The sequence below is a fragment of the Narcine bancroftii genome, chromosome 13 (assembly GCF_036971445.1).
Source record: "Narcine bancroftii isolate sNarBan1 chromosome 13, sNarBan1.hap1, whole genome shotgun sequence".
Taxonomy (NCBI): domain Eukaryota; kingdom Metazoa; phylum Chordata; class Chondrichthyes; order Torpediniformes; family Narcinidae; genus Narcine; species Narcine bancroftii.
The window spans coordinates 4,907,577-4,979,665 of NC_091481.1; the positions used below are offsets into that span (position 1 = coordinate 4,907,577).

Sequence of the window (72,089 nt, forward strand, 5' to 3'; positions counted from 1 at the left end):
CAACAATTAATGGACAAGTGAAAGATTATTATGAGGTGGGTGAATGTGTTGCAAGGTGCATGATAAGGTTTCTTTTTGGCTTGGCTTCGCGGACGAAGATTTATGGAGGGGGTAAAAAAGTCCACGTCAGCTGCAGACTCGTTTGTGGCTGACAAGTCCGATGCGGGACAGGCAGAAACGATTGCAGCGGTTGCAGGGGAAAATTGGTTGGTTGGGGATGGGTGTTTGGTTTTTCCTCCTTTGCCTTTTGTCAGTGAGGTAGGCTCTGCGGTCTTCTTCAAAGGAGGTTGCTGCCCGCCAAACTGTGAGGCGCCAAGATGCACGGTTTGAGGCGATATCAGCCCACTGGCGGTGGTCAATGTGGCAGGCACCAAGAGATTTCTTTAGGCAGTCCTTGTACCTTTTCTTTGGTGCACCTCTGTCACGGTGGCCAGTGGAGAGCTCGCCATATAACACGATCTTGGGAAGGCGATGGTCCTCCATTCTGGAGACGTGACCCATCCAGCGCAGCTGGATCTTCAGCAGCGTGGACTCGATGCTGTCGACCTCTGCCATCTCGAGTACTTCGACGTTAGGGATGTAAGCGCTCCAATGGATGTTGAGGATGGAGCGGAGACAACGCTGGTGGAAGCGTTCTAGGAGCCGTAGGTGGTGCCGGTAGAGGACCCATGATTCGGAGCCGAACAGGAGTGTGGGTATGACAACGGCTCTGTATACGCTTATCTTTGTGAGGTTTTTCAGTTGGTTGTTTTTCCAGACTCTTTTGTGTAGTCTTCCAAAGGCGCTATTTGCCTTGGCGAGTCTGTTGTCTATCTCATTGTCGATCCTTGCATCTGATGAAATGGTGCAGCCGAGATAGGTAAACTGGTTGACCGTTTTGAGTTTTGTGTGCCCGATGGAGATGTGGGGGGGCTGGTAGTCATGGTGGGGAGCTGGCTGATGGAGGACCTCAGTTTTCTTCAGGCTGACTTCCAGGCCAAACATTTTGGCAGTTTCCGCAAAGCAGAACGTCAAGCGCTGAAGAGCTGGCTCTGAATGGGCAACTAAAGCGGCATCGTCTGCAAAGAGTAGTTCACGGACAAGTTTCTCTTGTGTCTTGGTGTGAGCTTGCAGGCGCCTCAGATTGAAGAGACTGCCATCCGTGCGGTACCGGATGTAAACAGCGTCTTCATTGTTGGGGTCTTTCATGGCTTGGTTCAGCATCATGCTGAAGAAGATTGAAAAGAGGGTTGGTGCGAGAACACAGCCTTGCTTCACGCCATTGTTAATGGAGAAGGGTTCAGAGAGCTCATTGCTGTATCTGACCCGACCTTGTTGGTTTTCGTGCAGTTGGATAATCATGTTGAGGAACTTTGGGGGACATCCGATGCGCTCTAGTATTTGCCAAAGCCCTTTCCTGCTCACGGTGTCGAAGGCTTTGGTGAGGTCAACAAAGGTGATGTAGAGTCCTTTGTTTTGTTCTCTGCATTTTTCTTGGAGCTGTCTGAGGGCAAAGACCATGTCAGTAGTTCCTCTGTTTGCGCGAAAGCCGCACTGTGATTCTGGGAGAATATTCTCGGCGACACTAGGTATTATTCTATTTAGTAGAATCCTAGCGAAGATTTTGCCTGCAATGGAGAGCAACGTGATTCCCCTGTAGTTTGAGCAGTCTGATTTCTCGCCTTTGTTTTTGTACAGGGTGATGATGGTGGCATCACGAAGATCCTGAGGCAGTTTACCTTGGTCCCAACAAAGCTTGAAAAACTCATGCAGTTTGGCATGCAGAGTTTTGCCGCCAGCCTTCCAGACTTCTGGGGGGATTCCATCCATACCTGCTGCTTTGCCACTTTTCAGTTGTTCGATTGCCTTATATGTCTCATCCAGGGTGGGAACCTCATCCAGCTCTAGCCTTAGGGGCTGTTGAGGGAGCTGGAGCAGGGCGGAATCTTGGACTGAGCGGTTGGCACTGAAAAGAGATTGGAAGTGTTCTGACCATCGGTTGAGGATGGAGATCTTGTCGCTGAGGAGGACTTTGCCGTCTGAGCTGCGCAGCGGGCTTTGGACTTGGGGTGAGGGGCCGTACACAGCCTTTAGAGCCTCGTAGAAACCCCTGAAGTCGCCAATGATAAGGTAAACTGAGTTATATTCAGGAATTTAAATGAACCAGATTTTAGAAGGTCATGCAAACTTCATGTTATTGGATGAACAAGTGCACTCATGCCCAAGACTTCATTGTAGATACATTGAGGCTGAAGAATATACAGTACGTCCCTGGCTGTCGCTGCACGCATATGCCCCGATGGATTGATAATGATCAGTGTGTGGGCAACAAACCAGTTTCAATCGGTTATTTTGTTGATGACATCCAGAGATTTGACGCAGGTTTTAGCCGCAGGCTTCATTTGTTCCCTTTTCTCAAAACATTGGAACAGTTTTAATCTTTTAATCCACCCATCCAATGGTTAAAATTAACGTGACTTGTCTCGAAGGTTACAGACAGTTTTTCATTTCCAGTAATAAGAGCTGGTGAAGATACAATGTTGGTACTGTACCTCAAAACAAGAGGCAAAACTTCCAAATGATCTAAATGGGGAAGTCATTGTTAGACAGAGAGTGTGAGACTGGGAGCATGAGAGTACCCAGATGAAAGGAAACATGTCAGAAGCAGGAGGTATGGTCATGGTTAAAGTTTTTTTTTAAATTTAGGCATACAGCATAGCAAAAGGTCCTTCTGGCCCACAAGTCCAGGCTGCCTAATTACCCCAATTAACCTACAACCCCCCCCCCCCCCACCTCCCCACCAGTGGTGGTACACCACCAGCCTACTGCAGGGGGCAACCTCTGTACCCACAGAAGTGTAAGGGGACAGGACAGCACCTGGCTGGCTGCCAATCAGTTGGCCTGAATGGATCAAGCCCCACCCGGTCAGGTGTCAATCACCCTCCGGGATATAAGCCTATGCCGGCCTCCCGGGGCCTCACACCGAGTTGCTGCAGCCACAGCCAGCCTGGATCTTTGAGGTTTTTGTGGATTAAAGCCTGTTGTTCAGTCTTTACCTTGTGTGTGTCTGATTCTATCTAACAGCATACCACACTACCGTACATTTTTGAAGGGTGGGAGGAAACCAGAGCACCCGGAGGAAACCCATGCAGATACAGGGAGAATGTACAAATTCCTTACAAACAGCACAGGATTCAAACCCAGGTTGCTGGCGCTGTACGCTCTGTGCCACTCCTGAAAAGGCAGTGGGACTACAACCTAAATGGACTTGACTGCAGAAACACGTGTCCTGGTGGTCACTAAGGAAGGGCCGAAGTGGTCCCACCTGAAAATTTTCCTCGGGCAGGAACAGTGAGCATGGAACCCGACAAGACACGACCAGAAAAACCTGGATAATTAAGTGTGTCACCCTTTTGAACTCTCTCCACAGCAATTAAAATGATGACTGGATTGGCAGCTGTGGGATGCACTGATGGTATGCGGTTTTACACAGGGGACGTGATAGCAAACAGTGCTGAGAAATGGACATTTGAACATCGCACAGGGCTCAGGGGACATCCGGTAGGGAGTCCACGTGTGGGAGAGAAGGATCCCAAATGATTCAATGGTGGAATATTTATGTGCAACACTGGTTTTAATTATCTTTACTCTTTCCTCGATCAATAAATCAAACAAAATGCAGAGCGACCCTCATTAAATTTAGATATTGGGATGAAAAACAAGGAGTGGGAAATGAACTGCATCTGTCCAGCGTTTAGGGAAACACATGAACTGCGTGTGGTTGAATCTGTGAGCAACTTATGAGAACCTGGAGGAACTCAATGGTTCAGGCAGCAGAGGATTAGCAAGTCAGGGGACATTTTATAAAGACGAAAGAGGGAAGGGAGATAGCAATCATAAATAAAGGTGGGGGAGCTCTCCAGTCAAAGTATGATCATTCTATCAGATCTGAAAGCAAGTAAGCATTGCAGATGTAGAATGTGGATGTATCTTGATTCCGAATCGGAATTTATCATCATGAACATGTCACAAAATTTGTTGTTTTGTGGCAGCATCACAGTGAAAATGTTGCTATAAATTACATTTCAAAAATAGCACAAGGATAGAGGAGGTAGTGTCTGTGATTCATTGTCCATTCAGAAACTTGATGGCAGCAGGGCAGAAGCTCCCCTTGTGCTGCTGGGTGTTGGTCTTCAGGCTCCTGTACCTTTTTCCTGTTGGTAGCAGTGTAAAGTGGGCATAGCCTGGGTGGTGGGAGTCCTTGAGGACAGCGGTTGCTTTCTTAGAAACCATTGCTTCTAGATGTCCTCCATGGAGTGAAGACTGGCGCTGGCCTAGTTAAAAGCTCCATGGAGTTTTTTCTTGCACTGTGCATTGGTACCTCGATACCAGACAGTGATGCAACCAGACACCATATTCTTCTTGAGCTCAATATGCAGTGAAGAATAGAGGGCTCTTCATCCTCATCTATCCTGAAGCTCCACGAATCACAAAGGAACAGCCCTTCATGTTCCAACATTCCACGACATCCAACGGTTTGATAAGCAGACCTGAGTATAAAGCAGAACAGAGCATTACCAAACCAAGAAGGCAGCTGCAGCGGGTTATTCTCAGTGGAAGTTTGAGATTTCTTGACCATGACAGACCCCTGCTCTGGAAGTGACATGTGTAATGCACAGTGGTCAGTTTTAATTTCCATTCAAGACAGGTAACCCAGCAGATCAAATCTAACCAACAAATTAACTCTCTCTTTCAATCAAAAATATAAGCAATTAACGAACATTGAAGACTTGTAAGTTGAAAACTTAAGAATATTGCTGCATGCAAGTTGCGTCATCTAAGGAAATTCTGCTGAATTATTTTCTTTCTAAAATCTTGTGGCTTCAAACTTAATTATATTTAAATCCAGTAACACTTCATTTGCGATGGTTCAATGTTTACCAAGTGGAACTGATTTCATCAGTTTGACTGTATCAGCCAATCCTATCAACTACACCTTCACTATCTGTTTACAGTTCTTTGTTTGCTTACATGTATACCCTGCGCACGGTTTATTTTTTGCACTTAGTGCTAATTTCTGCCACACCCACAGGGAAAAAAAAATCTCAGGGTTGTATGTGATGTCATGTATGTCTGACAATAAATCTGAAATCTGAGACACAGCACAGAACAGAGCAATACATGAATGTAGGTGGTAAGCTGCCCTGATAGAATGGCTATAACAGGGTGTCCTACTCCCACACTAACTCACCGCTGCTCAAATGGAATAACACTGAATGTCTTTGTCACACCCAGATATTAATGTCACTAAAGTACATTAAAAAGTAAATAAAATGAATTGAATTATGAAGAATATTTTTTATCCACAATGAGTGGTTATGGTCTGGAGTAATCATTTTGGATCTTATTTTAAGTACAGAACTAGTAAATTTAAATTTTAGACGCACAGCACGATAACAGGCCATTTCAGCCCATGCAGCCTAATTACACAGATTGACCTACATCCCCAATATGTTTTTTGATGGTAGGAGGAAACCAGAGCCCACAGGGAAAATGCACGCAAACACAGGGAGAACGCTATGCCAACCATGCTGCCCCAAACTTTCTCAATGGCATTTGGAGATGGCAATATAAAAGTTTTGTCAACAACCTGTGAAGTGGACAAATGAAATCGGCTGTATATCCCATGAGAGTAATCAATCATTGGTTTTCATATAACAATTACAACACGGAAACAGGCCATTTTGGCCCTTCTAGTCTGCACGGATCCAAGTACCCTCCTCTAATCCCACTTTCCAGCACCCTGCCCATATCCCTCCATCCCCCTCCCATCCATATACTTATCCAACTCTTTCTTAAATGACAAAATTGACCCTGCGTCCACCACCTTTCCCGGACGCCCATTCCACACAGTAACCACTCTCTGAGTAAAGAAGTTCCCCCTCATGTTGCTCCTAAACCTTTGCCCGCCAACTCTCATCCCATGGTCTCTTGTATCCATCTCTCCTACTCTCAATGGGAAAACCCTTTCCACATCAACTCTATCTATCCCTCTCATTATCTTAAACACCTCTATCAAATCCCCTCTCAGCCTTCTACGTTCCAAGGAATAAAGACCTAATTTGCTCAATCTTTCCTTGCATTCCAGATGCTGAAACCCAGGCAACATTTTTGTAAATCTTCTCTGCATTCTTTCTATCTTGTTAATATCCTTCCTATAAATCGGTGACCAGAACTGCACACAGTACTCTAAATTTGGCCTGACCCATGCCTTGTACAGTTTCATCATTACTTCCCAACTCCTATATTCTATGCACTGATTTATATAGGCAAGCATACTAAAGGCCTGTCCACATGCGCTCCTACCTTCAGGGAATGTTTATTCAAATTTCATAGTTACATCTTAAGTACGACTTCTGATTTTTTTTCTAGATTTAAGGAAGACATAACATGAGAAAGCCATTGAAATAATGTAGGAGTATGAAAAAAATGACTAGTTAATACTTTTCACATTGTACACGTCATTCAGTTTAAAATAGTTGAATATATGTCTAACGGTAAACTAGCTCACATCTTTCCTAATACGAGCTCTCTTGTGCTAGACACAATACTGATGTGACTTCATTGACTCATATGGTTTGGTCATGTCCCGTGTTAAAACTCTATCAAAGATGCTGGTTATTCAATTACAACCTAACCCCTTAACTGCTCTTTTTGGAATCACAGATGTAGGTTGTTTATCTACTTCTGCATATTGAGCTACAGCTTCTTCTACATGATTAGCTGGATCAGTTTCTCTTCTCACAATTTTGACAACCCTCCCGCGATCTTTATCTTCCCTGACCAAATTAAATCGAGTTCAAATGATGATTTCTTGAGGGACAATGGAGGTACATGGTTCTGGTTAGATCTATCCTGAGTTATTATCCTCACCAGAAAATTCTGTAGCTTGTCCTGATTGCCTTTCTGAGGAAAAGCATGGCCTGAAGATCCCTGTATTGGTTTGCAACCTCACACTCAGTCAGAGAAGCTCACAACCCATCAGGGCACTTGATGGCTTCTGCTCTTCATCACCAGGAACATCTGCTGCAAAGAATATGAACAGGGGATTGGAACAAAGCCTTCATTATGATGCACCAACCATCTAGAGATACATTCAGCTTGGAATTTCTCAAGCAAGTTCTCCTTTACCCATGAATATTCATAATTTAAATGTAAATATTAATTTTTAGAATTGTCAGCATTGTTAGAAGAGAAACTGATCCAGCTAATCATGTAGAAGAAGCTGTAGCAGTGTTCCCCATGATTCCCCACCTTTTCCAACCTGTACCCCCTGCTCCCTTTGGTTCCCCTCTGTCCTGCAGTGTTCCCCACGGTTCCCCACTTTTTCCAATCCATTCCCCCTGCTCCCTTTGGTTCCCCTCTGTTCTGCAGGTCGATAAACAACCTACATCTGTGATTCCAAAAAGAGCAGTTAAGGGGTTAGGTTGTAATTGAATAACCAGCATCTTTGATAGAGTTGTATACATACAGCACAGTAACAGACCCATTTTGGCCCATGAGCCTGTGCTCCCCAATTACAGCCAATTGACCTATAACCCTTGGTATGCTTTGAAGAGTGGGATGAAACTGGAGCTCTCAGAGGAAGCCCACGCAGACACGGAGAGAATATACAAACTCCCTACAGACTGCGCTGATTCGAACCCTGCTCCCGATCGCTGGTGCTGTAACAGTGTAATGTTGGCAAAACTACCTATACCCAGTGAGAAACCGTGGGAAAGATGATCCTCTGCAATGTTACAAATTTCATCTGATGCTATAACAATTATTGATCATCAGTAAAAATTTAATGACCATAAATTCTACAAAAAATGTAGAAACTCAATAGCAGTCGATAATCTGGAATGTGATGTGGACAGTTTAAGCCCCTTGAAGAAGGACAGAAGCTGAGGATACCTACAGATCAGAGTTTATTGTCATGAACATGTCATGAAATTCATTGCTTTGCAAGAGCATTGCAGTGCAAATTTTGCTATAAATTACATTAAAAAATATAAATTAGTGAAAAAAAAGAGAAAGTGAAGTGGTGTACTGGTTCGTTGTCTTTTCAGAAATCTGATGGCGGAAAGAAAGAAGCTGTTCCTATAACATTGGGTGTTCGTCTTCAAGGTCCTGCACCCCTTTCTTAATGGTAGCAGTGTGAGGAGGGCATGGCCTGGGTGGTAGGGGGTCCTTGAGGATAGAGGCTGCTTTCTTAAGACACCACTTCTTGTGGATGTCCTCTATGGAGTGAGACTGATGCCTGTGGTGGTCCTGGCTGAGTTCACAATTCTCTGTAGTCTGGGCATTGGCAACTCCAACCAGTCAGAATGTTCTCCATGATACATGAAGAAATTTGCAAGAGATTTTGGTGACATACCTCACAACTCGATGGATGAACTCACAAAATTCTCAACAAACACTCATGAAAGAATAAGATATGCAGCGCATTTACTATTCAAACAGAAGCTATCTACTTCTTTCAATTACAATTCAGTTTAAATTGTGAGCACAATTCACATCTGGCATTCAACCCAAACATATTCGCCAAACCAGAGAGTTAAAAAAAGTCTTTCATAATTAAACAGCTTTAAATAAATGCTGATAATATGACACCTTCACTCAAATGGAAAATGAGAAGCAGGTCTCTTTGAGGGCAGATCTCCATTCAGTACAAGTTCCATCTAGCTCAGCATAAGAAATTACACTGGGAAAATATTGTCTCAATCTTGAAACAGACAAGAACCACAACTTTTTAAAAGTCTCACTGAGATGATCTGGGTGAAAATTGCTAATGTGAGCCCACATCTTGAACAAAATTAAAATGAATGATGATTGAAGATGAATCGTGTTACAATATCCAACATTTCCATGATATAATACACTCAATGAAGTGAATGCATAGAAATATTATTCAATATGATACTAATCATGTTGACACTTTAAAGCATGGAAAAAAGGAACCTAATCTCTTTGTAAAATATAATTCCACATTCAAATTCAAATTCTTGGGTGTTAACATCTCCGGGGATCTGTCCTGGAGCCTCCATGTCGATGCAATCGTGAAGAAGGCTCGCCAGCAGCTAGACTTCGTGAGAAGTTTGAGGAGAAGCGGTGCGTCACTGAAGACTATCGAAAAACCTGCAGGTGTACCGTGGAGATCATTCTGGCTGGTTGCATCACTGGCTGGTATGGAGGTGTCAACACTCAGGACAAGAAAAAACTCCAGAGGGTTGTGAACTCGGCCTGCGACATCACGGTCACCAGACCTCACTCCGTTGAGGACATCTACAAGAGGCGGTGTCTTCAGAAAGCAGCCTCTATCCTCCAGGACTCCCACCATGCCCTCTTCATTCTGCTGCCATCAGGAAAAAGGTGCAGGGACCTGAAGACGAGCACTCAGTGACTCAAGGACAGCTTCTTCCCCGCTGCCATCAGATTCCTTAATGAATAATGATCCAAAAGACACTGCCTTACTTTGACTTTTCATGTACTCTTTTTATTTATTTTGTAAGGCGGTTTATATGAATGTTTGCCCTGTGACGCTGATGCAAAACAACAAATTTTGTGACTTGTTCATGACGATAAATTCTGCTTCTGATTCATATTTTCCAACAAATGAATGTCGCTGTAAGAATCCTTCAATGGTCATCAGAAATAAATTTAGATATTCAATTACTTTTTTTGGAGCAAAATGAGCCAACCTAGAATTACAATCGTTTTATTTTACTGAATATCGAGTTAGGTTAGGCTTTCCGTCTGCAGCAGATTTAACAAGGCTTCTGAGGGTCTGGATAGGATCCATGATAACATTTAGTAAGAAATTGGTTTTTGACTCCAGTATTACACAGGTATGATTGACTCAGTTGCTGCTCAGATCTCCTTCCACACATTTACTACCATTGACCTCAGCAGAACTGAGTGCCAGGGAGTGTGGGGAACTGGGAGTGGGGAGGAGGTGGGATGGTGATGGTCAATGCTGTGGCAGGATGAGATCCTCTTATTGAATCCAATGGCTAAGGAGATAAAAAGCACTCAAGTATCCAGGCTCAGGTAGCATAAACCTGCCCCTATTTCTTATGTTCGAAGAATTGGTGCCGTGAGTTAACGATTGATATAAAGACGAACTATATATGAAGTAAAACCCCTGGAATCTGCAATTCAAGCAATTAGCAGCCTCAAGCAACCAACAAAAATATAGAGGAAAATAAATTTAACCATATCACAATTACAGCATGGAAACAGGCCATTTTGGCCCTTCTAGTCTGCACGGATCCAAGTCCCCTCCTCTAATCCCACTTTCCAGCACCCTGCCCATATCTCTCCATCCTCCTCCCATCCATATACTTATCCAACTCTTTCTTAAATGACAAAATTGACCCTGCCTCCACCACCTTTCCCGGAAGCCCATTTCACACAGTAACCACTCTCTGAGTAAAGAAGTCCCCCTCATGATACTGCTAAACCTTTGCCCGTCAACTCTCAACCCATGACCTCTTGTATCCATCTCTCCTACTCTCAATGGGAAAAGCCTTTCCACATCAACTCTATCTATCCCTCTCATTATCTTAAACACCTCTATCAAATCCCCTCTCAGCCTTCTACATTCCAAGGAATAAAGACCTAATTTGCTCAATCTTTCCTTGCATTCCAGATGCTGAAACCCAGGCAACATTTTTGTAAATCTTCTCTGCACTCTCTCTATCTTGTTAATATCCTTCCTATAAATCAGTGACTAGAACTGCACACAGTCCTCTAAATTTGGCCTCACCAATGCCTTGTACAGTTTCATCATTACTTTCCAACTCCTATATTCTATGCACTGATTTATATAGGCAAGCATACTAAAGGCCTTCTTCACCACCCTATCCACAGGTACTCCGACCTTCAGGGAACAATGCACCGTTATTCCTAGATCTTTCTAGTCCACTGCATTCTTCAACACCCTCCCATTTACCACATAGGTCTTGCTTTGATTATTCTTTCCAAAATGAAGCACCTCACACTTATCAGTATTAAACTCCATCTGCTATCTTTCTGCCCACTCCTCTAAGCAGTTTAAATCCCTCTGCAATCTTTGAAAACCCTCTTCATCATCTAGAATTCCCCCTATTTTAGTATCATCTGCATATTTACTAATCCAATTTACCGCCCCATCCTCCAGATCATTAATATATATGACAAACAAATTTAAAAAAAAAATAAAATAACAGGTAAAAATTACATACATTTATGAAGATGGGAGCAAATATTCAGCCAGCGGAGTATCTTGGTCAGACTTTGCTCGTAGCAGCTGTTTGAATAAAGTTGTGTGAAACAGCGATGGCGTCGCCCAGGACGAAGAGCTGGTCGATGCCGTTGACTCTGTAAGTGTCTCCTTATCCCCGCTTAGTAAGAGTTATCCAGTCAGAGGTTTTATCTATAAATGGGCCCCCCCAGGGTGTAATTATCTATCACATTATTGTTTGTCTTTCGGACGGCTCTGTTGAGGGGAGTGGAACCTTCTGATGCAGCGACGGTTAAATGTTTTCAAATAATGTGACTGAAAATAAAGTAAAATGCTCTAAGGTTTATATGTTCATGCAAGTGAAGTTTGTTCAGTTTAAATACAATTTTGTATTTTTGTCTTTTAAACTGTTTATTTTTAATACAGGTATATCAATTAGGTATTGAAAGAGTCAGTCTCAGGCAACTTATCTGGCATTTACAAATCCCCATAGGTGCTGGATACCACAGGTTTTACTGTATTGCCATGCTAAGCAAATTTCAATTATTTCATTCCACTACATATATTAAGAGATGGTGACATCACCTATTAGCTGAGGTATGAACTTTGCTGTCCCAATGTGCTGAAGGTTAGTCTTCCCAATTGCTGCCACAAAAATAGTAATATAATCCCTTTTAATTTCTGCTTTTACAGTCCTTCTGCCAGGCTCTTGTTTGAACTGTAATGAACACAGTATATTTGCTCTCTCTCTCTCCCTTGTGTTAGCAAATATTAGTTGATGAGATGCCCAGTAAGAGTTTGTGGTAGTATCATACTTTAAATTAACTGGTTTATAATTCTAAATACTTGAGTATTAATCCGACAATGTAACATCTCAGCAGCTGGGGAATTTAAATTTACAAAGATGCATTATCATTGGGAAAAAAAGCATTAGTTAGAATGATTATGAAACTAATCTGGACTACACGTGACTTCAGACCAATTCTCACCTCTAGTTTTTATGCTTCATGTGCAAGATGGAAGTATCACTTCAGTCAAATGAGTTGTATTTCCACATTGGGGTTGAAGAGACTGTTCTATGTCTGACTTATGAGTGATTGATACTTACCCTTTGCATCTGCTGTTGAGAAAACAGTAAAAGCCCAAAATTTGTAGTGACGAGTAAAAAGAATGACTATACTTAGTGTAGCCATTCTCAACCTTTTGGCCATGGCTTCCTCAAACTTTCTGGGCTCCCTTCCTCATGAAGCAGTCAAGTTTAGTTGGTTTCTTCCGTACTCCTCTCCTACTGACTGTACTTAAAAAAAAGGTAAGTAATACTTCATGATTTCAGTACGTGCCCAACCCCTCAACCCCCCCCTCCCCTACCCACCGACCTTAAATGGTTGATTTGGTGAAAAACAAAAGCAGCAGAAGCTGGAATCTTTAGCAAACAAAGAACTACTGGAGGAACTGAACAGGTCAGGCAGCGTTCATGGGTACAAATGATCAGTCAAAGTTTTTGGTATGTGTGGTAATATGTAATTACACCACTAGGTCACCAGGGGTCATCCCGGTGACCTTGTATATAAAGCAGTCCAAAGCTACAGTCTAGCCTTTCAGGTTTGTCTTGCAGAGAGACGAGACCTCTTAGTGTACATGTTAGTTTATTAAAGCTGTCTTATATTCGCACTGCTGGTGTGGTTATTGTCAGTACAATATGAACCCTTTGCCAAGGAACATTTAGTGTCCTACTGCCAATAGAAAATTAAAGCTTACTTAAAAGTTCTTGAAACACTTAGCTTTTTTTTAAATTTGTAAATATTATCTACCTTTATATTTTAAGGAACTCCTTAAGCAGATCAAGAAAAGCACTGGATGAAGCCTTGGCTCAGATTCCCCTCAGCCTTGTGGATGACATATTGTACTTCCCTCAACATTAATTAAAGGTGAGAAATTTATAAGAACCCAAATAGAATATTATTCAGGGAACAAAATTACAGTACAAAATAATTCAAATGATTTCGATAAATTACACACAATGCTGCTAATGTGTTCAAAATATATAGAGGATTGGAACAGGAGGTAAAAAAATTAGTAAAATTGAAATAAGAGAAAATAGTATCTGGGTATTGTTTAAATGTGATGAGGGATTCTGGCACCATAGCCCATTCAGACTGAGTTCCAGATCTCCACATGGGTGAAAATTTTTTTTGCATCTCCTCTAATCTGTCAATTATTTTAAGTCTCTGCCCCTTGGTTTTTGACCCCTTGGAAAGGGAGAAATATTCCACCCATTTTCACTCTGGGTTCCCTCTTAATTGTGCACCATTCAGTTGGCTCACCTGTTCCAATGAAAATAACCCTGCTCCGTCAAAACATTCCTCAGTCACAATTTTCCAGACTTGGCAATGGCCTTGTCTGTAATCTGTAATGTGGTGATCAGGAATGTACATGGCAGTTAAACTGTGTTCTAACCAACATTGCATACATGTCTAACTTAACCCCCTTCTCTTAATTTCTCAGCCTTGACTAATCAGTTAATTGATTTGCCTTGCTGTCTTTAAAAATGTGTGGATAAGCATAAAGAACTCCATTTGCAGCTACACAACTCTTGTTTCACCTACCACCCCACCAGCCTCCGCATCCATCATATCCTCCTCCACCATTTCCACCACCTACTACATGATCCCATCACTAGACACATATTTCCCTCTCCACCTTTCGCAGGGACCACTCCCTCCATGACTCCCTTGTCCACTCCTCCTTCTCCACCAATCGTCCCCTTGGGACATCCCTCTAACTGCAGGAGATATTCCACCTCTGCCCAGACCTCCTCCCTCACCACCATTCAGGGTTCCTTCTGAGCGAAGCAACATTTCGCTCGTGAATCTGCAGGGGTCATCTACTGCATCCGATGCCCATGATGAGGTCTCTTCTGGATGCAGACCAGGAGATCGCTTTGTTAAACATCTTGGCTCTGTCTGCTGCAATAGCGTGGATCTCCCAATGGCCACCCATTTCAATTCTCCATCCCATTCCCTTGCTGGCATGACTTGCCATAGTCTCATGCACTGTTGGACTGAGACCACCTGTAAATTGGAGGAACAGCACCTCATCTTCCGACTGGGCACCCTCAAACCGGATGGTATTAATATCGAGTTCTCTTGTTTTTGTTAAACCCCCCCCCCCCAAGCCTTCTTCTCCCCTCACTTTTCCCGTCCTCTGTCTCTCCATTCCATCTCCTTTAACACAAACATGATAAATTCTTACCTCGTCCCTTATCGTAACCAATTAACACCTTTTGTTGGTCTGGATTCTTCCCCCATTGTTTGAATTCTGAGACTTTCTGAGATTTTCTGGTTCTAATTTATTCTTCTTATTCCTTGAAGAAGGGCTCAGGGCCAAAAGATCAACAATATATCTTTGTCTCCTATAGATGCTGAAGAGACCGACTCAGCATTTCACTCTGTTTTTACTGCAATCATAGCATCTGCAGGCTTTCATGTTTCACTCATCTCTTGTATCATCCTGTTGCTTCTCAATTTTATTGCTTCATAAACCCCTGAATTAATTTCATTGCTTACCTTCCAGCTACTCTGACCATCTAAAAGCAAAAACAAGTTAGAGGTTGAAAACCTGAAATAAAATCAGAGAATATTCGAAGCGCTCAATGGATGTTTGTGTGGGGGAAATGGAGTTAATGTTCCAGGTTGATAACTTTATTCCCATTAGACTATGGTTGCAGCAAGAAATTAAGAAAGCAAATGGTTTGTTGGACTTTATTGCTGGGTTTAAAAAAATAAAGAAATGTCAGTACAATTGTAAAGGTCATTAGTGAGGCTGCATCTGGGTATTGTGTACAGTTTTGGTCCAGTTATTTAAATTATTTTATTTAGACGTACAGCACGGTAACAGCCCTTGAGTCTGGGCCGCTCAATTTACACCTGATTAACCTACGCCCCTGGTACATTTTAAATGGTGGGAGGAAACCAGATCCCGAGGGAAAACCCTTGCAGACACAGTGAGAATGTATCAACTCCTTACAGACAGCGCAATATCCAGACCCTGGTCCTGATCTCTGGTGCTGTAAAGGCATTGCACTTTGCCAACCTTGCTGTTCTGGTGGCATCGCTATCACAGCACCAGTGACCCCAGGTTTAAAGCCGCCCCTCCCTGCAAGGAGTTTGTATGTTCTCCTTGTGTCCTCTGAGGTTTCCTCCTGGTGCTCTGGCTTCCTCCCATGCTCCAGGGGTCAGCAGGTTAAGTGGTCATATGGGTGTCTTTGGGTGGTGTGGACTCGTGAGCCAGAATGGAGACAATGGACCCAGTTCAGCAATGAGCTCCATTAAGAGAATTCCTGGGATAATTTGAGTCATCAAACACATTCTGCTCATTTATTGCAAGTATTGATTATGATACCAAATGGCGTTGAAGTGTGGTGACATTTTGTCCGCTGTTCCTAGGAGATTATCTTCTTCATGAATTCTAACACTTATACTCTCCTATCCCTCTATTCCGAAATTTTTATGATTACTTGCCCAGTTCTCTTAAATTTTCTTTGAGATTACATTGCCTTTGATCAGTTCTGCCTGACTGGCCTCTGTAACTCTGCACTCCGCACTGTGTCTTATTTGCTGTACTATATATGAGGCATCCCGCTGGACTGCTTGCAAAAGAAATGTTATCACTGCACCTTGGTGCATGTAATCAAAAACTTCAACTTGAACTTGATCAAGTCCCAGGAGCCTAGCTGAAGTAACCACTGTCTGAACTTGCAAAGTTCCATTAGGATTACCCTGTTGACATTCCAATGAAGAACTTGTCCAGTGAACAGTCAAATGAATATGAAATATCATACAGCCTTACAAACATTTGCATCAGTCACAATCTGTCCAGATTACCCCTTTGACAAATATAATGACTTCACTGGTTATTATAGCAGGATTTTTAATTCAATGAAGCATTAACATTGAAAGGGATGTGTTTGGCTTAAATACAAAGATCTTACAGCTCTCAATTTTTCAATGGTGTCCTGCACGGCTTAAAAAATCAGGCATACTTTTCATGTTCAAGTTTGCCACAAAGCAGTTCTATCAGTAGACACATCAAGCTCCCTTCCATGCACCTATATACACAACTTCCTCTTGGAACCTGAATTCCAGTGGTATAACTCATGCAGGATGTTAACCCTTTAGACACTTCACCTGTAAGCACAATCCCGAGGCAAAAAGAGATTGCCATGAGACCATTCAGCCCATTCACTTCATCCTGGCCAGGTCCAAGTTTGGTCAACCCCACATCTGATCCTTCAGTTCATAACCCGTGCAGCTGGTACATGTTAAATATCAAGGGTGTCATGGCTAGTATAACGGCTAGCGCGGCGTTATTTTAGCACCGGCGTCCTGCGTTCAAATCCGGCGCTGACAGCAAGGAGTTTGTACGTTCTCCCTGTGATCACGGGGGTTTTCCCTGGGTTCTCTGGTTTCCTCCCACCCTCCAGAAATATATGGGGTTTAAGGTTAATTTGGGTGAAATTGGGCATGATGGGTTTAAATGGCTGGAATCAGATTCTACCGTGTTGTAATTACATTAAGTAGCTCAGAGAATGGTTACTAGACCTGAGCTCAATCAATATTCTACATCTCTAAAAAAAATCTAAGCCATACTGCCCACAAAATAACACGATGGTTATAAAAGAAGCATCTGGCTCTAAGGGGAGACAATTCAAGCAGTCATATCAAAGACCACTGGGGAAGGGGTGCAAGGGCTGGCCTCACCTGAATTGAACAAAATCCTGAAAAATAAATTAAAACACAGGATTAATTTTAAATTCAAAATTTAAAATTCAAATTCAAATTTGTGTAATGATAAAGCACAGCAGGGTTCCATTCATATTACACACTCACCCACTCATAAGAAGGAACTGTCACTGAACAACTTTCAAGAGCTCACCTGTCATAACCACATAAAGATGGTGAACCACAATCAGTTATAAATTTACTGTGACTGAGCTGAAGACGCTATAAACCTCGTGGAGAAACTCCATTTCATTGGTGGATTTGTTGATGCCAAACCTTGGAAAGCTCCATCTCATGTCTGTGAGGTCTGATCTATTCATAGTGCATGCAGGCATTCTTTAATTGGCTTTGAACACCATCAGCCCCCGCCTCTACCCACCCACGCACCTCTGAGTTCCAGGCAGAGCGCTAGGGCAACAGCGCGGTGCAGCTGCTAATCCTGCTTCCTCGGAATTACATCATCCCAGATTCAATCCTGACTTCCGGTTCTGTCTATGTGGAGTTTGCATGTTCTTCGTGTGGCTGTGTGAAGGTGGAGGACAACGGTGGTGTCATCGAACAATTTGTAGATAGCACTGGAATTGTGCCTGGCCACACAGTCATGGGCATATAGTGAATAGAGGAGTTGGGCTAAGCATGCATTCTTGAGGGGCGCCTGTGTTGATAGTCAGTAAGGAGGAGACATTTTTACCAATTCATGCTGACTGTGGTTTTCTGACAAGGAAGTCAAGGATCCAGTTGCAGAGGGAGGTACAGAGGCCCAGGGATTGAAGTTTCTTGACCAGCAATGAGGGAATAATAGTGTTGAAGTCTAAGCTGTAGTCTATGAATGAATAGCTGCTTTCGAGGTGATCCAGAGCTGAGTGGAGAACCAGCAATATTGCATCTGCTGCCACATCCCTCCAGATTCTACCACTCATTTATAACTTAGAGGTAATCTACCAGTTCATCTACTAATCAAACTGGACAACATTTTTTATTCCACAAGTTTTCTTCCTGAACAAAAATTGGGATTATGATAGACAACTTCAAGCTGAACACACAGATATATTCCAACTTCCTGTATCATGTGGAGAAACATTAAATTAATTTTTAATGAATTTAGCACGTTTAAACCACATTATGATGCTGACAAATGTTTTACCGCTTATTTTCATTTGTTCTGAACATCTGGTGCCTCTTGTGTCAGTGTCCAACAATAGTCGACCAGCATTGATAGATTCCAGTTACCCTGATATCATGTTTCCATGGTTGCAATGTCCTAGAGAAAACTTTCACCATGTTCGTCACTGACTGCACCAAGATCAGCATGGAAGAAGTCCAAGTCTGAATGCAGTAAATGAATTTTCAATGACATGTTGTACTTCATGGATTTGTAAGCTTGAAGTAGTCTTAAAAAAACAGGACGTGATAGGGAAATGTTATGGTGATTTTCATGATCAGAAGCCCAAGATCCATAAAATTCTCCCAAAAGTGTTCAGGAAGCAAAATCTTTATTGTCCAGTGACATTTTTTGGGTTGTGGGAGGAAAAGGGAGCACCTGAGGAAACTCGCATGGTCACTGGGAGAACGTACAAACTCCACATGACAGCACTCAAGGTCAGGATTGAATGAGGGTGATTGAAGCTGAGAGGGTTCAGCTGTTCCAGCTATGCCACTGTGCTATCCCAGCGTCACTGCTTGCCTCATGAGCTCGTCTCCTGGTATGGCCTGCAACTCAAGAATAATTCCACACATGTATTTCTGTTCCTTCATGCCATTAGAACTGGGGCTACTTAGTTAACATTGTCTCCTCTTTCTCCCAGAGTATAAGATTTCGCCTTTTACTGTATTAAATTTCATTTGCCCTTTCAACCAATGAATCTATTAAGTCATAAAACAGTACAACAGAGAAACCGGCCTGCAATGTCTGTGCCAAACATCATGCCAATTTAACTAATCCCATCTGCTTGCACAGTCTATATCCATCCATGCGTGTACTTGTCTATATATTTTTAATTTAAAATTTTAATTTTAAAATAAGGATACCTCACTGTAACAGCCCCATCCAGCCCATGACCCCATGCCTCCCAAATGCACCTACTAGCCCCGTACGTCTTTGGAAAATGGGAGGAAACTGAAGCACCCAGAGGAAACCCACGTAGACACGGGGAGAAGATATAAACTCCTTGCAGACAGCATTGGATTCAAACCCAGGTTGCCACTACGTTTACCCTCTGCATTTTGTCATATAGACCTGAAATATATTCCTGTATCCCTGTCAAAGTGTTAGGTGCTGAACATGAGGGAGTTAACTGCGTTTTTTTAATGAGGTTGGGTTTGATCATTGCTATTTTACTTGTGGCATCTAGTGGCAAAATATTAACACTGCATCAGCCTCAGTGACTCGATTGAGGGGACTTCTGATGGTTTGAGCTGAAATACAAGCTGGGTAATTTTGACTGCAGGAGTCACGGCAGAATCCAGGAGGATAAATGCGTGATTAAGAACATGGGAGAGCATTATAAATGAGAAAGTGGCAGACTTTCAGAACACATTATACCTGAAATGTGATCCACAAATGTTAAGAAATGCTGACTTCAAACAAAACCCTGTGTTGTCCAGCTAATACTGAGCAGATTATTTCTAAGTCTTTCAGAGAAATTCATTTTCCCCATTATCATTTGTGTGACTTCTTTTGCCTTAAAGATTTGCTTAACAAGGATTAGTCATGAGCACTTCTTTATGTTGTAATTAAGCAGGGCTTTTAGCTATTGCTGGTGGGACCCTGAAAAGTGATACGACTAACCATACATTTGGACCAGGCAGATATCCTTTAATCCCATTCTGAATTCAGTGGAGGTCAGGATAGCTCGAATTTACTGAATTCTCTGGGGTATAAAGAGCTTTTATAAGACCATATGAGATAGGAGCAGAAGTAGGCTATTCAGCCCATCCATTCCTCTCTGCCATTCCATCATGAGCTTGTTGAGTGGTGTCACACCAACAGCCTTGCACTCAGCTTAGCAAACCAAGATGATTTGTGGACTTCAGGAGGAAGTCAGGAGAACACAAACCAGTCATCGAGGGCTCAGCAAACCCTACTTCACAGAGTCCTCATGGGCCCATAGCCAAAGAAAGGTTGAGAATAGCTGGTCTAGAGCCCTTCCATTACCAGCCTTTGAGGGACTGAGACTGAGGAGATGCACCTCAAACAACAGACAGGGTGGTTTCGACAAGGTGCCATAGACCACACTTGGAATATTGCGTTCATTTCTGAATCAGAATCAGAATCAGAAATGGAATCAGAATTTATTGTCAAGAAAAAGTCATGAAATTTGTTGTCTTGTGGCAGGATCACAGTGCAAACATTCATATAATCTACCTTACCCAAAAATAAACAATATATGCATGAAAAGTCAAAGTAAGGCAGTGTCTTTGGTTCATTGATCATTCAGGAATCTGATGGAAGAGGGAAAGAAGCCGTCCTTGTGTTGCTGAGGGCTCGTTTTCAGACTCTTGAACCTTTCTTCCCGATGGTAGGAGAGTGAAGAGGGCAAGGCCTGGGTGGTGGGAGGGCGGACTTTGAATATAGAGGCTACTTTCTTAAGACCCCGCCTCTTGTAAAAGTCCTCGATGGAGTTAAACCTAGTGCCTGTGATGTCGCAGGCCAAGTTAACAATCTCGAGTTTTTTCTTGTCTGTACCAGACAGTGATGCAACCAGCCAGAATGCTCTCCACAGTACACCTGTAGAGGTTTTCGAGAGTCTTCGGTGATGTACCGAACCTTCTGAAATATCTCACAAAGTATAACCACTGGCGAGGCATCTTCGTAATTGCTTCAACATGGAGGCTCCAGGACAGATCCTTGGAGATGTTGACACCAAGGAAGTTGGAGTTCTTAACCCTCTGCACTACTGAGCTCTCAATAAAGACTGGATTGTGTTCTCCTGACTTCTTCCTGAAGTCCATAATCAATTCCTGAGTTTTGCTAATGTTGAGTGCAAGGTTGTTGGTGTGTAGATCAATGAGCTGATCTATACAGGAAGGATGCTGCAGCTGTAGAGAGGGTGCAGATGTAATTTACCAGGATGTTGCCTAGATTGGAATATGTCTTATGTGTCAAGGTCAACGGTGCTGGGACTTTTCTCTTTGGAATGAAGAAGGATGAGAGTTGAGAGAATGGAGGTCTACGAGATTATGAGAGGTATAAATAAGGTGGACAATCAGCCCTATTTCCCCAGGATTGAAAGTAGCAAACAACAAAGGACATCTCTGTACAAGATGAGAGGAGGAAATTTTAGGGGAGATGTCAAGGGTAAGTTTTTTTACAAAGGAGTTGTGGGTGCCTGGAATGCATTGCCAAGGGTGGTGGTGGAAGCTGAACCAACAGGGATATTTAAAAAAACTCTCAGACAGGCACATGGATTTAAAAAAAAAATAAGGGGTTATGGTTATGAGGTAGTGAAGGTTTAGTTTGTTCAGTAGGTTTGCATAACATTGTGGGCCAAATGGCCTGTACTGTGCTGTAATGTTCTGTATTCTATGGTGTTAATGGTGCTCAATAGAGAATAAATGGAACAGTATTCATTGATGAACATGTATGGATATGACACAAAGGTTTTTTTTAAATGATACGCTGTGAATTTAATTTTTGGAAAAAAATTGTTTGGACGACACTTTCTTTCTGCTGCCAAGTTTCTTTTCTGCTGCCAAGTACTCGATTGGTTGAATGGTCTCCAGCACTGCCTCTTTCTGATTTGACAATCGTTCAGTTCTGTCATCAGAAGTTCTCTGATCCTTACAATCTTCGTTTGGGCTATTTTGGCATGTGGGAGTTTGGAAAACGTGCCTTCGCAATTCCCCGTGCAGAAAAATCTCAAGCTGCTTTTCCTTTTGTGTAAGAACCAGCCACGAACAACGTGTCCGAGTGTCCCAGGAGAGAATTGGGATTCTGGTGATGTCACCACTTTAGTGGAACAACTGACTGCTCTGATGGGCTTGAAATGAATCTGAATCCCAGAAGAATGAATTTTCTACGATGTCGCAAATCAAACTTCTTTTTAACCAGGTTTAGAGTTACACTCTAAATCTGCCAAGGCCAAGTTCACACCCGATCTCTAATGCAGCATGTGGAAAATAGTGCAAAAAAAATCTAACCTGCATCCCATTTCACTTTTGATAAAAAAAAACAAACCAGAATACTGTCCCAATCCAAATATATGTAAGTGGAAGATGAACCTCTGTTGTTCTTAAATATGTAAAGTTTTCAATTTTTGATAAATTGCTGTTTTAGAAATTAAGATGGACAAAAATGAATATCCGGGTTTTGCTTGCTCCTCCCTAATGAAATTAATGAACTAATTTTAAACATGTTAGTGCAACTGTAAAAGGGATTTCATATTAATGGATCTGGATGGCAGTCTCCATGCAGTGAACCTAAAAGACATAAATCATTTCCTTTCAAAGAATCCAATGTTAGTAATGAATCTGGGGCACTGTACCATTTTAGTTATTTAAATCTTTGTTAGGTATGGTCATGCTTAATGACCATAACTAACTTACCTTATTTTGTCATACCTAACATATCTAATGTCACAATGAATTTTGTGACATGTTCATGACAAATAAATTCTGGTTCTAATTCATTGTTCCAGAGTTCCATTGTTTTAGGCATGAACGAGAGCGAGGGTTGAAAGCGGGAGGGGTGGCATTCCAGGTCAGGGAAAATGCCCCAGCAGTGCTCAGTCAAGGCAGACTAACAGAGTGCGCATCTACCGAAGCGTTATGAGGGGAATAGGAGGAGGGAGAAGAGAGTGTGTCCGGGATGTGATGCAGTCCACGGCTGCTGATGTTTGGACCTGCACTCATCACCTTCTGTAACTTCTGCTCTTGAGCAGAGCAGCTCCCGTCCCACGCTGTGGTGCATCCAGCAAGTGTGCTTTCAATAATGCACCTGCAGAAATTGTTGAAGGACAGGGGGGGACATGATGAACTTCCTTTGTTTTAAAAAAATAGAGGCATTATGACAATTTCTTGACTGTCTCAACGTGCTCGTCCACAGCAGGTCATTGGAGCTAGTCCATGAGTGAACCACATTGCGTGAAATTTCCCTGAAAGATATAGCTCACCTAAGTGGGCCTTCTGACAATCCCTTGACAACTGACTTTGTAATCCACTCCTGCTGATCTCAGTTTTGTTTTAATTGCAGCTTAATAATGAAAAACTTAAATACCACAAAGTCCTCAAATACCATAATAAGACTTGATCTCAAATCTCGATCTCCAGATTGCACTGGACAATCAAGATTTTTTCTTCCCTAACACTTTTGGACGTATTTTATGGATTTATGGCCACTGATCGTGAAAATCACCTTCAAATCTTCCTATCATGTGCTTTTAAGTTACTTGCTTAAATGGGAACAGCTCACACCAATCATCTGAGACTCATATTCATGAATCAATATTTATTTATTTATTTATTTGCATATCTAAATACTTGTCCTGGATATGTATGTTTGTATGTGTGTTATGTCTGCATGTTTTGACTGGGGAATGCTGTTTCATTGGGTTGTACTTATATAAATTTGATTTGACTTGACTTTGTTAGATATTGCCCACAAAGCAAGCTGATTTGGTCATGCAATCAGTGCCGATGTTGAATTAGGCCTGGACATGCTTAGTCAGGAAAAATGCAGAGAGGCACATACCTGCAGATAGCATTTCATTGATATAGATTAAACCCATGTTGATGCATACGTTCTTCAGGCAATAGCAGAGTGAGTGGACTTAACAATAGTATTTATTGTCATCAGGAAGATTCAATACAGCAGAAATGTCTCGTCAATGTTACCACAGCTGCGATGCATTCCGTTACATTTATGGTAGCGCACCAACCTACATCCCGCTGATTGACAATGTGCTTCAACAATCCAAAACTGTGAAATGCAACGTGTCATTGAAAATTCATTTTCTGCATTCGCACTTGGTCGTCTTCCCTCCTGATCCTGCTGCAGCCAGTGATGTTCATGGTGAAAGGTTTCACCAGGAGATTGCGACCATGGAAAAGCTGTATCAGGGCAACTGGCTGAACTAACCCAATGTGTCAGCATCATTATGCAATTCAACATGGTAAACTCAATAAAAGTTTTGTAATGTTTCTCCAACTTCCTAAGTGATGCAGCACATCTGAAATTATCTTTGTGTTCAACATGAAGTTGCAAACCTTCTGAAAAACAATTGTCGGCCGATGTTATTAGTCATTGACATTACTGACCATGCTACTGTACTCTCCGAAATGGCAAAAAGCCCTTGCCCTTGAGCCAAGACAGTTCTTGAACTCATTCATTCTCATTTGTAAGGACAGATGTGTTTAGTCTATTGAATCACACTCTGGGACCATCAGCAACCACTTACTCCATATCTCAGTTACACTGCTCTCTTGAGCTTGTCATAACCAGGTCAGCCTTCGAGTTGCAGTCCACTTTAATCGGTGCTGTCAGCTGCCAGTGGCAGTCCCACTGCGGAGACTCCCTGAGCAAATTTGATGGGACAGTCTCGTCTTTCATTCCAAGATTAAATCTAAAGAGACGGCAGCTGTTCTGTTGCGGGCTGAAATCCAGATGAAAGTATGAAATTATACAAGAAAATCCAGCCATTATTACACTTTGAGTCCAAGGTTATTTATTGAATCAAACAGCAGCAGAAGGACATAATCCTCAAAAGAAAAGTTTTGCTGAACTGCATTTCACAGAGTGAAAGTTCTTTGATGGAGAATTGCTTTTTTTGTTCAAAGTGCTCCCGCTTTTTGTCAAATCAATTCGCCATCTCCCCTCAGGTGATTTCTGTCTTGGGAACATAGGGGTCCATGAGGAGTAGAGGAGGAATTTTGGAAATCTAAGTCAAGCCGACAATCAGGAAACTCAGGAATCCACATTACAGGTTGGTAGACTGACAATTACCTTAAAGACTATTCTTCCAGCACGAGTCAACACCTCTCATTCCAATCTTTGCATGCCTTTGTGTCGTATTTAACCAATCACATCTGTCTCAATTCAATTGAACCTTCACCTCTCCCTTTACATTTTCCATTTTATCCACCATATTTTCCAAAACCTTTAATCCCTACTATTCTGCTGAAGAACTCTGGCAAATGGTTGCAAAAGTTTCACTAAAATTGTCCTTGAGGTGATAAAGTTGAATTTATGCCCTGTAGTTAGTGATTCATTGTTCCCTCGTTTAGTTTGTCATGGTGTGGTGTGCTGTTGGACAGAGTCAGAGACACACAAGGTAAAGACTCTACATCAGGCTATAATCCACAAAGACTTTCACAGAGCCAGACTGACTGTAGCTGCAGCAACTCTGAGTGAGACCTCGGGAGGCCGGCTCAGGCTTATATCCTGGAGGGTGATTGACACCCGACCGGGTGGGGCTTGATCCATTCAGGCCGACTGATTGGCAGCCAGCCAGGTGTTGTCCTGTCCCCTTACACTCCTGCAGGTACAGAGGTTGCCCCCTGCAGATCATTCGATTATACGAGTGCAGTCTGACGAAACAGCATTCTCGGGTCCTTGGTGCAAAACCCTGCAAACACACATATAGACAAACAATGCATGTGCACTGTAGGTGTATAAAAATATTAGAAGAAATGAAAATATTATTGTTAAATAGGTATGAGCAGATCATCAGTCATTCAGCATCCTCACTGCCTGTGGGAAGAAGTTGTTTCATAGCCAACTGCATTAAATTACCCCAGCACAGAAAGAGATAATAATTATGGGATAGATAGATCATGTTCACATTTACAGTTAAGGGAAGAAAAGAGAGTGGTGTTTCAATGGTGCAGACAATTTAAAAAAATTTAATTGAGAGATACAGCACTGTGTAATAGACCCTTCTGGCCCATGAGCCCATGCTGCCCAATTGATCTACAAACAGTGTACGTTTTTGGAGGATGGGAGGAAACCCAGCACTCAGAGGGAATCCATGCAGACATGGGGAGAGTGTACAAACTCCTTACGGAGAGCGCCGGTTTCGAACCTGGGTCGCTGGTGCTGTAATAGCATCATGTTAACCACTGCACTGACCATGCTGCCCCTTTTGGTAGTCCTGGAGTAGTTCATGGTTCGGGTAGACAGGGAACGTTCAAGAGCCATTTCTCAGTTACACTGCTCTCCTGAGCTTGTCATAACCAGGTCAGCCTTCGAGCTGCAGTCCACTTTAATCGGTGCTGTCAACTGCCAGTGACAGTCCCACTGAGGAGACTCCCCGAATAAATTTGATGGGTCAGTGTCGTCCTCTATTCCAAGAATAAAGAAAGAGATGACAGCTGTTCTGTTGTGGGCTGAAATCCAGATGAAAATATGAAATTATACAAGATTGTATAATTATATCTGTTCTAGATACCAAGTCTTGGTTCTGACTCAAGGTTCAAGAGCCTATCTTTCTTGTTCATTTTCTCCCATGCCTCAATATTGTCCCGGAAAGGCACAGTTAGTGTTGTGGTTAATGCAATGCTGTTACAGCTTCAGTGACCCGGGTTCGAATCTAGCATTGTCTGTAAGGAGTTTGTACGTTCTTTCCATGTCTGTGTGGGTTTCCTCCGGGTGCTGCAGTTTCCTCCCACCCTTCAAAACGTACTGGGATTGTAGTTTAATTGGGGTATTTGGGAGACATAGGCTTGTGGACTGAAAGGGCTTGCTTCCATGCTGTATGTCTCAATTAAAATTACAAAAGAAAATCCTTCCCAGGATCTTTAATTCCCTTGAAAGAGGAAGGCAAACAACTCTGTTCTTAGCAGCAGTTTTTCCTTTTAATCTTCCTCATACAATAGCCTACCTCTTCCTTTCACTTCTGTGTAGAGTCAGACTGTCATTCAGCCCTTGATGACCATGCTAACCAGTAGGCACCCACTCTACCAATACCATCTTCCAGCACATGACCCATTGTCTTCACGACCCAGGCTCTCTATTGTCAGCGCCTCTGCTTCCACCACTTGTTCAAGTAGTGTATTCCAGATACCGAGTCTTGATTCTGATTAAAGATGTCAACCATTCTTTTTCTGCTACTGGTGATGCTCAACCCACTGAGTTGCACCAGCAGATTATTTTTTGCTCCAGATTTCGACATCTAGAGACTCTTGTATGTCATCGTATATTCCTGGCACTCTCCCATCTCTGAATGAAAATGCAACCTCAGACTTTCTGTAAATCTCTTCTCCCTTATCCTAAATCTATGTCATCCAGTTTTATCTACTGATATGGTGAACATTTCCTGTGATCTACGCTACCTAGAGTGAAAACAAAATGCTAGAGAAACTCAGCAGGCCAAGCAATCTACTTTGTATAGAAAAGATAAAGGCACATGGTCAACGTTTTGGGTTTGAGCCGTTCATCGAGGTATGTGCAAAATGTTGGCAGGTGCCTGAACTACATTGTGAACTACATTTGAGCACCTGCCGACATTTTTCTCATACTTTCATGAAGCCTGAAACGTTGGTTATATTTCTTTCTCTTTATTATATAAAGTTCGCTGTTTGACTTGCTGAGTTTCTCCAGCATTGCATTTTTGCATAAATCATGATGTCTGCAGACTTTCATGTTTTACTTCTGGCCTCTCTAATGAAGAGAGCTTCATTACATACACCTCACTTGTGCCCTCCCTTTACCTCCTCTGCCGCAGGGAAAACCTTTCCCAGTCTCTCCTCATAATTGAAATGCCCCATCTCAGGCAACATCCTCTTCAGTGCTATCAAATCTTTTGCAGGGTGCAGTTACCCGATCTTCATGCAGTACTTCAGCTGAGATCTGAACACAGTTTTACAGAGCAGAAGCATTAACTCCCAGTTTTGTATTCACTGTTCCATGCAATCAAGGCACCATCTGATCCACATCATCAACCACATTACAATCCCTTCTTGATGCAATGGGAGAAAAATTTATCTTTGACTGCCTGGACTAAACACAGGTGAGTACGAGGTGCACCATTAAAGTCGATGGCAATGACGACCAATCAGGAGATGTGAGCATTTACTCTCCATCTCTACCTGGAGGAAACAGTTCAGGGCTAGCCACATACAAGTCGCTCAGTACTCAAAATGTACAAAGATTGCATGTTAATTAAGTGTAATTGAGTGGCACGGGCTCGTGGGCCACAACGGCCTGTTACTGTGCAGTATGGCTAAATTAAAATAAAAACAAATCAAGAAATTATTTCCTGCGTTTCAATCTTTATTTAAGTTTTTGGCATCCACAGCTGTTAATTTGCACGTCTAAGTCACATCGGGTAAGAATGAAAGATTTGCTGCATTGAAAAATGTTGGATTTTGTTTCTGAAAGTCAATGGTTTTGCAGTTGTGATTACCGAAGCTAGTTTTCCATTAAAAAAAGCACTCCAGGTTCATTTGGTTACTTGAATTTAAGTTCCCCATCGGTCAGAGTGCGAAATGTATGGTCTACAAATCTGATTAGCGCTCTTGTAATTTAATAATTTTAAATGCGAATAGCCATTACTCCTGCATGTGTTCTGCACTAACGGCCAAGGAAGGCATTTCCTCAATGGTTTTCATCGACATAGCATCACTCTGTTTATGCCTGGTATCGAGTTCAAATTCAAGTTTATTATATTTGATCACACAACTTAACGAAAATCTGTTCTCTGGCTCTCGGTTCATAGGTGAGCAAAGACACATCCAGACATGCACAGACAAACAGTGTCATAGTCAAAGAGCCATTGAGCTTGAAAACAAGCCCTTCAGCTAAACTTCCCCATGCCAACCAAAACGTTCCACTTATACTAATTCCACCTGCTGTGTTTGGTGGGGGGTGGGGTGGGGTGCAAGGAATAGAGACTCCAGTGATCCTCTCTGCCACTCTTATGGTCCTGTGGATTGACCTCTGATCCATTTATTTGCAGCAACTGTACCACACTGAAGTGCAACCAGCCAAGACGCCCTCGATAGAGTTCATGTAGAAGGTTGACACGATGGTGGACGTAGCCTTGCCTGCTTCAGTCTTCTCAGGAAGTGCAGTCACTGTTCAAGGTACATGTACATATACTCCTGGATCCCTCTGCAACACTCCCCAGATTCCTGCCACTCTACAATTCGTTGTGTAGGTTCTACCCATGTTAGACCTCCCAAATGTAACACCTTACATTTCCTTGTATTAAATATCTTTCACTGATATGACCCAGCATCTCAATGTGCTGTGTTTAACTCATGATACGACTTGCCCTTCCACATTTAATCCCACGGCAATGCCTCTCACTTTAATTTAAATCTTGCTGGGTCGGTGTTCATTTCTATGGGCAAAACATACACCCTGATGAATGTCTCCTGCCCCCTCCCCCTGTAGCAAGAGATTACCACTGCCCCCGATTCCCCATCACTGGGATAAAAATAACAGATCACAGAGAAATGAAATGCACAATGTTGCATTGTTTCAACCAGAATGGCTGGAAAGACATTATCAAGAAATATACTGAAGTTTCTTACTGTTATAAGAAATAGGAGCAGGAGTCGGCCATCCGGCCCATCGAGCCTGCTGTGCCATTCAATGAGATCATGGCTGATCAGATGATAGACCCATCGCCACCTCCCTGCCTTTTCCCATATCCCTTAATTCCCCTTCTATGTAGAAATCCACCCAAACTTAACTGAAATATATTTTCTGTCTAATTCATATCCTGATCATTTGGACTGGACACTGTCACTGCAGGGGCTGCAGCAGCGATGGAGGTGAATCCACGGACCCTCGGTAATTCTGAGGGAACTCTCTTTTGCTTCTCTTTCTCTGAATGTGAGAGGCATTTCAGGCCGATGGCGAATCGGTCAGCCAAATGGGAGACTAAAGCAAATTCCATGTAATATTGCACTGTCTATTGCATGACAACAAAGGGATCTTGAATCTTGAGTCATATCCAATTCCTCAAGGAGATAGGAATAGTTTGTCACTTAAAATGTGCCTCGATGATCCAAATATAAACTCTCATGAACGCTTGCAGAGTGGGGCAGAAAAGTGACAGATGGAGTTTAATCCGGATAAGCGTGAGGTGAAGCACTTTCGAAGGACAAGCCAGATGGCTGAGTACAGAGTTAGTTAGTTACTTTAGAGTGGGGATGAACAGAGGGACCTTGGTGTCCAAATTCAAACATCCCTCAAGGTTGCCTTGCAGGCTTATGGGATAGTTAAGAAGGTCTATGTAAGTGATTCTCAACCTTTTTCTTTCCACTCACATACCACTTTAAGTAATCCCTATGCCTTCGGTGCTCTATGATTAGTAATAGATCACTTAAAGTGGTATGTGAGAGGGAAGTGAAGTTTGAGAATCTCTGCTCTAGACCCGATTGTTACTGAAATATTTTACTTGAGAAAAATTGTCATTGGCCCATTTCCTTTGGAGCTATGAAACCATCCACATAACAAGTCAATGAGGTACGATTAAAAGAGTGGTTTTCAAACTTTACTTTCCACCCACATGCCACCTTAAGTAATCTCTTACTAATCGCAGAGCACCATGGCATAGCGATTTCTTAAAGTGGTATGAGTTGAAGAAAAAGGTTGAGAACCTCTGGTGTAGGGGATGTGGGGCTTCATTAATAAGGGGATTGAGTTCAAGAGTCAAGAGTCAACTCTGCAAATCTCTGGTGAGACCACATTTAGAGTATTGTGTTCAGTTCTAGTCACCTCAAAATAGGAAGAATGTGAAAGCTATGGAGAGGGTGCAGAGATTTACCAAGATGTTGCCTGGATTGGAAAATAAGTCTTATGAATCAAGGATAGCAGAGATGGAACTATTTTCTTTGGAGCAAAGAAGGACGAGAGGAGACAATAGAAGTCTACAAGATTATGAGAGGCAGAGATAGGGTGAACAGCCAACACCTTTTCCCCACGGCAGGAATAGCAAACACCAGTGGACATGTGTACAAAGTGAAGGGAAGGAAGTTTAGGGAAGACATCAGAGGTAAGTTTTTCAGGCAGAGAGATGTAAGTGCCAGAAGTGGTGGTGGAGGATGGAGCAATAGGGGCATTTAAGAGATTCTTAGACAGGCACATGGATATAAGAAAAATAGAGGGTTACGAGGTAGGGAGGGTTTAGTACTCTTTTTAAAGAAATAAATGGTGAGGTACACATGGAGGGCTGAAGGGCCTGTTCTGTGCTGCCCTGTTCTATAATCTCAGGCTGAGAACTGAATTTAGTGACTGACCATAGAGGTGGGTTTGCATCGCAATCCAGATCGGGAGTCCAAAATTTAGGCTGATTCTTTTCGGCCACACAGAAGAAATGCTGTATTTTTAAAGGTTCTGCCATACAGATGAAATTAAACCAACATCTTTAACCTCACACAAAAGCTGGTATCAGATCTCACACACTGCAGCACGAATAAAAGCTTTCATGACTGGAGGGAGAACATACACTTTTATTAGCTTATAACAAAGGGAAGGGTCTTCAGTAGGGGTCTGGGTTTAGGCTGGAAACCTGAGTTATATATGGGTAGATGTGGGAGGAGCCTGGGGGAGGAGTCAGCCATCAGCACAACCCATCACCAGTGAATCTCAGTTCAAATGACCTCAGTGTACAGAATGTCTACCCGTCTTGCAAGGAGTGCTTCCAAAAGATTTTTCAAGCATTCCAATGGCTTCTTCTTCAAGTGTCCTTCTTGGTTGTGAGCATGTTTAGAAGACGCAAGAAAGGCTCAGACTCGAAACGTTGGTTGCTTATCTTTACCTTCAATGGACGCTGTGAGTCCGGCCGAGTTCCTCCAGCATTTTTGTGTTTTTCTTACAATCACAGCGTCTGCAGACTTTTGTTTGTTTTTGATCTAATACTCAGCAACTCCTCAACGACAATTAGAAAAGATATGTTCACTCTCACTTTGTTATTTGTGGGAATTTTCTGTTCGGAATTGGGCTACATTGTTTCTTGTCATCCACACCAGCCATTCTCAACAGTGCATTTAAGTAAAAGGTTGATTTCTTTTCACCTCAAGCAGTATAAATATTTTTAATGTAGTTGGTAGGAGAGAAGTACTGAAGAAACCAAAATTTGACTGCTTCACAGGGAAGGGGGCCCATAAACTTTGAGCAAAGTGCTACTGGGACAGAGCCAAAAAAAGGTTGAGAATGGCTGATGGACACAGTGAACGGGTAATTTATATTTAAAAGCATTCACCTTCAATTAAATTAAAAAAGACTTGATAAATACAAAATATAGATAGAAAATAAATATTCATGGTTACTGTAGTGCAAGAAAAGAAATGGCACTACTATTGTTGCAATAACGATTGGAGAAGAGATTTGCAAGAAATCTGAGGGGCATCTTCTTCACCAAAGGTTGGTGGGCATATGGGGCCAGCTGCCAGAGCAAGTGGTGAGGTGGGCGCAATGGTAATATTTGAAAGTTCCTGTGAAAAGTATATGGCGGTATGATTGGCATGGCTGTTAGCGCAACGCTCTTACAGCGCCAGTGACTGGGACTGCGCTGTCTGTACGGAGTCTGTACTTTCTCCCCATATCTGCGTGGGCTTCCTCCCACCCTTCAAAATATACTGGGGGGGTTGTAGGTCAATTATGATTAACTGAGCAGCACAGGCGCATGGGCCAAAAGGGCCTATTATTGTGTTACATGTTTAAATTTAAATCTATATGGACTGGAAAGGTTAAAGTCAAGAACTTCAAATTCTTGGGTGTCGGCATCTCCGAGAATCTGTCCAGAAGCCTCCGTGACGATGCATCACGAAGAAGGCTTCCCAGGGGCTATAACTTGCGAGGTGCTTTTTTTTGTAATATTTTATTTATCATTTTAAATATATTTAACAGTCAACAACCATGCAAAGTACAAAACATCAAGAAAACCCATCCCTCCACCCCCTCCCCTCTGTACAAGTCCAATTAAACAGAGAGAAGAGAAATGAAAAAAAGAAACAAAAGTCCCTATCTGCAGAGCGTATAGTAAAACACATAGAGACATGGTATTATCACAATGTTAAAATCTTTACAGAGGTGTTTGAGAAGACTCAGTCTGTCACTGAAGACACTCAAAACCTTTTACAGGTGTATTCTGTCTGGTTGCATCACCGTCTGGTACGAAGGTGCCAATGCACAGGTCAATAAAAACCTCCAGAGGGTTGTTAACTTGGCCAGTGACATCACAGACACTGGTCTTCACTCCATTGAGGACATCTACAAGAGGCGGTGTAATACCAAAGCAGCCTCTATTCTTAAGGATCCCCACCACCCAGGCCATGCCCTCTTCACACTGCTACCATCGGGAAAAAGATACAGGAGCCTGCAGATAAGCCCTCAGCGGCACAAGGACGGCTTCTTCCCCTCTGCCATCAGATTCATAAATAAACAATGAACCGTAGACATGGCCTCACTTTGACTTTTTTTCTCACATTATTTTTATTTATTTTGTAAGGTGATTATTTATAAATGTTTGCACTTCGTTGCGGCAAATTTTGTGACATGTTCATAATAATAAATTCTGAATCTGAGATTCTGAGGGTTATAAGCCAAATGGAGGCAACTGGGACCTGCTTGGTCTTCATGGACAAGATGGGCTGAAGTGCCTGTTTCCAGGCTGTAGAACTCAATAACATTATCATAATGGAGAACAGTGGAAAGTTCTTTGGAAAGTTCTGAAAGGGGCGTGAAAGGGAACACACTCATTTCTGTTCAAAATCCAAAGAAAAACAAAACTAGAGAAGTTTCCAGTTTTTATTCCCTGAACTGTTATGACATAAGAGCACATTAGAAAGGATTGGATTTGAGTCCTAGTGTGAAAAGGATCTTTCACTGTCATGTGCAGAAAACTTTATCCTGCCTGCTTGGCCTGGTTTTGAACCCAAGTCCCAGAAGGTGAAGGGGGGTGGGGGTGGTGTTCTAATCTTCTGATGGTCATCATTGCTTTTGATGCAGCTGGAAAACACTCATTCCAAGCAGAATGGGAAAAAAAAAAATCCAGACTGCCAGATCCCTGTTGGAAAAGTCAGTGAAATTCCATCTCCCACCTGTCTGCCTGGATATCCATCAGTGCTCACCCCCATTTACAGACACCATGCAGTGTTCAAGTTTCATGTGGATCACTTCGAATTTGGGCAATAACATGAAAGTTGGGAGAAGTAGATTGTAAAGAGCCAATCCAATGTCCACTATATTATATTCACACTCAAAAATGCTCTATCCGTTCCCAAAGAAAAAAAGGGTTTCACAGCAACAATAAAATTGGAGTATTTAACAGATGTGTTGACTCCAAAATCACTCCAGTGAACTTACCTGCCTGTTCTTTGCTTATACCTTGAAGAAGGGCTCAGGCCTGAAACATCGGTGATATATGTTTACCTCCTATGGAAGCTGTGAGACTGGCTGAGTTCCTCCTCCATTTACTGTGTGTTTTTATTACTTTTCTACTCCAAAGATTTAGGTTTGGACATTAGATTCAGGCTTTAGTTCGATTGTGAATACAGTGTTAATTCTTTTGCAGTGTTTCATAGAACACTGAACATTTCAGCACAGAGCACACTCTTCAGCGCCTATAGGAACCTACTCCATGATAAACTGATGCTTCCCTCCCTTGTGACCAAAATAATCTCTTTTTACATCCATGTGCCTGCCTAAGAGTCTTTTAAATGCCCCCATTGTACCATGCCCGGCAATGCATTCCAGGCACCCACCACTCTCTGTGTAAAAAACTTACCCCTGACGTCTTTCCCCACACCTTGTACCGATGTCCTCTGGTATTTTCTGCCCTCGTTCTTCGAAAACATGCTGGCTGCCTCTCATAATCTTGTAGATTTCTATTAAGTCTCCTCTCATCCTGCTTCACTCCAAAGAGAAAATCTCTAGCTCTTATAAGACATGTTCTCCAAAGCAGACAATGTAAATCTTCTCTGCATCCTCTCCACAGCTTCCTGTATTGAGGTGACCAGATCTGAACACAATATTCCAAGTGTGTTCTAACCACTGTGGCATTCTGCTCTTTTATTTGAGGGATATACCAAAATGTCCAAATTGAACAGCCTCCATCACCCCCCACACCGGTTATGCATTCCAGACACTCTCCACTCTTTGTAAAAAAACTTTCCTCCACTCACCTTAAATGACAGTCCTCTCGTATTGGCTATTGCTGCTTTAGAGAAATAGTGCTGGTTGTCCACCCTACCTATGCCTCTTGGAGATTTCAACTATCTCTATTCTTTCAAGGATAGAATTAGTTGTCCATCCTGATTTCCATTGATCTACAGAACTTGCCCAGGTCATTCAGAGGCACAAAAAATGCAGGTTCTGGAGTCTACAGAAAACAATGAGCCACTGGAGAAACTCAACAGGTCAGGCAACATCCGTGGGTAGAAATGGTCAGTCAACATTTCAGGTTAGGACCCTTTAGTCTTAATAGAGAGTCCTGACCTGAACCATTGACTGATCATCTCTACACATGGACACTGCCTGACTTGCTGAGTTTCTCAGATAGCTCATTGTTTGCCCATTTCAGGGGGCGGTTAGGAACCAATGTAACTGGAAAATGAGCAGGCCTTTGAGTATTCGGATCAAAGTGGGAGAAAAAAACCACTTCAAGAATTCAATGGGGTATTTTATTCACGTATAATAAGTAATATGCAGGATTAACAAAAATATAAATCTATATTTCCCACTCATCTGCTTGTCGAGGACCAGTTTATGATGGATGGTCTAGAAAATCTCAGAGGTCCTGGGCAGCATTCACAATTCTGCTCTGAGAAGAAGATCTCATGAGCTCATTCACTACTCATACGATATCAAAAAGCTTGCACTTCTTAACTAATAGCTATAATTAAAAGAAAACATTTAGAAATATATCGTAGTAACAGGCCATGCCCCCCAATTTACACCCAATTAACTTACCACCCCCAGTATGTTTTGAAGGGTGGGAGGAAACCGGAGCCAGCCGGGAAAACCCACGCAGACATGGGGAAAACATACAAACTCCCGACAAATAGCAAAGAATTCAAACCCTGGTCCGATTGTTGATGCTGTAACAGCATTGTGCTAACCGCTACATCAACCATGCTGCCCCATAACTCTGAAATGAATTATTATTCTTCATCATGGCCATCTTTGCTTTGCCAAACGAACCAATCTCACTTGTCTCCAGAAACAAATTCATCCCATGATATCATATTCCTTGACGTCAGGTTTCAAGGCCTCATGAATCCCTTGAATCAAGAATTTTGAGTGGCACATTGGGGTAACAGTTAGCTTAACACCTTTATAGCACCAGTGATCAGGCTTGGAGTTTGAATCCTGCACTGTCTGTAAGTTGTTTGTACGTTCTCCCCGTGTCTGTGTGGGTTTTCACTTGGGGCTCCAGTTTCCTCCCACCATTCGAAACGTACCAGGGGTCATAGGTTAATTGGATGTAAATTTGGTAGCATGGACTCATGGGCCGAAATGGTCTGTTACCATGCTGTATTTCTAAATTTAAAATTTTTATGTCTAACTTCACAATTAGCATGCCTGCTCATTATGAGGACAGTGAGCAGACAAATCCATTCAAAGCAAGAAGATCTATCATTAACCCTCACATTTACTTAGATTATTGCAATCACCTCTGGTTCCCTCATTACAGGAAGGATGCGGAAGCTTTGGAAAGAGCGCAGAGGCGATTTACGAGGATGTTGCCTGGATTGGAGAACATGTCAAGCTTGACAGAGCTGGGGCTTTCCTCTTTTGAGTGATAAAGGATGAGATTGACTTTGTGGAGGTATGTAAGATTATTAGATAGGGTGGACAGCCAGTAGCTTTTTCCTGGGGGGGACGACAATACCAGAAGATATCTATTTAAGGTGAGTGTAGGAAGATTTAGAAGAAATATCAGAGGTACTTTTATTGGCTGGAATGCATGGAGGCTGGTACAATAGGGGCATCAGAAGAATCTTAGATAGGTGCATGGCTGTAAGAAAAATAAAAGGTTATGAGTGTGAAGGATTAGATTGTTGTGGAGCGGGCTGAAATAGGTCAGCACATCATGGACCGAAAGACCTGCACTGTGCTGTAATGTTTGATGCCAACAAACAACTTGAGCTCATCATTGGAAATGTTTTCTACACCAAAGTACTGAACCAGGTAGGTTCACAGAAATCTGGTTGTTGCACAGACCCTGTCATTTGCGGCTATGTCATAAGATTTCTTTTTTTAAAAAAGTGACTGAATGTTAACTCCCACCTGCCATGGTCGTGGGTTTGAACGTATCTCAAACTGCCCGTTCTCCCTGTCAGATTACTATGCCGATAGTCCAGCCCATACCTCACCACAGCAGTGTCGTCCTAAATGTGTACTATTTTATGTTGAATGATAGAACCTCATGTTTATCAGATGGCAATTAATGCACCTCATCAATTTAACAGCAAAGCACTACAGGAAGGCAGAAGGCTGAATGGTGCCTGCATTGCTGGGGAGAGCAGGAAATGTGATAACTGTGGCTTGTTCAAATCTTCATTTTGATCATGAATTATAGAAATGTTAACTCTGCATTCTTATAAAGGCTGTTCGAACATAAGAAACACGAGTTGGCCTTCTGGCCTGTCAAGCCTGCTCTGCCATTCAATAAGATCATGGCTGATCTGGCTGTGGTCTCAGCTCCACTGTCCTGCCTGGTCGCCATAACACTTAGTTCCCCTACCCTGTAAAAAAAACTATCTCTGGGTGAGAAGTACAAAAGCTGCAGATGCTGGAGTCTCAGGCTACTGGAGGACCTCAGCTGTCAGACAGCATCCATGGGTAGAAATGACCAGTCAACATTTCAAGTTTGGAACCCTTGACCTGAGACGTACAGCAAGGTTGGTGTAGGGTTAGCGCAGCACCAGCGACCTGGGTTCAAATCTGGAGCTGTCTGTAAGGAGTTTGTATGTTCTCCCAGTATTGGCATGGCTTTCCTTCGGATGCTCCCATTTCCTCCCACCCCTTCAAAACATACCAAGGTTGTAGGATAATTGAGTCCATTTGGGTGTCACGGGCTCATGTCCACATTTAAATAATGATGAAATTACCATCTCCATGGATGCTACTGACCTACTGAGTTCCTCCTGTCTCTCATTGTTACTCAAGATTCCAGCGTCTACAGTTCTAGTATGCTAATTGGGGTAACAGGACCAATCTGATAAGTGTGGATGGTTGTATCTCAGCCCCTGGTTTGCTACCTGGCAGAATTTTTCCATCTGTTTGCCTTTTAGTCTATCTCGATGGTGGGCATCACAGATCTCCTGCAGAAAATTACTCAGTATAAATCAGGAGTAATCCACTCTTAAAGTTTGCAAGAAACCAAAACCTTCTCCTTGTTAGTTGTTGACATAAAGGAATGAAGCATGATGGATTTAGCAACTTGAAGATCTTATATACAGAAAAACTCCTGATATCCAGTATCAATGGGGATTGGTAGATGCTAGATAAATGAATTTTCAGGTTGCTCGAGGTTGTGTGGATTGGTGAACAAATAGCGAGATGTGCTAATTTTATCTATTATCTATTTATTTTCTGTGATTTTTTTGCCGGTTGTTTGAGGTTGCCAGTTGCTTGAATTCATTATAATGGGGACTTTACTGTACACCCCACACTATTTACTTTAAAGCAGTGGTTCTCAACCTTTTTCTTTCCACTCACATCCCACTTTAAGTATTCTCTATGTCATTGGTGCTCTGTGATTAGTAAGGGATTTCTTAAGGTGGGATGTGAGTGGGAAAGGAAGGTTGAGAACCATTGCTCTAGACCCAATTGTTACCAAAATAATTTGCTTGAGAAAAATTGTCATTGGCCCATTTCCTTTGGAGTTATGAAACCGTGCACATAACAAGTCAATTAGGCACAATTAAAACAGTGGTTTTCAAATTTATTTCTTTCCACCCACATACCACCTTAAGCAATCCCTTACTAATAACAAATCATCTATGGCATAGAGAATACTTAAAGTGGTATGTGAGTTGGAAGAAAAAGGTTGGGAACCACTGCTTTAAATATACAAAAGCAAAATAAAGTTATTTCTGGATAAAGAAATTTGCAATGCAATTGCCAATTTAAAATTGCCATTGCTGACTACAATTGCATAACAACTGAGGTCAAGAGATGCCACTGCTCAAGCATATTTTGTCTTCTAGATAGTCTACGCCATACAAAAGTTTATAACTCTCAATGAAAAATATCATAATTTATCTATTTGTTGTAATAAAATACTGTGGAGGAAGAGTGAGGTGTTGCACTTTGGGAGAACAATTGCAAGGAGAACATACAGTTAATGGTTGGACTGCAGCACTGATTTGCAGAGGGATCTGAGGGTTGGTGAGGCCCATAGATCCTTGCCAGAGGTCACACAAGTAGGTAGGGTGGTAAAAAGCATATGGTGTGCTTGCCCTTATTGGTCGGGGCATTGAGTATAAAAATAAGGAAGTTCATGTGCAACTGTGGCCTGTTTGCACTTGGAAAACTGTGTATTTCTGGTCACTCCATTTCACGAAGGGTGTGGAGGATTTGGAAAAGGTACAAAAGAGATTTACCAGAATATTGGTTGGATTAGATTGAGAGCATTGGAGGCTGAGGGGAGACCTGATAGAAGTTAATAAGTTGGAGGCATTGACAGGTAATCAGTCAGAATCTTTTTCCCAGGGTAAAAATATCAGAGGGTGGCTTGATTGGCATAACAGTTAGCGCAACGCCTTTACAGCGACAGTGATCGGAACCGGACCTTGGTTCGAATCCTGCACTCTCTGTAAGGTTTTTGAACATTCTCCCCAAGTCTGCATGGTTTTCCACAGGAGATCCAGTTTCCTCCCACCCTTCAAAATGTACCAGGGGGTGTAAATTTGGCAGCACAGGGCTCGTGGATCGCGTTGGCCTGTTACAATGCTGTATGTCTAAATTTACATTTTTTTTTAAATTACCTACTGAAGGACATGAAGGGAATGGTCAGAGTAAATGCAAGTAGGCTTTTTCACTAAGGTTCTAGAGGACATGGGTTAAAGGAGAAAGGGGAGAAAGGGGACATGAGTGGGAACCTCTTCATGTGGAATGAGTTGCCAGCTGTAGTGATGAATGCAGGCTCATTTTTCACCTTTAAGAAAAATTTGGATAGGTACATGGATGGGGAGGCATGGAGGGCTACGGATTGGATGCAGGTCAGTGGGACTGGGCAGAATAACAATATATTTGGGCGCCTGATGACATTTTTCCATACCTTGATGAAGGGCTCAAACCCAAAACATCATTTTTGTCTCTTTGCTATATTAAAGACACTGTTTGACTGACTAGAATGACCAAACAATCTGTTTGTATGTTTCTATGGTTCAATAGTTGTATGCATTTAAGTTGAAGGGGGAGGAAAGTTTAAAGGAGATATGTGGAGCATTTATTGTACACAGTGAGTTGTAGGTGTCTGGAATGGATTCCTAGGAGGAGTGATGGAGCAGACCTGATAGAGGAGTTAAAGTGGTTTCTAGAAGATGCAGGAAATAGAGGGAGATGGATTATATGCAAACGCCAATGTATTGGTTTAATTTGGCATCATGTCCTGAGTGATCAATGAAGGAAACACACTTGCAGCACCAGAGATTCAATTTGATTTTGACATCAGGTTCAGCACAGACACCATGGGCCGAACTATAAACTATTCTGTGTTCAAAGACACTGCCTTACTTTGACTTTCCATGCAGTATTTTTTCTTTATTGTTGTAAGGTGGTTTATATGAATATTTGCACTGAGACGCTGCCGCAAAACAATTAATTTCGTGACATGTTCATCGCAATAAATTCTACTGATCCTGATGTTCAGCATGACAGGTGAGCAGAAGGGCCTGGCCTGCCCTGTAACGTTCAATGTGTTTGTTCCTCTATTGACTATCTAGAGTCTTCCCACTCCCCTTCCCTGGTCCATTGGGCTGTGAGTTTCTTCAAGTGATAATACAAGTGTTTTAAAACATGCTTTAATGAAGTTTCTGCTTCAGACACCCACCACCCAACTAAGAAAAACGAAAATGCTGAATTCCCTCTGATCCCTCCGACTGATGTCCCATCATTATTACCTTCTCAGATTAGGGAAATAGCTCTTCCTTGCTGAACTTGTCTCATTCTCTCCTAATTTTTCACCCCTAAATTGAATCTCTCCTTCGATCCCTTTTTCCCCCAAAGGAAACAATCTTATTTCCTTTAAACTTAGCTATGTATTTTGCCCGACTTTCTTAGTAGAATACAACATACCAAACATCATCAATAAGAGTCATAATTATTCTCAACCATCCTTAACGTGGTGAACTGAAAGTGCAGAACAGCATATATTGGTCAAACCCAAATATGTGCCAATTAGAAAAAGATATATAATATTCTTGAGGTAAAACACAGAAGTCTGCAGACACTGTGATTGAAGTAAAAGCACAATGCTGAAAAAAGTTAGCAGGTCAAACATTGATTTTAATACAGCAAAGGTAAAGATACATAACCAATGTTTCAGGCCTTCATCAAGATATTTGTAAAATGGCACTTGAAGGAGCACAGGCCGACAGGCAATAGGTAATAGGTGGATGAGGGAGGGAGGGCACACCAGCAAACAGGGGAGGGGGATGGCTCTGTGAATGGAGAGGGAAGAGGGTGGAGAGCAAGAGGAAAGGAGATAGGATAAGGAAAAGAGAGAGAGAACGGGGAGTGGGCTAGCAGAAACCAGTTGGAGAGCGCCCAGATGGAATATTGGGTGCTGCTCCTCCATTTTATGGGCGGCCCTGGTTTGACAGTGGACAAGGCCACAGAACGGACATGTCGGTGCGGGAGTGGGATGCAGAGTCGAAATGGTTGGCCACAGGGAGATCCCTTTCATTGATGTGGTCAGAGCAAATGTGCTCAGCGAAGTGATCTCCTGGTATGTGCCCAATGTAGAGAAGGCCACAACAGGAGCACCAGATGCTTTAGGTATCTCCCACAGATTCACAAGTGAAGTGTTGCTGCACTTGCAAGGACTGTTTTGGGCAGTATAATTATTTTATTACAATTAAATAAATTAAATTATTTAGTAAATATATTAATATACATAAAAATATGATTCTTGTTCCTGCTTATAATATTTGAAGCATTTTTCAGCCAGGGTGATGGATATTATCTTCCTCTAATTCTGAAATCCAGAATATTAATCTCAGCTTTGGCACTGGACAATTTTCCTTTTCAAAACTGAAAGGTTTTAACCCCAGCAGCAGGTCAGCGTTTTCTCACAATAGGATTTCAGACTCCCGAGTGATAATTAACTCTGATTGGGTTCCAGTGAGATGTCGCCACTGTTTAATCTGCCCTCTACCCTGGTCTGAGCCGGGGAATTGCCCCGGGACTGAAATGATTGCACAAATCCAATGATCTCATTACTGCTGCATTGGAACGATGGTCAAGTGCGTAATGATACCCTTATTGTTTCAGGCTTTCACATGGGTGTAGCATTTGGTTTCTCTTCACTTGCTCTGTAGTTCTGCAAGCAATGGCATTTCAACTCACGCTGACCACACATTCCACTTATCTATTTTCTTTTCTTCTTTTGTTTTTTTTTAATTTTAGCCATACAGGAAACATCCAACCGGATGGTATTAATATCGACTTCTCCGGATTTCGTTAAACCCCCTCCCCGGCCATCAGTTCTCCCCAGCTCTATCTTCCTCCCTTTTCCCCATCTCCTTTTGCCCAAACATGATAAATTTTTACCTCGTCCCTTATCATGTCCAATTAACATATATTGTTGGTCTGGATTCCACTTCCAGTGGCACTCTCTGAATTTGGAGACCTCCTGTCTCTGGCTCATTCTGCTTATTCCTTGAAGAAGGGCTCAGGCCCGAAACGTCGGCCATATCTTTGAATTTTTGGTCGCTGAAAAGACCACCTGAGCTCCTCCATCATTTGTGTGTTTTTACTACAATTGCAACATTTGCAGACTTTCGTGTTTCACTTAGCACGGCTACAAGCCCTTCCGGCCCACGAGCCTGCACTGCCAAAGCACCCAAATTAACCTACAACCCCTTGTACATTTTGAAGGGTAGGAGGAAACTGGAAGAAAACCCATGACGACATGGGGAGAACTTGCACACTTCTTATGGACAGTGATCGATTCGAACCTGCATCACTGGAGCTGAAACAGCATTAGCACCGGGGTCAATCAGGGAAGGAGGTGCAACTATTGTTAGCAAGTAAAGAAGTAAATCAAAACACCAAATCACAAGATGTTCTCAAAGAATTGTTTTCTGCGATGATCCCAGGTTGTGAAATCATTTAATGGGTGGATCTGATGAATGGTGCCATTTAAATATTGCTGTCATTTGAGCAGTGTAGGGGTCTACAGCTGAAGAACACACAGGCGGAGGGCTGTTGGTGACTCTAGGCGAGGAACCCACACAGGCGGCGGGCTGCTGGAGACTGGCTGAAGGGATACCGAGCATCAGAACTGAGATGCGAGAGGGTGCCGAGAGCGCTGAAGGATTCCTGATCGTGTCAGTGGCGTCAATCTGGAGCTTGAATTGCTGATGCTATGGACTGCAGGGTCTGTGACTGCAGAGGCCGTAGAAACTCTGCAGGGCCTCTCCTTTGTTTCTCTTTCCCTGGCTGTAAGAGGTGCTGGGCAATTATTGCTGATTATTAATCTTTGTCCGCCTTTGCTAAAAGAAGTTTTGTGTAATATCAAATTTTATGTTATATTACATGACAATAAAACAATCTTGAATCTTGAATTTTGCTTCCATAATTTCAACATTATCTCTGAGCAGAAAGACCTGCAAAAGGTAGCGGACATCATTACAGTACATCACAGGCAAAACTCTCCCTGATATCGAGAAAATCTACATGGAATGCTGCCACACTATATGAAATGCTTTCAAAATACACTTTATCTTTGCACTTGAACCATTGAAACGTAGGGGAAAAGGCCACGCAGCCCCTCAAGCCTGCTCCACCATTCAATATGATCAAGGCTGATTATATGTCTTCAGCACAGTGAAACATGAAAGTCTGCAGGCGCTGTGATTGGAGTAAAAACACAGAGAAATGCTGGAGGAACTCAGCCAATCTCGTAGCATCCATAGAAGGCAAAGATATATTACCGACATTTCAGGCCTGAGCCCTTCTTCAAGGTATGAGCAAAAGCAGACAGGAGCTTGACCCTATTCTTGCTTTCCCTCCATATCCCTTGTTCCCTTTAACTATCAGGGTCAAATCCAACTCCCTTTGGAATATATCTAATGCAATGGTTCTCCACTGTAGTTAGTGAGAGATTACTTAAGGTAGTATGTGAGTGGAATAAAAGAGGTTGAGAACTAGTGATTTAATGAATTGGCCTCAACTACTTTCGGTGGTAGGGAGCTCCACTATTTCATGTCTCAGAGTGTGAGTTCACAGTGCGATGGCCTGAAGGTCCTGATGCATTTTCTTTCTGACTCTTCAGCTTTACCCCAGTGACAACTGGGCAGAAGCATCTGTGATGTTTCTTTTAAGTAATAAAGAAACTTGGGTTCTTTTGGTATTAACAATATTTTATTAACAACTCACAACCTTGTGGTGCAGCCATGTTCTTCATCTAACCTGAACTGCAATATTAATCTCCGACTCCCTCTAGTGGTCAGGACTGTCATCACCATAGCACCCACCTCATTTGTTTGAATGGGTGAGCTGACATTTATGGCCTGGTATGGGGACACCAATATCTCTGAGCAGAAAGACCTGCAAAAGGTAGCGGACATCATTACAGTACATCACAGGCTAAACTCTCCCTGTTATCGAGAAAATCTACATGGAATGCTGCCGTTAGAGACCACCAGCAGTCATCAAGGATCCACACCACCTATTCTCTGCTGCCATCAGAAAAGAAGTGTAGGTGCCACAAGACTCAGGTTCAGGAACAGTTGCTACCCTTCCATCATCGGACTCCTTGAAGAAAAGCTTAGGCCTGAAACGTTGGTTATATATCTTTACCTCGTATGGACTCTGCAAGACCTGTTGAGTTCCTCTAGCATTCTTGGGTTTTAAGTTATTGCAAAATGACCTGATACTCTAAATTAATTTCAAGACAAATTCCATCATCTAAAGCTGAAGATAACTTTTCAAAGGACTGTTTATTTGTCTTAGGTGACTCCGAATTACTATTAAAGGCAAGATTAAATAAATACAGACTATCAGTGCAATGAATATAATGCCCAAGTTATCAAAGCATTTTTGAAATGATTTTTATTCTTTATCTCCAAGCTTTCATTTAATAAACAATAAATGCTATCTCTCGATCTCTCCTGCGACAGTCAAAAGCCTTTCAGTTCCTTCAATTGCACCCATGCTTGACTTCAGTGAAGTGTTTGAAATGGTGACTGTGTTGGAAATAAAAATCACAGAACATTTAGTGTCCAGGTGCCAGTCATTGTGCACTTGTTTTGATAACGTAATTTTTGTGGACGACTGACATTTCAGCTTTCCGGTGATGTTACATCTGGAGTAATGCAGGCAATTAAACCTTCTTTAATGCTTGAATCTTTGACCTTTGTCAGAGTGAAAGAATATCTCAAAAATAATTGGCAGGTTTGCCAAGTCCTGAAGAGAGAAACGTTAGTTTCAATTTTCTAACAAAGACCGAACATTATACCACAGACTTTATATTAGCATGTTTCCACTTGAATTCATTATTATATTACACTGTCCGTCGATATCATCACCTCATCTTATCCTTCCTACATATATTTTCTATTTAGTAATATTTTTATTCAAATTATCATTTATATGCAGGTTAAAATTTTCCTTTTTATAAGTATTTACTCATCAAATAAATGTGAATATATACATTAAAATATTATAACTCTTTTTAAAAAACTTGAACATTATGTAACTACTTACAGATAATTCATGTTAATTTTGCATTTTCTGCTCATTTTCTGCTCATTTCTATATTTTATCCACCTAGTACCTATCACAAAAACTGTAGTTCATAAAATTGATGCACCATCAATAACTTCAGAGACTTGGAGTTGTCGAGAAACTGATAGGCTTTTATTAACTACAGATCAGGTGTATAAAGTACGCAGCCTACACTCACTGACTCCACTACAACATTTTAGATCATATAGTTTAAAGCAATGAAAAATACGATCAGTTGGGATAAGTTTTTCCATTTATGATTATTTTCCAAACAAATATAGTTCTCGTTTCTCAAAAGTGCTTATATTTTTAAGATGGCTTGTTGAGTCTGTAGACAAGGTACATAGAATTACATTTTAAATTTTATTTCAGCTCAGTAGAAGCTGATTACCTGCATTTAAACCCATGCTGCCCAATTACACCCAAATTAACCTCCAGATCCATAAGCTTTGAAGGATGGAAGAAAAGTGGAGCACCTGGGGAAAACTCACGCGGACATGGAGAGAACATACAAACTCCTTACAGACAGCATCGGTTTGAACTGTTTTGCAGTAATTGCACTGGATTCAGGATAGAAAATTATGGAGCACATTTGGAGTTCATTTGGCCCATCAAGCCTCTGCCATCTAATTAGATCCATGCACCTACCTCTTCCCCACAGCAGTACTTTTTTGGGGATAAAAAATTTTGTTCCTTTTTTGAAAACAGTGACTGAGTTAGGATCAATGATAACAATTTCCTGTTTCTTTTGTGTAAAGCCTCTTTCTCCTGGATACTAACTTTCCAGTTGGCTGTAAAAAAAAAGCTCTCCTGGCTGGTTCTTCCGTAAGGCAAGATCATGAGTTACAGAGGCAGGCCATAAGTTGCCTTAAACCAGCTCTGCTATGTAATCAGATCATTGCTGATCCAATCTTATCCTCAGCTCCACTTTTCCGGATGAACTCTGTTTTCCAAGAGAAACACAATAGGTTGCAGACAGCGTGATTGTAGTAAGAACACTGAAATGCTGGAAAACTCAGCCGGTCTTTTCAGTATCTGGGAGACAAGATATATTGCCAACATATTGGGCCTGAGACTTTCCTCAAGGATGAATCAGAAAAGGCAGGAGCAGGATCTATCAGATAGTCTCAGAATTCAAACAACGCGGGAGAAATCCAGACCAACAAAAGGTGTTAATTGGAGGTGATAAAGTATTAGGTAGAATTAATCGTGTCTGTGCGAAAGGAGGCAGGGAGTGGAGAGATGATGGGGGAAGCAAGGGGTGGGGGGTGAGGTTTATTGAAAGCCAAAGGAGCCGATATTAATGGCATCTGGTTGGAGGGCACACAGTCAGAAGATGAGGTGTTGTTCCTCCAATTTACAGGTGGTCTCAGTCTGCTAGTACATGAGACCATGGATAGACATGTCGGCAAGGGAATGGAATGGAGAATTGAAATGGGTGGCCACTGGGAGATCCACGCTACTGTGGCAGACAGAGCTGAGGTGCCCAACAAAGCGATCTTCCAGTCTGCGTCTAGTCTCTCCAATGTAGAGGAGACCACAGTGGGAACCACAAGTGAAAAGTTGCTGCACTTGGAAGGACCATTTGGGGACCCCGAATGGTGCTGAGGGAGGAGGTATGGACACAAGTGGAGCATCTCCTGTAGTCCTTTAATAAGGAGATTAAGTCCATTCCCATTTCACTGTTATGGTCTCAACAATGCCCTGTGAATATGTATGGGATGTTCACAATTTATACTCCATCCCCTTTACAATAAAGGCAAATTTTCTACTTGCCTTCCCAAAGACTAACACTATTTTCATAATAATTGTATCAGCTATCAAAATGTGCCTGTTGTGTCGCACTGCAAGATATTCTACTTTCCTATCATTGCATTTCATTGGATTTCTCCATATTATACTCCATCCACCAAATATCTTCTCTCTTAACCTGTCAATAGCATGGTTTGTGTAGCAGTTACCGTGCCAGCAAACTGGGTTTCAATCTGGTGCTGTCTGCAAGGAGTTAAACAGGAACGTCTTTGGAAACTGTGATTGTAGTGCAATACACAAATGTGCTGGGGAAAATCAGAGGGGCACGAGGTATCAATGGGTACAATGTTTCGGGCCTGAGTCCTTCATCAAGGTACGAGCTAAAAGCAGGATGGCACCTGATTAAAAAGGTGATGAGAGGAGAGGAGCGATAAAGGGGCAGGGGCAGGAGTACAAACCAACAGGTAAAAAGTCACATGTGTCCATGAGTGGGAGGGCAGAAGAAAAAAAAAACTGAGGTGATAGGGAGAGGGAAGGGGGTGGGAGCTGGAGAAAAGGTGACAGAGAGAAAAGGAGAGAGAGAGAGAGAGAGAGAGAGAGAGAGAGAGAGAGAAGGGAGGATCCTTATGAAAACTAGAGTAGCTGATGTTAATTCCATCTGGTTGGAGAGTGGCCCAGACAGAATATTAAGGGCTGGCCCAACAATTTCTGGGTGGCTTCGGTTTGCAGTGCATGAGGGCTGTGGACAGAGATGTCGGTGTGGGAATGGGGTGCAGAATTGAAATGGTTGGCCACAGGGTGGTCCCCATTATTGCAACGAACAGAGTGAATGAAGGTGCTCAGCGAAATGATCTCACAGTCTACATCCGATGTAGAGGAGACATCAACGGGAGCACCAGATACAGTAGATGACCCCTGCAGATTCACAAGCAAAGTGTCCCTTCGGACACTTTTAATGGACATTTAATGGCACCTCACCTTCAGTGAGGCGCCTCTGACCATTCCATGAACCCTAAAATAGGATTCCCTTTCATTATTGAAAACCTAAAAGCTCTGTGCAGGAAGCTGAATATCGACAACTTTTGAAAAGAGTGAAACTCAGCCCTTGACCTTCACCCTTAAAACTCATTACAAGATGCCGCAGATGTGAGGGATCATCTTCTAAAGATATACGTTACTGATCATTTTCATGGAAGATTCACTAAACCTTGGCAAGTTCATGGCTCGCACTGATTCGGAACAGGGGCAAATTGGTCAAAGTGAGATAATATTGCATCTTGATCTTTGCCTTATAAATATGGAGAGACTCTGTGGAATCAGAAGGTAAGTGGCTCACTGCAGAGTTCCCAGCATTTGACCTGATTTTCTTAGCTACTGCACTTACCTGGCTGACTCTTAGTCGATAATGACTTCCTCTTGGTAGGTGGGGTTGAGGAAGGCAATGGCAATGCCATTAAAAGTCAAGCAGACTGACCGTCTCTTGGCCCTCACCTGGCATTTCTGTGGCACAAATGCCCCTTCGGTTCAGGTTCAGGTGCCCTGCCGGTCGGCGTGGGCAATCTCGCCTCACCATCCACCCCTTCGGTACTTACCCCTGTAACTGGAGGAACTGCCACACTTGTATCCACCCCTTCTCCCTCACCAGCGTCCAGGGCCCCAAACAGACCTTCCAAGTGAAGCAACATTTTTACTTTCTTTTTATATCTCGCTTTCCAACAAGTCTTGCATCAGCAAACCTGATGAATTGTTTCTCCAGTAAGAATACCCTCACAACTGACATCTTGGTGATATTCTAGTGGGGATTATGTTTAAGAAAGCTGTGGTATGTGATATTGCTTTTGACTTTGCGTAAAGTGTTATTAACTGAGATTGATTTATGGTGCTTTTCCAAAGATTAATTGAAGATGTAGCTTATTGGAACACAGTATTGTACTTTCAGTATGTTTGTAGACATTTATTTCCAGGGCTTCCTTGAGAATTTTAGTGCATGCCCATTGCAATTTAATCAGTTCATCAAGATAGTGAACTTTACACTTTTCATTCAACATATACTTGGGTGGATGGTTACAGATAATTTTCATAGGAAACATCTAAATCATTTTTCATTTGTGGTTCCAGTTTGCTTGATATTGAGGTGAAATATATTTGGGCATAACAGACAGAAAATATGGATTTATTTGAGTTTGTTTTTTATCAGATCAGATACCAATTATTGTCACGCAATATTGCATAACATTGCCTTTAGTCTGCCAAGAGGCAGACAATGATATGCCTTCTGGCAGACTAGAGGCATCGCCCTTTTCAGTTGGAGAAAAAGAAGCAAAGAAACCAGTCCCCCGAGTTACTGAGTATCGTGGATTTGCATCCAAGGCTCCTGCAGCCTTTGCAGATGCACAAGACTCCAGTTCAGTTCAAACCGTCAACCTGAGCCCGGATCCAAACTGACACGATCAGGGCCTGAGGCCCTTTGGGAGCCTTTCTTACCCTTAGCATCCTCTCAAATCCCAGTTCTGATACCTGATTCTCATGAACCAGTCTCCAGCAGCCCGCAGCCTGTGTGAGGAATCCTTTGGACTTCAAGTCACCAGCGGCCTGTGTGGGTTCCTTGTCCCAAGTCGCCAACAGTTCGCTGATCCGCTGCCGTGGTCACCTTCTTGGCTTCTCCTTCTCAATGGACGTGTGCCCTATGAACCCTGCACATCTGTGCCCTATATTTATTCAGTATAAGGGTATTAAAGGTTACGGAGAGAAGGCGGGGACGGGGTACTGAACTTTAAGATCAGCCATGATCTCGTTGAATGGCGGAGCAGGCTCGAAGGGTCGAATGACCTATTCCTGCTCCTATCTTCTATGTTTCTATGTTTCTAGGAACCCTGTACGTCTGTGCCATGCAGGAAATATTAAGGGCGGTATGTTGGGGTTAATGATTTCAGCCAGTAAGAAGCAATGGTCGATCTCTGAATGAAGCAGGTGTCCTGTTCATTTGCATTAGTCAGCTATATGGTAGGAACTGTGGTAAGGCCAACTGTAACAGATTTGAAAAGAAAATACGTTCAGTGAGGTGCCTCTGACCATTCCATGAACCCATAAAATAGGATTCCCTTTCATTATTGAAAACCTAAAAGCTCTGTGCAGGAAGCTGAATATCAACAACTTTTGAAAAGAGTGAAACTCAGCCCTTGACCTTCACCCTTAAAACTCATTACAAGATGCCGCAGATGTGCAGGGATCATCTTCTAAAGATATACGTTACTGATCATTTTCATGGAAGATTCACTAAACCTTGGCAAGTTCATGGCTCGCACTGATTCGGGACAGGGGCAAATTGGTCAAAGTGAGATAATATTGCATCTTGATCTTTGCCTTATAAATGATGGAGAGACTCTGGGGAATCAGAAGCTAAGTGGCTCACTGCAGAGTTCCCAGCATTTGACCTGATTTTCTTAGCTACTGCACTTACCTGGCTGACTCTTAGTCGATAATGACTTCCTCTTGGTAGGCGGGGGTGAGGAAGGCAATGGCAATGCCATTAAAAGTCAAGCAGACTGACCATCTCTTGGCCATCACCTGGCATTTCTGTGGCACAAATGTCACTTACTGCGGATCCATTCATGGTTTACTGCTGGCAGTCATGGGGTGCTTTGTTTCTAATGAGCTGCAATTGGAATATAATCTAATGATAGAAAGAAGTTAATTGATGGAACAACAAAGGATATTTGGAAACTCTTGCAGGTAATGCCTGGGACCGGGATGATTGATATAATGATTTTGCACTTTTCTCCATACCCTGGACTATTGGACTTAACACTGCACTGTTGTTATTTATTTTTTGCTATTCCATTACCTGCAGTGTGTGTTGACTTGGCACCAAACGAAGTTTTTATCAATGCCACCACTCTACTTTCAGAAAAATAAAGGGCAGCACGATTGGCCTAGCGATTAGCACAACGCCAGCGATTGGGACCGGACTTGGGTTGGAATCCTGCGCTGTCCATAAGGAATTTGTACGTCCTCCTCATGCCTGCGTGGGATTTCCCAGCAGTTCCAGTTTCCTTCCACCGTTTCAAATATACCAGGGGTGTTTGATGTAAGTTTGGCGGCGCCCATGGGCTGAATTGGCCTGTAACCGTGCCCGTATGTCTACATTTAATACATTTTTAAAAAGTAATCATGACTGAACAGAGTGCAAAAGTGGAAGATTTTTTTTTGAGACTGTGGAGAATTATCGAAATTTCCAGGTTTGGTACAAGGATAACTGTTTCTTCTTCTTCTTATGTTTCAACATGAAAAACAACCATTCATTCTCAATACAAATCGTATTATTAATTATCACTGAGCTGACTTCTGTTGAAAGCTGGACGAGAATCTTAACTATCACTTGGTGTAGGAACTTTGGAATGAAATGGCAAACCATCATGTATAATTAATTCCAGTCAATGACTTGTGGACCTGTTATCCTCAGTTGGTGAAAAATCAAATAAGATAGAACATGGAACGCAGATCATTACAGCACAGTACGGCACAATGTGACGATGACCTGTGTAAACCTACTCTCATTTTTCCACACTGCACACCCATAGCCCTCTATGTTACTTGCATTCCATGTGCCTGTCTCCAGGTCGTTTGAATATCCCCATTGTACCAGCCTCAACCAAGGCATTCCATGCACCCACCACTCTGTGTGTACAAAAACACGCCTGACATCCCCCTAATCCTTCCTCCACTCACCTTAAACAGATGTCCTCTGGTATTTGCTATTGTTATCCCAGGAAAAAAAGGTGCTGGCTATCTACCCTATTAAAGCCCCTCGTAATCTTATATATTTCTATTAAGTCACCTCTCGCCCTCCGTCGCTCCAAAGAGAAAAGCCCTAGCTCTGATGATGCAAATTTTAAATTCTTCTTGCAAGGCAAAAGCTGGAATCATAATAAAAAAAATATTCCAGAGCTAGTTCCTGCAGGATGGCTTGAATGGTCTCCTTCCAAGCCTGGTGACAAACACTTGTGAGATGTGATGGGTTTAAAGCTTCAGGAATGCAATACTCCAAGCCATGGCACTCATTAATCAAAGTACTGAGTATTGGAGTTGGGATGTTATGTTGAAGTTGGACAAGATATTGAGAAGGCCAAATTTGGAGCACTTTTGGTTACCTAACTACAGGAAGGATATCAACAAGATTGAAAGAGTGCAGCGAGGATTTACTGGGATGTTGCCAGGACTTAAAGAACTGAGTTACTGGGAAAAGTTAAACAGGTTATACCAGTGTAGAAGTATGAGGGGAGATTTGATGAGGATTTACAATGGGAGTTGATGGAGTAAATGCAAGCAGGCTTTTCCCTGTGAGGGTTGGAGAGAAAAATTCGAGAGGACATGGGTTAAAGGTGAATGGGGAAAAGGTTAAAGAGAGTATTGGGGGATCTTCTTTACACAGAGTGTAGTGGGAGTATGGAGCTAGCTGCCAGCTGAATTGGTAAATACAAGCTCAATTTTGACATTTAAGAAAAAACTTGGACAGGTACATGGATGGAAGTGTTATGCAGGGATATGGACTAGGCAGAATAATAACTCAGCACAGTCTAGAAGGGCTGAAGGGCCTGTTTCTATGCTGTAGTGTTCTATGGTTCGAAGCCTATGACAGATTCAGTCTGATGCCTATTTCTGTGGGAGACACATGGAATTGCTTTTTTTCAACATGTTGTTGAAATGCACCACTTGGCCAAGAGATGCAAATATTTTAATTTATATGCAAGGCATGTGAGGGTTTCAGGACTGTGTTCTTTTTTATTATTTTCTGACATTCCTCTCGGGATTGAGTCAAGATTGGAAGTTATTGTGAAAAGGATGTCTGGACTTGGAAATGAAGAACTCCAACGAATTAAAGGCATATACATGCAAGAAAAACAAGTCAGCCTTCCTCAAGTATTCTCAATTATTCTGGGACCAGCTACAAACTATGTCATTTTATCAGCACCATGTTTGCCACAGTATGATAGTTCTATCTCAGTACTGCGGCCTCTCATTTGAAATTGGTGCTTGCCCTCATGCTCTACTTTTTCAAAGCTTTCTCTCAGTGTTTGGGTTCACAGTCACAGAAGTCCCCAATCCACTCAGGAGTCCACAGTCAGGAACTATTTGCTTACTGCAACAAGAGAATGAAAAAAGATCTTATGATGCTTTAAACATTGCCAAATGTTGATGGCATTCATTTCAAGAGGAATAGAATCTAAGAGCAGGGATGTAATGTTGAGGCTTTATATGGCACTGGTGAGACCTCACTTGGAGCATGGTGTGCAATTTTGGGCTCCTCATTTCAGAAAGAATGGACTGTCCCTTTGAGAGGGTTTAGAGGAAGTTCACTAGGAAGATCCTGGGAATGCAACGGTTGTCATATACAGAACATTTGATGGCTCTTGGCCTGTATTCACTGGAATTTAGGAGAGGGCTTTCATCGAAACATTTTGAAATATATGGACAGAGTAGATGTAGAAAGGTTGCTTCCATTGTGGAATAGTCTCGTACAAAAGGACTCAACTTCAGGATTGAAGGGCATCCACAGAATAGAGATGCAGAGAAATTTCTTCCGCAGGGGGTGGAATTTGTTACCACAGGCAGTTGTCGAGGCCAAGTCATTGGGTTCATTTAAGGCAGAGATTGATAAGCTCTTGATTAGCCAGGGCATCAAAGGTTTTCGGGAGATGGCCGGGCTCTGGGGTTGAATGGGGAAATGGATCAGCTCATGATTGGATGGTGGGGCAGACTTGATGGGCTGAATGGCCTATTTCTGCTCCTATGTCTTATAGTTTTATATTTTGTGACTCCTGATCAAACTTCAGTTTGAAGTACAGCATTACATTGAATGCGTTAAATGAGAGGGAATGTCAATTTCTCGTCAGCAACCTCATGAAACTATTGAACATTACAATGGAAAAAAAACTTGTGATGTTCAGCAAATTGTAGCCAATAAACCATTTTGCACCTGTAGTCAGAATCACAACAGGATATAAAGGTGTCAAAAACTTTCGGGAGTGATGTACCTTATTCAGGCGATGGTCTACCCTGGAGGAAATTCAGGGTGAAAGGGTTAATTTACTTCATTGAGCACACAGTCCAAATGCCACGAGTCAACTTTCCTCAGGGTACGTTGACCTGGCAGAACTCTTCCCACAACCCTGGCTGGCTATTTGCATTACTCCCAGGTCTTTGGGATCCTGAAAGAAGGCTTCATTGTAGAATATCAGTTCTTGCAAAGTGCTTCTTGAAAGGTTGGAGGGGTGGGGGGAGGGGGTTGGTGAGAAGTAATTTGAGAGGAAGTCTAGAAGGAAAATCGAACGACACAAAGCAAGCCTATGCATGTCTACGTAGCTGGAAAAGGAGGCACAAAGACACTTTTAACACAGACAGATATATTTCAACAGGTGATACCTCAGCGAGTACAGGATCTTCCCTGGGCCTTTCACTCTGCTGTTTTCTTTGCTTCAGTACCTCTTGGTTGCTTTATTTATAGCAAACAAAGAGATTTGTTTCCTGACGGGCAACAAAAAGACTTGACAAGTCCAATGAGATGCTCGTTCTGCAACTTTTCAGCTGTCTCACTCACAGGCAGACAATTTTGCTTTTCAAACGTGTCCCTTTCTCTTTCTCGTGGCTTTGTCTGGCTCAGCTCACGTTTGTGAGTACCACGTACTCAGACGGCGGCAGTCACAACAGGGTGCTTGTGGGAAGCGAGCGTATCCAACTGAACAGATATCTGCTAATATCAAGCCATATTCATCTGAACCATGGCCATTATGTTATTCTTCACCTAATGGATTTGCATGGTGCCATGAGACTTTATAATGTGGACAGGTTTATCACCTGTCAGGGCAAGGGTAACAAAATAACATTAATTGTCCCTGATATTTACAGGGGAAGGGAGCCAAGTATTAACTGATGATCTCAATCCATTTGTCCCTGTTCAAAAGATCCAAAATTGGCCAGTGCAGGAAAGAAAGACTTTCATTGGTGTAGGAACTTCCACATCCTTAAGACGACATTCCAAACCCCTTTTTGGCCATTTAGGCGGTGCAATCGCAGTTATAATGTGGGAAGCACTGTAGTTTTGAAAGTAGGTGTCAACATGAAATGTTTACTATAATCTATGTTTAGTGCAAATGATCCAGGACAAATTACTACAGGTTATAGAAGGCAAGCATGCCATCTGAAATGGCATTTAAGTGCAACTTGGGAGTATGTTACAAGGTGCCACTAGACTCGCTCCACCAGGTTCAGGAACAGCTGCTCCCCCGTCCACCATCAGACGCCTCAACAATAAACTCAATCAGGGACTCATTTAAGGGCTCGTACTTTTGAACTATATTGATTTTTTTTTTCTCTGTATTGCACAGTTAGTTTGTTTACAATGTTTAAATTTATTTACATGTGTACAGTTTTTTTTGGCACTACCAATATGTTGTAATTCTGCCTCGCCCATAGGAAAAAGGACCTCAGGGTTGTATGTCATGTCATGAATGCACTCTGACAATAAATCTGAAATCTGAGTATGTATTGCAATGTTGAAGATGAAATCAGTTGAAATTGTCAAATTCTCATGTAAAAGATGCTAACTTTGTGCTAACAACTTGCCAACACTGCCAAGAAGGAACATAAAAGAAGTTCTCTAAGTGACTATTAATTAAATTTCAATTTAGACATACTGCACAGTAACAGGCCCTTCCGGCCCACAATCCCATGCCACCCAATTATACCCAATTGACTGACAACCCCCGGTACGCTTTTGAAAAGTGGGAGGAAACCAAACCCTCCAGAAGAAACCCACTTATTTAAGAACTTACTTTGCACATCATTTATTGCTGAGTATTTATTTTCTGTATTCCACAGCCAGTTTGCTCGTATTATTCTCTTTGTTCACATTTCTCTGTTTTGTATATCTTTTCTGGGGTTCAGGTTTCCGCACTACCAATAGGTGGTAATTGTGCCTGGCCCGCAGGAAAAAGAATCTCAGGGTTGTCTGTGATATCATGTCTGTCTTTGCTTGGCTTCGCGGACGAAGATTTATGGAGGGGGTAAAAAGTCCACGTCAGCTGCAGGCTCGTTTGTGGCTGACAAGTCCGATGCGGGACAGGCAGACACGATTGCAGCGGTTGCAAGGGAAAATTGGTTGGTTGGGGTTGGGTGTTGGGTTTTTCCTCCTTTGCCTTTTGTCAGTGAGGTGGGCTCTGCGGTCTTCTTCAAAGGAGGTTGCTGCCCGCCAAACTGTGAGGCGCCAAGATGCACGGTTTGAGGCGTTATCAGCCCACTGGCGGTGGTCAATGTGGCAGGCACCAAGAGATTTCTTTAGGCAGTCCTTGTACCTTTTCTTTGGTGCACCTCTGTCACGGTGGCCAGTGGAGAGCTCGCCATATAACACGATCTTGGGAAGGCGATGGTCCTCCATTCTGGAGACGTGACCCATCCAGCGCAGCTGGATCTTCAGCAGCGTGGACTCGATGCTGTCGACCTCTGCCATCTCGAGTACTTCGACGTTAGGGATGTAAGCGCTCCAATGGATGTTGAGGATGGAGCGGAGACAACGCTGGTGGAAGCGTTCTAGGAGCCGTAGGTGGTGCCGGTAGAGGACCCATGATTCGGAGCCGAACAGGAGTGTGGGTATGACAACGGCTCTGTATACGCTTATCTTTGTGAGGTTTTTCAGTTGGTTGTTTTTCCAGACTCTTTTGTGTAGTCTTCCAAAGGCGCTATTTGCCTTGGTGAGTCTGTTGTCTATCTCATTGTCGATCCTTGCATCTGATGAAATGGTGCAGCCGAGATAGGTAAACTGGTTGACCGTTTTGAGTTTTGTGTGCCCGATGGAGATGTGGGGGGGCTGGTAGTCATGGTGGGGAGCTGGCTGATGGAGGACCTCAGTTTTCTTCAGGCTGACTTCCAGGCCAAACATTTTGGCAGTTTCCGCAAAGCAGGACGTCAAGCGCTGAAGATCTGGCTCTGAATGGGCAACTAAAGCGGCATCATCTGCAAAGAGTAGTTCACGGACAAGTTTCTCTTGTGTCTTGGTGTGAGCTTGCAGGCGCCTCAGATTGAAGAGACTGCCATCCGTGCGGTACCGGATGTAAACAGCGTCTTCATTGTTGGGGTCTTTCATGGCTTGGTTCAGCATCATGCTGAAGAAGATTGAAAAGAGGGTTGGTGCGAGAACACAGCCTTGCTTCACGCCATTGTTAATGGAGAAGGGTTCAGAGAGCTCATTTCTGTATCTGACCCGACCTTGTTGGTTTTCGTGCAGTTGGATAATCATGTTGAGGAACTTTGGGGGACATCCGATGCGCTCTAGTATTTGCCAAAGCCCTTTCCTGCTCACGGTGTCGAAGGCTTTGGTGAGGTCAACAAAGGTGATGTAGAGTCCTTTGTTTTGTTCTCTGCACTTTTCTTCACGTTGCTCTCCATTGCAGGCAAAATCTTCGCTAGGATTCTACTAAATAGAATAATACCTAGTGTCGCCGAGAATATTCTCCCAGAATCACAGTGCGGCTTTCGCGCAAACAGAGGAACCACTGACATGGTCTTTGCCCTCAGACAGCTCCAAGAAAAGATCATGTCTGTAGTCTGATAATAAATCTCAACTTTGTGACGTGACTTAATAGAGGTATATAAAATTATGAGGGGCTTCGATACCCAGCACCTTTTCTGGGACAACAGTAGTAAATACCAGAGGACATCTGTTTAAGGAAAGTTTAGGGGAGATGTCAGAGGTAAGTGAGTGGTGAGTGCCTTGAAATCATTGCCGAGGTGATGGGGACATTCTTCCCATGGGCAGTGAGATTTCTGAAGGACTGCTCAAAGCAACTCTATTTATCAAGAATAGGTAATGTGTATATGTATCATTTCTTTGTACATGTGTTATGTTTGCACGTGTGTCTGGTTTAGGGAATGCTGTTTCGTCGGGTTTTATTGGTACAATCGAATAACAACTAAACTTGAACTTGAATCTGAATTGTGAGTTCAGCAGCAAGACAGGTGGATGGATGTAATGAGCATTCACGAAAGTCCAAGACCAGCTTGATGCCTGAACAGCTCCATGGAACAGCTGGATCGCAATCACCTCAATTCACTTTTTGTATTAAACAAGAAAGTCTGCAGGCTCTGTGATTGAAGTTTACACAAAATTACTGGAGAAAAATGCTGGCACAGTTGGCGTAGCAAGTAGCACAATGTTATGACAGCGTCAGTGACCGGGGATCGAATCCGACACTGCCTGTAATGCGTTTGGACATTCTCCCCATGTCTGTGTGAGTTTCCTCTGGGTGCTCTGGTTTCCTCCCACCCGTCAAAACATGCAGGGGGTGTAGGTCAATTGGTGTAATTGGGTGGAAAGGCTCATGTAGTCAGGCTAAGCTTTGAGTTTTATTAGGGCTCAGGCCTGACTTTTATACTTGCACTGTTCCCACTGACGTCACAACGTGCTTAACAAAAGCGGGTTTCCCGCACGCGAGTACTTTCCTGCATAACAATGCCCTTCTTCCCCACGCTCTGTCCATGTCTGTTGGCTGCACAGCAAGGCCAGCGCCATTTGGGGGACACTGGGCTTTAACCTGCCCTTGCCGTTCACTCGCCAGTTCACTTGTTGGGGCCAGTGCCACTGTGCGGGCTGCTTGCCTTTGGTCATGCTCGCTGCCCAGAGCGCCAGGTCCATCGCTGCTGCGGCAGGCTGCTACAACATGTTAAATTTAAAGTTTTGCAGCATTCTTTTGTAGCAAAGATAGAGATAGATAACCAACAAAGTGGGCTTGAGCCCTTCATCAAGGTATATTCTTTGCTTCATAAAGAATGCTGCATGACATGCTGAGTTTCTCCAGTGCCTTTTTTGTAAACATAAAAGAATTATGATTGCTTTCAGGAATCTATGGAAAATAACTTAAAAGTCAAGGTGTAGGTAATTGATCAGAACTGACCTATGGAATGACATATACTATCTCCTGAACACTCTTTTGGGTTCGCGCAGTCCCCGATTCCATCCAAGTTGTTTTATTTGAGTCAAAGTCAAGATCAAGGTTCCAAGGTTCTTCTCATTGTCACGTAACAATACATTAAAATGTAACATGCAGGATATACTTTAAATTTTGCTTGGTGATTTGACAGATAAAGAGTGACCATCAGTATCGCCCGGCACCCCTTACCAGAGCTCAAGATTGAGAAACAAACGAGAATCCCTTCAGAAGACAGAGTATCAGTGGATTCACCTCCAGCACTCCCACAGCCTCTGCAGACGCACAGACTCCCGTTCGATTAATCAGATCAGACCTCACACCGATCTTCAATCTTGATGAAGGCTTCCAAAGGGAAGCAACGGAAATCCTTTTCCTCCCATGGAGGCTGCTCGACCCACTGAGCTTCTCCGGCGGTTGGGTTTTTTTTCCCATCAGATTGCAGCGTCTGCAGTCTCCCATGTGCCTCACATTAACCTCCCAAGTTACTGAAGGACTACGGGGTCAGAAGAGGACACCAGCCTTTTCCGAACAGTCAATACCAAATGGTTGTTTATATTCCTTTATATGCCGATGTGTAAACTCCTGGTGTGTCAGCATTGCGGTGATGTATTACTGACTGATTTCTCTGGGTATTCATTGTAAATAGATCTGCTGTCTCTGAGGACCAATTTTAATGTTATAAATCTCGATCCTGTTCCCTATTTTAAAAAAAACTGTGTTTGTAGAAATGATTTCTCAAGACCCACTGCTTAATTCTATGCAAAGCTTCCCACAAGATAGCTGGCGCTAACTTCAAATAAATCTAATATTTAACTGCGTGAAGATTGGAGGTTGCTGTCTGGCAATTTCCCACTGAAGGGTTGGAAACAATAGGACTGGGAAGTTGTCCAATTCTTAAATCAACATGCTGCCACATCATTGTCATGTACAAGGATTCTTCACAAAGGCAACAGAGCTCAGGGAGGTTAATCCCCAGCAATCCTCTTCGCTGACAAGACTAAGGTCATAATTCAACATACGTGGCAAGAGTGAAATTCTGCTTCCCTCCAAAAATGGGTTTTAATTTTTAAGGATGTTTCCAATCCTTGGTCTCCACCATTAGGAGGAGCTGTGACCAATCTATGAGCACCCTCCGCATGAGTGACGGGGATCTCCCAGTGGCCAACCATCTCAATTCTGCGCCCCACTCCTGTGCTGACACTTCTGTCCATGGCCGCATGTACTGTCGAACGAAGGCCACCCTTAAATTGAAGGAGCGACACCTAATTTTCCGTCTAGGCGCTCTCCAGCAGGATGGCAGTAACATCAATTTCTGCCAGTCTACTCCCCGTTCTTCCTCTCTCTTCTCCATCCTTCTGTCTTCTTTCCTCCAGCTCTCCACCCCTTCCTTCTCCATTCACAGAGCCACCCGCCCCCACCCCCACCTTGTGTGCTGTGTGCCCTCCCTCCCTTCTCCACTTCCTGTCTGTGGGACCGAGCTTTTCCCTCTACCCCTCCTCCTTCCACAATTTTGTTCGGGCGGCTGCCCACATTTTATCCACACCTTGACGAAGGGTTCAAGCCTGAAACGTTGGTTCTGTATCTTTATCTTTGCTACATAAAGTACACTGTTTGACCTGTTGAGTTTCTCCAGCCTTGTGTTTTTACTTCAATCACGGTTTCTGCAGACTTCGTGTTTTACCAATGTTGACTGGATGTTCTCCTGAGAATGAGCTGTGGGAGCTCCATTTTTATGTTTGATGTGCCTTCACTTCCATCACGCCCTTCATGGTGGTCCTGTCTTCCGCAGTGGAAGCCAAATAAATGCAGATACTGGAAATCTGAAATAAAAACAGAAAATGTGGGGATCAGCAGGCCCAGGCTGCAGCCAGGCAAACACTGACTATGGCCTGTAATGTTAAGAAGGCCTATGGGATGTTGGGCTTCATTAGTCAGGGGATTGAGTTCAGGAGTCAAGAGGTCTTGCTGCAACTCTACAAATCTCTGGTGAATCCATACAGAGTATTGTGTTTAGTTCTGGTCACCTCATTACAGAAAGGATGTGGAAGCTATGGAGAAGGTACAGATGAGATTTTCCCAGGATGTTACCTGGATTGGAAAATAAGTCTTATGATGCAAAGTTAGCAAAGCTAGGACTTTTCTCTTTGGAGCATATAAGAATGAGATATTACTTAATACTGGTCTACAAGATTCCAGAGGCATTCATAAGGTAGACAGCCAGCCACATTTTCTAGGGCTGTAGAAGCAAACACCCAGGGCCATCTGTACAAAGCGAAGGGAGGAATGTTTAGTGGAGACATCCTAGACAGGCACATGGTTGAAAGACCTCCTAGGGAAAGCAAACATCCATTCATGAGGTGTGTTGTTGGTGGCCCTACACCGGACAAAGTGGAGTGTGTCTGGGAAGACTTCTTGCCATTGGGAGACAGGGATAACCCGTGACCTCAATGCTAGGAGGATGGTCTTCCATACTGTGGCAATCCTATTCCATCAAATTACACGCATTTGACCTACAAACCCCATACGTTTTGAAGGGTGGGAGGAAACAGGAGCACCCAGAGGAAACCCACGCAGACATGGGGGAAAACATGCAAACTCTTTATGGACAGCACTGAATTTGAACCCAGGTCGCTGCAGCAGTAACAGGCTAACCGTGCCGCTTTTAAAACTAATTTCTATTTTGACAATCAGCATTGCATTTTTCTGTTCCTCAGATAACATTTTTGCCCTTGACAGTAATGCAAAACTATAAAAGTCCTCAAAGAATTGGCACCGATATCTAATGTTCCTGCCAAACCTAACTCTAATATGTGTAGTATAATACTTACCATCTCACTCAGGAAATGTGTTTCTCCACTTTAAAGGTGCTACATAAATAACAGTTATCATCTGGTCACTCCATCAAAGAACTTTAAATCCGGGTCATGCAAAGAACACCAATTTTCTAAATTAAGGACAATATCAATATCAATAATTACTGCGCTTTATTCCAGATGCAACTCCAAAACCTATACACAGCTGCCTGATCTCTTTTAGAGACGTTCTAACCAACTGACAAAGCTGGTTAGAAAATGATAGATGATAAGATTCTTGTAAAAAAGTGTAAAACACAAAAGTCTGCAGACAGTATGATTAAAGTTAAAGCAGAGAAACTCAACAGGTCAAACAGTGAACTTTATGTAGCCAAGATAAAGATACATAACTAACATTTCGGGCTTGAGCCCTTCAACAAGCGATGAACATTTCCAGTGTTCTCTGCTTTTATTTCAGATTTTCCAGGTCCTTTAAACTTTTTTGTAAGTTTAGTTATGAGTTTGGCTTTCAGAGAAATGTCATCGCTGCCTGTCGGAGCTGCTGTAATAGCAATGTGGCCACTGGTGTGGACCCGCGAGGGTGGAGCGTGGGCACACAGCGCTGCTCCAAAGGGTTCAATCACCCGGTCCTAATACTTGCGGCTCCATTCAGGCCTTGAACAAGGTATACATCTGTATACCTTGTTCTTTGTTAAATGAGCTGACTGTGTTTGTAAATAAAATCCTGCAACCACGGAGGTCCGTGCCCTAGATGGCAGAGTCTGTGCTCCAGAGTCGGCGTCAGAAGAGATCTAACCCAGGGTTTTTAGAGTGACCGCAGATGTTGGGGAGGGGCACCAACTGCCATTCGAGAATTCACTCAAAGGGGTGGGGGGGGGGAGGGAGAGTGGGTGCCATACCTGTCATGGACCTCCTCCATCCGCTGCACTATTGCACTTCCCCCTCCCTCCAGCGTTTCAGACAAAGGCACATGCCTATAGCGCATGGAGACGAAATAACGTGATTCATTTTGGTGACACCCCCTCTCATGGCATCAGCCAGTGCGGTCCACAACCCCCCCAGTGACAATTGTGCTGCGGGTAGATGAGGGGGGTGCAATAACTTATTGGGGGGGGCAAAGGCCATGAATACCCCCCCCAAATGACAATGAACCTGCTGTGTTTGCCAGCAGCAGGACTAGCACCGGGCACAAGAAACGGGAAGAACACCCCCAATTGAGAAGAATAAGAAGAGGAGATGAGCCTACAGGGATGATAAAAGTAACATGGGATTGAGACTGTAATCTCTTTCTCTTTTGTTCCTTTCCCTTCTACATTACCCTTTTACTCTTTTCTCTCCCTCTTTCCAAGCAAACTACTTGGCTAGCAGCACTTGGCTAGCATATGATGGGCCAAATAACTTGGCTAGCAGCACTTGAATGAAAACCACTCAGAGAGAGGTTATTTGGCCCATCTTATGCATGCAAACTCTTTGTTGAGCAATCCCAACTCTCCCTCTTCTTTTCCCACAGCCCTGATAAATCTCTCCTCAGGTGCTTATTACAATCCAATTTAGTGAACAAACTCTCTTTTCCCTTGAGAAGTGTTGGCTAAGGGTTGAACTAACAGGCTTTTAATTGATGAAAGATTTTGATCGAGTGGATACAGAAAGCAACTTTCCTCGAGTGGCATAATTACGGGCTGTCGACGTATAAGAGTCAGCAAGAATTTTCCTCACTCGAAGAGCAGTGAGAATATGGAACTCATTACTACAGGGAGTGGCCAAGTTCAAATGAATAGATGCCTTTACAGGGAGCCTTGGGGACAAACCAATTGAGGCTAATGCTCATCATAGACAATGGGGGGACAAAAATTGTAAGAGGCTAAATAGACCATGGAGTAGATGGGCAAAATAGCCTATACCTGCATAGTTTATCCTTTGTAGTATCCTTCAAAACCCGATTGTCTCTGTTTCCAATTCCCCCACTGGCAATGAGTTTCAGTTGATTAGAGCAATCTGTGTGAAGATGTTTATCTCCACCCACCAATTGCAACTTTTTCCCAATATCTGTATACCTTGTTCTTTGAAACACCACAGAGTTGTCCATAAGAGGACTGGCTCAACTCATCATTGTCCAAATAAGGGATCTAAATTCAGTTATTTCATATCCTAATGACTAAACAGTTGATCTGTAGCTCCTGTGAAATCTTCATCATTGAGATGCCATCTTAATAGCCATATAACCATTTACGGCTGAATTCTTCCATTATTCCACCTTGGCAAACTCCAAGAGTCTTGTTTGCAAAACCTACAAATTGGGAAGATAAAGAGGTCCACAAGCTCCTTACCCTCCAAGCTCCATCAAACTTCTCCTGATGCACTGAGGAAAGTATACTGTCTGATTGGATCATAGCTTAGTTTGATTAATTTGAAAATAGATTTAGGAAGTGAGTGAATATTGCTAATCCCAATGGGGAAAAAAATCAAAGTGTTAGAATCATATGTAAATTCAACTTTATCTTTTAACGCCCACAGCAACAAACATCCCTGGTCACTTTCTTAAAAATATATCATGACTTGTTAACATGCCAGAATCAACATCACGAGGTATATGTCAGTTGAGTTGGAAATCGGCCTAAGATTAAAAGGTCAAAACTGCATTAAAGGACTTCAGAAATTCCCATTTTATCCCAGACATGGAGGCGCTATTGAACATGGGGGTTTGGTCCACTGAGACAACACTTCCCCTTCAATGGCCAGTCTTAGTAATGTGACAAGAACGGCTCACAGATGGGCTCCTTCAATGTGGCACTCTCTCTCTGAAAAACACATCACTGCATTTTATTAAAACATTTGTCAGGGTTTAAACTCCTACAATATCTTCCTTTTTGATTTTCTTCCAATTTTTTTTCGTGGAAAGCAAAGAAAAACAGCGATTCTTGCTCACTCGAATGTGAAATAGTCCGTGGCAGTCTAAACTCTGATTATCCTTTTGTGACATGCTAAAGATATTCCCTTCAATATTCTTTAAACCTAACCTCTCAAGTTAGCCTCTGGGCAATTAACCAGAAAGGTAGAATGTAACAACAATTATTCAACAACATTCATGTTGGAGTGATGGTGATTGAAGGCATTATTAAACCAAACCCACTCGTTCACTTTTGTCCTTCATGGATTGAAATCTGTCTAAGGTTGGACTATATGTGAGTACAGGCTCTTGGCATGGGCCAAGAGGAATGAATGAGGGGAGGAATCAGAAGAATGAGGGGAGACCTCATGGAAGCTTTTCGAATGTTGAAAGGCCTAGATAGAGTAGATGTGGCAAAGTTGCTTCCCATGGCTGAGGCATCAAAGACAAGAGGGCACAACTTCAGGATGCCCATTTTAAACAGAGATGTGGAGGAATTTCTTTAGCAGAATGTGATGAACCTCCTGAATTTGATACCACAGCGGCTGTGGAGGCCAAATCGTTGTGTATATTTAAGGCAGAGATTAATAGTTATCTGAATAGTCAGCGTATGGGCAGGGGGCATGGGAGTGGGCTGAGTAGGAGAATGATGGGACAGAATAGCGGAGTGAACCTCTGGAATATGGATCCACAGGCGGCTGTGGAGTCCAGGATGTTGGGTGTATTTAAGGCAGAGATTGAGAGGTATCTGAAAAGACATGGTATTAAAGGTTATGTGGAGAAGGCCGGGCAGTGGGGCTGAGTGGGGAAATGGATCAGCTCATGAACAATGAGCTGCAATTTTTTGCCATTTAAATTGCAGCCCAATCTATTACAGCAGGTATCCGGCACTGATGGGGTAAGTGGGGTAAATGTTACCTGGGTTTAAGCATCTAGAGTATAGGGAGAGATTGGACAGATTAGGTCTTTATTCTTTGGAGCGTAGAAGGTTGAGAGGGGATTTGATAGAAGTATTTAAGATTATGAAAGAGATAGACAGAGTGGATGTGGATAGACTATTTCCGTTAAGAGGAGGAAAGATTAAAACAAGAGGACATGAGTTAAGAATTAAGGGGCAGAGGTTTAGAGGTAACATGAGGGGGAATTTCTTTACTCAGAGAGTGGTAGCCATGTGGAATGAGCTTCCGGGAGAAATAGTGGCGGCGGAGTCAATTGTATTATTTAAGAAAAGGTTGGACAGGTCTATGGATGAGAAGAAGATGGAGGGTTATGGGCATTGTGCAGGGAGGTGGGACTAGAGAGGGGTGTTTGGTTCGGTGCGGACTAGAAGGGCCTAATGGCCTGTTTCCGTGCTGTAATTGTTATGTTATGTTATATGTTATATATGATGGAATGGCAAATGAGCTATTTCTGCTCCTATATCTCATCGTCTTATGTACTCCAAACCCACCAATACAGTGGATTCTGAAATGCCTCCTTTACTCAGGGGTACATAGGATGGACAATATCTGCTAGCATTGTCAAGGATATCTGCACATCCCTCATGGTGAGTGAGATTTGAGCTGAGCTGGATTTCTATTCAGTCATCTTCTTTCCAAAGATCAGTGATAGAAACTTTTAGCTCGCTGTTGGATTTTTGAAACAGGATCCAGCAACTGATAAAGTTCCATAGATGTTAGTCACGTGCCCAGGGGAACAAAAATCAGAGAATATTGTTTTTGATAATATCTTATGTTGATTAACTTTCCCTGCTTCTGTTGCAGTAATAATTTGACCTGTGGTTTTGTGAATATAAATGATAAAATGTATCCTCCTTGTCTGGGTCATATCTGGTTCAAAGCAGTCTTTAGGAGACAGACAAAGATCTACAAGGAGTAATTCCATATACCAAATCTCTATTCGTTTGGGAGGGAGGTTGTGTATTTATAAAATATTTGTGAAGCATTATATTACCATAAGACCATAACATGACATAGGATCAGGACTAGGCCATTCAGCCCACCAAGTCTGCCCCATCATTAAAGTCAGGTTTATTGTCATCTGATTGTACAAGTACAACCTGATGAAAAGGTGCAAAATATGTAGACACACTACCAGAAATAACACACATACAGAAAAATAATACATATGCAGGACAAGTATTATATCTATATATAAAAAAAATACATTTTTTTTCAAATGAGTCTCGGATGGTGAGTGTGAGCAGTTCCTTTGGTCGTTCACCATTCTCACTGCCCGTGGGAAGAAGCTGTTCCTCAGCCGGGTGGTGCTGGCTCTGATCCTCCTGGATCTCTTCCACAGTGGGGGAAGCTGAAGGATGCTATGTGCAGGGTGGAAAGGGGTTCTCAATGATTGCGTGTGCCCTCTTCAGATAACAATCCTGGTAGATTCCCACAACTATCTCACACTTCCTCACACCCTGTCCCCTGAAAGGATTCTATTCCCTTCTCTCAAATTCTCCGTCTCCACTGCATCATTTCCCAAGATGAAGTCTTCCAGTCCAGATCCTCTGAAATGTCTGCCTTCTTCCACAAATGTGGTTTTCTCTCCACCACCATCAACTCAGCCCTTAGTCGTGTCTCCTCCATTTCCTGCTCATCTGTCCTGGTCCCATCTGCCCCAGACAGAACAAACAGAGGATTTCCCTTGTCCTTACCCACCAGCCTCTGTATCCAACACATCATCCTCCCGAATATATGGTTCTTACAATAGGATTCCACTATCAGACATATTTTCCTTTCTCCTCCCCTCTCTGCCTTCTGTAAAGAACACCCCTCTGTGATTCTCTCTATTGTAGAGACTCGGCGCAGACCAGGAGATCACTTTGCTGAGCATCTTTGCTCTGTCCGCACCAGTGACAGAGACCTCCCAGTGGCCAACCATTTCAGTTCTGCATCCCGCTCCCGTACTCACACGTCTGTCCATGGCCTCATGTACCATCCCACCAAGGCCACCCATAAATTGGAGGAACAATACTTTATTTCCCATCTGTGCACCCTCTAGCTGGATGGCATTAACAGTGACTTTTCCAGTTTTTACTCATCTGCTCTCCCTTCACCCACTACCTTCCCTTCCCCGTCAGCTCTTCATCCCCTTCCCTCTCTATTCACCTAGCCATCCCTCCTCCCCTTGCTTACTACTGTGTCCAACCTCCCTTCTCCACCTAATACCTCCTGCCTTTGCTACTCCCCCTATGCCTACCCCTTACCTTTTAATTCAGGTGCTCAAGCCTGAAACATCGGTTCTGTATCTTTATCTTTGCTGTATAAAGGACACTGTTTGACCTGCGGAGTTTCTCCAGCGTCGTGTTTTTACTTCAACCACAGTGTCTGCAGACTTTGGTGTTTTACCAATGTAAGTTCTGATCTTAAAATATTTTAAGCTTTGGTGGAGGCATGAGCTCCTGGTAAATTTTCAATCAACTCCTCTTTGTTATTGACAAAAAGGCTGGTGTGTTTATTTTAAATGAGAAAAGCTAACATTAACCAAAGTTCAGATTTATTGTCAGAGTACATACATGGCATCACATAGAGATTCTTTTTTCTGTAGACCAGTAAGAATTTCTACTTCTTGGTAGTACAAAAAAAACTGTACTCAAGAAAAGATATGCATGCAAAAGTAGGAAATTAAAACAAAGAGAGAAATGTAAATAAATAAACTTTGCAAATACAGAAAATCATGAGCCAAGTAAGACTCCTTAAATAAGTCCGTGATTTAGTTTGTTGTTTAAGAGTCTGTTGGTCTGTTTGTATGTCTGCTTGTCCGTCTTGTGTAGTGTAACAACCATTCCTGAACCTCGTGGTACAAGTCTTGTGACACTTAGACCTCTTTCCTAATGGCAGCAGTGAGAACAGAGCATGTGCTGGGTGGTGTGGATCCTTGATGATTGCTGCCGCTCTCCGACGACAGCTTTCCATGTAGATTTTCTCCACGGTGGGGTAAATTTTGCCTGTCAGGTACTTGGCTGTGTTCACTACCTTCAGCAGGGCTTTCCATTCAGAGGTTTTGATGTCCCCATACCAGGTCATGAAGTAGCCCGTCAGCACTCTTTCCACTGCACATCTATGGAAGTTTGCCAGGGTTTTTGGTATCATACCGAACCTCCGCAAACTCCCGAGAAAGCACTGACATGTGTTGGGTCCAGGAAAGACCCTCCGAGATAGTGACTCCCAGGAATTTAAATTTGTTCACCCGCTCCACCTCTGATCCTCCAACGATCACTGGTTTTCCACTTCTATGACCTATTTACCAATTTAAAGTGGAGACATTTCAGCATGAGTCACTTGCCATTTATGAACTAATATAATTCACCTCTGTACTCTTTTTATTTCATTTTACTTCATTCTGCTCCTCGTTTTCATCTAATCAACTGAAATTCCACAGGAATCTGACAAATTCCTCTGGCCCACACACTGCTAATGAGTCTGTATTGTGTGCCAATTAACATGCAATGGAGTCAGAAAGCCCTGATCTTTTAAGTACAATGGAGACAGGCCATTGTACATTAATATCCAATGAAAATAGTGGCTTACTTTTCCCCCAGTAAGCATGAAATTGATTTGTTGTTCCGCTAGAGACCAGGAAATTCAGCACAGATTGAGGCTGTCTTCGTTATATCCATGACTAAGTTAGAGCTACATGATGTCAGGGGGCGGAATCAGGCCACCCAAAGACTGGCCAAGGCTTCCCAAGTGGCCATACACCTGACATAGAATGTTGCGGAGGATTTTTGCATGCTGCCAGATTCGTAAGATGGTTTCTGGCCACGGGGTGGGGAGGAAGTTCATGGCTGCAGCCTTTTCCCAGCAAGTGAAAATTCCCCCACCCTCCCCTTCCCACCTACATTAAAATTGCTTAACCGACTCCCTTGGAACAAACGGAAAAGAGACTGAAAACAGTGACAGCGAGAGAAAACGGACAGAGAGTTACAAGAGGAAGGAGATGGGAAGAAAACCGTTAGAATAATATAATTACAGTTCCTTTTCACAAAGATGGGAACAAAAGTGTTTTTTTTACTACTTAAATTTTGGGGAAGTTTGTAATTTCTTGCTCGTTTCCATACGGTATTGTCTTGGGAATGATTGTGGTGTTATTATGGAGAGAGCTAGAGTCTTTCTCCTAATCAAACTTGTATTGCCCTGGCTGTGAATGTTTGATAGGACAGTAAAGAAAGAGATGGTGTTCTGCACTATGAACATTTGATGGGGATGTGCAGAGGGACCTTAATTCTGCACCTTATCTCATGCTCTTCGAATGTTTGCAGGAACAGTACTGAGGATGTTTCAAACTGTAACCAACTCTAGTTTTCTGTTTAGATATAAAATTAAACTCCAGTAAATTAAATTCCAAGCAAAGTTCAAGAATAAACTTCAAAGGGTTGATAACTTGGCCAATGACATCCAGGGTCGGTGTCGAGGGGGGGGGACATTTCCCTCCCAAATGAGATATTGTGACCCACAGCCGAGCATCACTAGCGTCAAGCCTCACGGTGGGATCCATGGCCGTCTTCGTTACCCATAATCCCCAAGCAGCTGGAACTGCTCTGCCAGTTCTAGTGCCAGGGAAACGTGCATGTCTGTTGCCCGCAATGCATCACAGCAAGGTTGACAATACAAAGCAGGGGGTCATGGGTGAGGAGCACGGGGCGTGAACAGTCTGCGTAGTGGCCCACGGCATCACATCTGCCCTGAGGTCCTGAGGGTCTGCAAATTGGCTTCGGTCTCTGCGCGGATGGAAGCTGTTCCCCTGTGCTGCCTTCCTACCTGCCGCCTGTCGGGGAGGCGCATGGAGGAGGTTCATGGAAGGCAGGTAGGCAGCTGGTAGCTCTGTATTTTTATCTTATTTATATTTTGTATATGTGTGAATATTATGTGGGGTGTGTGTGTGTGTGTGCACATCATGGTCTGGAGAAACGCTGTTACGTCTGGTTGTATTTGTGTGGACAGATGATAATGAACGGAACTTGAATTGCAGTGTAGAAAAAGTCTTGCTTGTGGGACTATTTATCCCTGTCTACTACACAATGCTAATGGGAGTCATAGAAACTCTCAGATGCATTGAGTGAAGCATACACCTCAGACAGTGCTGGGACCCTGAGGACGCCCTAGAACTCCTGAAGAAGACCAGGGCACATGCTCCGAGACCAGATGCCGGCATCAGAAGGGAGCTCACAGGCATGCGCAGGGCAGGACCACCACCCCCCAACCCCCCCTCCCTCCCCCCAGCTGAGCAATGTTTTGAAGGACAGATTGTGCCTCCCACGGTTACCCTGATGTTCCCCACTAAGACTTGTTCTAGAGCCGACCCTGGTGACATCACAGGCACCAGATTTCACTCCATCAAGGACACTTACAAGAGGTGGTATTTTAAGAAAGCACCCCCTATCCTCAAGGACCCCCACCACCTAGGCCATACCCTTTTCACTCTGCAAGGGAAAAAGGGTATAGGAGCCTGAATCAAATGTTCATGTGCAAATTGTTGCTCCAGATTGGGATCCATACCAACAGGCAATGTGCAAGTTGCAAGGTCGATTTGTATTGGTGTCTAGCCTGAGTCACGAAAATACTAAAATATTAAGGCAATAAATAACCAGAGTCCAAGTAATGGGGCATATTTTTCACCAAGAGTCATGCACACCGGCCGTTATCTGAACAGCTCCTGAGTAGTAACTGTACCCCAGCTTTCACCCATGGAACTTTTCTGAGGGGTTGTGAAACACAAAATACAGAAATGATAAAGAAACTCATCCAGTCTTGCAGTATCCATCGAAAGTAAAGGTA

The 72,089-nt window shown here is 42.8% G+C and overlaps 1 long non-coding RNA gene across 1 annotated transcript; it reads right to left on the reverse strand.

The window, feature by feature from the left end:
* Nucleotides 1-3,594: 3,594 nt before the first annotated feature.
* LOC138747965 (uncharacterized) lies at nucleotides 3,595-12,524 on the reverse strand. The gene is made up of 4 exons (XR_011347758.1): nucleotides 12,235-12,524; nucleotides 11,247-11,560; nucleotides 6,913-7,065; nucleotides 3,595-4,529 (listed from the first exon to the last, which is right to left on the reverse strand). It is a non-coding gene; the product is annotated as an uncharacterized lncRNA (long non-coding RNA).
* Between the last annotated feature and the right edge of the window lie 59,565 nt (nucleotides 12,525-72,089).